General features: G+C 38.8%; 1 protein-coding gene across 1 annotated transcript; it reads right to left on the bottom strand.

Moving 5' to 3' along the window:
• Window positions 1-27,636: 27,636 nt before the first annotated feature.
• Window positions 27,637-54,656, bottom strand: LOC142550525 (uncharacterized). Its single transcript, XM_075659600.1, has 4 exons — window positions 53,184-54,656; window positions 51,762-52,361; window positions 50,884-51,255; window positions 27,637-28,038 (listed from the first exon to the last, which is right to left on the bottom strand). Exons 1-4 carry the CDS (start codon window positions 54,654-54,656, stop codon window positions 27,637-27,639), a joined length of 2,847 nt encoding a protein of 948 aa, XP_075515715.1.
• Between the last annotated feature and the right edge of the window lie 17,433 nt (window positions 54,657-72,089).

Genomic DNA, 72,089 nt, shown 5'->3' with positions numbered 1-72,089 from the left:
GATCACTTCCCTAGCATGTGTAAGACGTGACTAAGTCGTCCTTTTGGTGGCTTGGTCCATGGTGAATCGGTTTTTACAAAAAGCGCAAGAACAGCCCCAGCACCCCCTTCGGCCCCTCATTTTTGACAGCATGTGTGTTTCGAATTTGGTGGAATGGTGTGGATCTTAGTTGGCCTATGGCCCTTAGCCACGGTTCATACCATACCCCTAGATGTCTAGATCGTGCCATGGTCAATCAAATGGCCACTGGAACAACACGAGACAGCAAACGAAGCACAACACCACACACGCATGCAAGGTGTTCTCGGGTGAACTTTTCTGATGTTTGCTGGAATGTTGTGAATTGTGGCTGGCCTAGGGCCCTTAGCCATGGTTCAAATAATTCTTTGGGATATTGGTAAGAGTCTCTGGTCGGTGGTTCAAGCCCCAATGGCCGGTAGTCTCGAAAACGACACAAGAAAAGCACATGTACAGCTGCTGTATTTCTGGACAGCAACTTGCGGTGACGGTTCAGTGGCTCGTTTGAGTTTTTGGTTGGCTTTTAGCCCATGGCCTTGAACTGGAAAGTGCCTCATTGAGTTAGGAAGGTCATGTTTTTGGCCGTTCGTGATTCGGACCATTTTTGAGGTCATACGAGAATTTACGGTGCGATGTGCCAAATTGACTCTCGAAAGAGCGTTTCATGTTTTGGCCTCCATTCACCTAGATTTCGACCCTCACCATTTTAGGAGCATAATCTCATCATTTTAAGCGTATTTTAATCATGACTATATGATGTTTCAGTGTTGGTTCGGTTGGTTCGGAGTCATGATTAAATACGAAGTCATTAGGCGCACTTGTCTCAGTTTTTGGATGTTATTGCATAGTTTGGTCCCATAAATCTATTGCATATTTTTCATGGCATATGTAGGTTGCACCGAGCCTGGGAGCGATCCAATCCATTCAGTAAAATTATTACAGGATATTTAATTGTGTTAATTAATTATATTACGTGCAAAAATACTTATTTTGAGATTTATGCGATATTGCTTGTGGTCATTTTACTATCATGCTTAAGTCCGGTCGCCAGTTACCGGCCCGGTCGCCAGTTACCGGTCAATTCAGTTGTTTCACCCAGTATACTGTGGCAGTAGTCTGATCAGACGTACATTATTAAGTCCGGTCGCCAGTTACCGGCCCGGTCGCCAGTTACCGGTCAGCTCAGTTCAGTTCAGTTCAGTTCAGGGACCACTTGCGTAGACCATAATCTCACCAGAAAATTATTACATGCTATTTCAGTACAGGGCTTCAAGGAGCAAACATTTTCACCATGATTTTCAGTTCAGTTATGCTCGTACTATAATTAATCATTACACGGTATTTTCACGATATGCCTCATGACATGATATTTCCACTTGCATGCAAGCTTACTATTTTTTACTTGTTATTTACGGCATATGCATGTTGAGTCTTTAGACTCACTAGACTTGATTGTTGCAGGTACTGATGTTGATGTCGGGATCGAGGGCGGGGACCAGTGAGCCAGCTCGAGTCGGCAGTAGTAGGACCCGAGGACCTCAGTTCAGCATTTATTATTTTATTGCTCAACAATCGTTGGATGAACTTTTTATTGTTATTTCGAAAAATGTTAATTTCTTCCGCTGCCATTTTAAACATCAAACTTTATGTATCAGTTCATTTATGATTGAGGCAATTTTAATTATTTGAAAAGAAAAATTTTAAATTTCCCGCAAATTTTCAAGCACGGATTTTTAGGCTTCTACAGTTTTCTTCGGCAGCCGGGCATGGAGATGCCCGGGCTCTACTGCCCGGGAAACCAGGGAAGAGATCTCATGCAAATGCCCGAGAACTTTCACCCGGGCTACCTCGAGAATTGCACCACACTCGAGTGTATGGATATGTTCAATCTTATCTGTTAGAACAACATGTCTTTGGCATGTCAAATAAGTCATCAGGAGGTATGGGCAGCCGACTTGACATATTTAGTAGGCAGGCACTGAAAACAATGTACCTACCACATTTTCTCCTATAAATAGCAGGTATTTCTCTCATTTAATGATTTTGAAATCTTTGAACTCTCAAGCAGACACGTATATTCTCACACATATTGCTTGTGTTCTTCACTCTTCAACCTGCTGACTTTAGCATCGGAGTGGCCACGCCGGACACCCCTCCGGCGCCCATTCACGAGTTCTTTTATTGTTTGCAGGTCACGATCGAAGCCATTATCCTTACTCGAATTTCTTAAACATTAAATTATCATCGTTATCCGGTGGATTGCCCACGTATATCACACCCGATTCGTCCGGATATCATCATTAGTATACCAAATCAAACTTTGAAATAATTTTCTTTTCCATGTACATGGATCTCATTCTCGGGTTCAAGACAATGACTGATAAATACATTGTGTGATTGATGGATATCATATATGTGCCCACATGATCGAAAACCCTTTTGTTCACCGTGAAGAAATCAACTGAAGTACTTTTCAAATAAGTAACACATTGTGTCTTCCACTAACTTCTTGATTTTGAATATGCCTATATTTCCAGGGAATGTAATTGCCTATAAAATAATCAAGACTTTTTAAGCTGTATATCCGTCTATATTGAAATAATATGCTTTGGAGCTTACTTCAAGGGAAAATTGGCAAAATTATTATGTAAGTTGGTCTTTTTAAGCTTTTGGTCGTGTAACTCGTCAAAATATGATTATTAGGACAGAAACATGTTTTCCAAATGCATTTGGTGTCATGTTAATACTTAGTGAAAATAATTAAAATTAACAAAAAAATTACAAATTGTTGGTCCCACATGCGGAATTTGAGATAATAAAACTCGAAAATAAAGAATAAACTGGACACCGAGATTTACGTGGAAAACCCCTAAAAATTATTAGGGTAAAAACCACGGGGAAGATGAAAAGAATTCCACTATAATATTTTGTGGTGTACAACTCACTCACTGTGTTTCCAAAGAGAACACACACTCTCTTAATACAGGAGAACAAAACACCTCACAAATATTATAGAACTAATAGGATGAGAGAAAACTCGAAGAAGGGATGATTTTAAATGAAGGAATGAAGCTCTATTTATAGAACTTCCTGTCTGTGTGAAAACGCGTATAAAATGCGTTCCGTCTGAACGCATCCTACCGCGTATAAAACGCGTTAATGCATTTCCTATTTGTTGTCGATATTTCTCCCACTTGGAGATTTGATTGAGAATCAAACACATCTCCACACATCCTTTCAATCTTGTCATTCCCTGCTGCTTACGTTTCCTCTAGACCACTTGAGGATCTACACCACTCAAACTTATCAGTGTTCATTGGCTTGGTCAGAAAATCAGCTATATTGTCCTCTGTATGGATATTCTGCATATCCACGCTTCTTTCCTCTACTACTTCTCGCACAAAGTGAAATTGGACTCCAATGTGTTTCGTCCTGGAATGAAAGGTGGATTCCTTGCAATGTGCAAGGCACTCTGACTGTCACAAAACAAAGGAACATTCTCTTGTTTGTGTCCGATCTCCTCCAATAACCTTTTAATCCATGTTGCCTCCTTGCACGCTTGAGTAGCTGCCATGTATTCTGCCTCTGTTGTAAATAACGCTACAACTATTTGCAGTTTTGAAACCCAGCTTACTGCTCCCCCTGCAAGTGTAAACACATAACCAGTAGTAGATTTTCTCTTATCAGGATCACCTGCATAATCTAAATCGACATATCCCCTGAGTGTAAAATCTGATCCTCCATAACATAATGCAGCATTCGAGGTACCCTTAATGTATCGAAGGATCCTCTTCACAGTGCTCCAATGCTCTCGTCCAGGATTCGCCATATACCGACTAACTGCTCCCACTGCTTGAGCAATGTCCGGTCTTGTACAGATCATGACGAACACCAAACTTTGCACTGCTGATGCATATGGTACTCGAGACATCTCCATCCTCTCTGCTTCACTGCTAGGACATATTTCAGAGGATAAATTGAAGCTAACAGGAAGAGGGGTTGAGATTGGCTTACTATCTTGTATGTTGAAGCATTGCAAGACTTTCTTCAAATAATTTCTTTCTGAAGGCCAAATCTTTCTGTTACTTCTGTCTCGGTGAACTTGCATCCCTAGAATCTTGTTTGCTGGTCCCAAGTCCTTCATATCAAATTCCCTAGCTAACTGTGCTTTCAATCATTGGACCTGATATTTGTTGGGGCCTGCTACCAACATGTCGTCCACATACAACAGCAAAATAATATAATAATCATCAGATCTCTTGAAATACGTACAAGGGTCTGCACTCAATCTGTTATATCCAAGGCTCGTGATATAGGAATCAAATCTCTTGTACCAACACATCGGCGCCTGTTTGAGACCGTACATAGATTTGTTCAACCTGAAAACCAAGTTCTCTTTGCCTATTTCCGCAAAACCTTCTGGCTGGAGCATATAGATTTCTTCTTCAAGATCTCCATGAAGAAATGCTGTTTTCACATCTAGCTGTTCTAGATGTAGGTCAAACACCGCACACAATGCCAGTACCATTCTGACTGTTGTAAGCCGAACCACAGGAGAAAATATCTCATTGAAGTCAATGCCTTCTTTCTGAGCATACCCTTTTACCACCAACCTAGCACGATACCGTTCCACTTGGTTATTGCCATCACGCTTGATCTTATAGACCCATCTGTTTTCAATGGCTTTCCTCCCTCGTGGTAGTGTAACAAGATCCCAAGTTTTATTCTTGTCTAATGCCTCCAATTCTTCTTGCATTACTATCATCCACAAGGATACATCCGAGCTTTGAGTAGCTTCGTGGAAACTCGATGGCTCACCATCCTCTAATAAAAGACAATATGCAATGTTTTTTTCAGTGACATAATCTGAAAGCCAACCTGGTGGTCTTCTGTCTCGAGTTGACTGCCTCACATTGGAAACTTCAGACTCAACATGTTCTTGTTCTTCGTGCTCTGGTACTGCTTCACAAGAAACTTGACCTTCGTCCGTCTTATTTTCAACCAGAAATATAGTAGTTTCTGAATTCTGTGTGCCTTTGTCTCCCTTTACTTTATCTTCCTCGAAGATAACATCCCTGCTGATGACAAGCTTGTGAACAATAGGATCCCACAAGCGAAACCCATTTACTCCATCAGCATAACCCAAGAAGATACATTTTCTGGATTTCGAATCCAACTTCGATCTTTCTTGCTCATTGTTCAGAACGTACACAGGACTTCCAAATGTATGCAAATGAAAATAATCTGTCGGCTTCCCAGTCCTCATCCCCATCGGAGTCTTCAGATCAATCGCCACTGAAGGAGAACGATTGATAATATAACAAGCGGTTTTGACTGCTTTTGCCCAAAATGACTTTTCTAGACCTGCAGTCCTCAACATAGCTCTTGTTCTGTCCAACAAGGTTCTATTCATTCGCTCCGCCACTCCATTCTGTTGAGGTGTGTAAGCCGTCGTGAATTGTCTTTTGATGCCCTCATGTTGACAATATGCATCAAATTCGTCACTGGTATATTCTCCTCCATTGTCAGTCCTCAAACCCTTGATTTTCTTTTCTGAATCAAGTTCAGCTCGCGCTTTGAAATCTTTGAAGATCTGGAAAACATTTGATTTCTTCTTGATTGGATACACCCAACATCTCCTAGAGAAATCATCAATAAACGAGACAAAGTATCTCGCTTCTCCTAGGGATACAACCGGTGCTTGCCAAACATCCGAATGAATCAGCTCCAATATGCTTTTGCTTCTGGCAGTAGAAGTGCCAAACTTTAATCTGTGTTGTTTACTAGTAACACAAAGCTCACAAAAGGGTAGTAACTTTTGTAAGTCCCGGTAGCAGCTTCCGTTCTGAGAGAATTTTCAACCTCGTTCTGACATATGCCCGAGCTTTCTATGCCATAACACCGTTAATTCTTCTCCTGAACCAATTGATGCAACAGCTAGTTCTGCCTCTTTGTGTATTTTTCCCAAAAGTACATACAGATTTGCAGCAACGTTTTCCGCCTTCATAACCACAAGCGCTCCCTTCACAATTTTCATGATCCCGTTCTCGATTCGAGTTTTGCACCCAATGTCATCCAATTGCCCCAAAGACAAAAGATTCTTCGTCAGTCCTTTCACATGTCGTACCTCCTCTATGGTGCGAATGGTGTTATCAAACATTTTAATTTTGATAGTACCGACCCCAGCGATTTACAAGGCATGATCATTTCCCATGAATACAGATCCTCATGAGGCTGGTTCATAATGATCAAACCATTCTCTCCAAGACGTCATGTGCCACGTCGTTCCTGAATCCATAATCCATGTGTCACAAAATTTGTGTCTGCCTTCTGCAACTGTTGTTGCTTCGCTGAATAATATTTCACCATTGCCTGAAGTACTGGCCACATTTCCTTGAGAACTCTTCTCGATACTCGTACACTCTTTCTTGAAGTGCCCTTTACCGCCACATTTAAAGCAGTAAATATTTTTCTTCTTACTTCTTGACTTTGATCTACCTCGTCTTTGGCTCCCACTGGAATCAGGGTCCATAAATCTTCCTCTTAACATCGGCAAAGTCCTCTGCTTGCTTCGATGTTACCAACCTATCTTCCTTATTCTTGCACTGGCTTTCTTCTCCGAGAACCGCAGTTAAGACATCGTCGAATCTTAGAAAGCCCATAAGAATATTGTTGGTTATGTTGATGATAAGTTGATCATATGAATCTGGTAGACTTTGAAGTAGAAGCTCCGCACGTTCATTTTCCCTTATTTTATGCCCCATGGAAGTGAGTTGGGCAAATAGAGTATTTAGTGCGTTGATATGGTCGATCATTGATGAAGATTCCGCCATCCGAAGAGTATAAAGCCTTCTATTTAGGAAAATCATGTTGTGTAGCGACTTGACCTCGTACATCTTTGTCAGAGTATCCCAGATAACTTTGGCTGTTTTTATCTCAGAGATACTTGACATTACTTCGTCTGCTATTGCCAAGTGTAAATTGACAACAACATTGCCATTAATCTCATTCCACTTTCCATCATCCGTAATTTCCATCGGTCTATCTCCAATAGCCGCCAAGCAATTTTCTTTTCTTAAAACTGCTTATATATTTATTTTCCACAGCATAAAATTGCTTCCATTGAACTTTGCTATCTCGTACCTGTCCGCCATTATGTCTACAACAATTTAGTAGACTGGACAAAGTAATCCCGCTTTAAATTAAAAATCTCAAAAAATCTTTTCTGATGTGGAAGATCAGTCCAGGCTGCAGCCACAGAGCATACTCAGAATTTTAAGAAATTTTAAACCAAGGCTCTGATACCACTTGTTGATCCCACGTGCAGAATTTGAGACAATAAAACTCGAAAATAAAGAATAAACTGGACACCGAGATTTACGTGGAAAACCCCTAAAAATTATTAGGGTAAAAACCACGGGCAAGTTGAAAAGAATTCTACTATAATATTTTGTGGTGTACAACTCACTCACTGTGTTTCCAAAGAGAACACACACTCTCTTAATACAGGAGAACAAAACACCTCACAAATATTATAGAACTAATAGGATGAGAGAAAACTCGAAGAAGAGATGATTTGAAATGAATGAATGAAGCTTTATTTATAAACTTCCTGTCAGTGTGAAAACGCGTTCCGTCTGAACGCATCCTACCGCGTATAAAACGCGTTAATGCATTTCCTATTTGTTGTCGACACAAATTTTGTATTGTAAGTCTATATCTTGACATTTTTTATCCTTTGCATTGTCAAAATCGGGTATTAACTTCGTATCATTCTTTATTATTTGAAATTCTAGTCCTTTTTTAGTGAAAGTTGATGTGACAACGTACGCGTGACTGATGCCGATATCAAGCCAACTCTACACAAACATCACGTTGAAAAATGACCAAAATTGGACGAAAAATTATTTCTCAAAAATCTAATTTACAAAATCGGTCTCAATAAAAAATAATATGTAACAAACTCGTCTAATAATAAAACTCATGACAATTTTAGCCGAGACTCACCTGTTCCCACCTCGTGGTACGTATGATATCAATCTTGGATTCCTTTTCCTTGTCTTTAAGGTAGAAATAAAATTCACAAGATAGAATCTATAAATAATAAATAAAAAAGAGAAAGGAATCAAAGCTTTCATTAATTGGGCAACATAATCTGTACATTATGTTGAGAAAATTTTGAAAGTTTACTCATCTAATTGATGTTATATTAAAAGTATAATAATGCATTACTTTTGATGACAAATTGTATGTTTTTGTTGTCTCCTTACAAGTGCACAAAAAAAGTACGGTCAAATAATTCAAAATAAAAAATAAAAAATGGACCAATAAATTATTTAACATTAAGAATAATTTTAAAAATTCGAAATTAAAAAATTGGTCAAAAAATTTAATAAAACTACTAAAAGACTAAATGACTATATTGCAATTTTTATAATGTCAATTTTATAATTATTTTCATCTCTTACTCAATCCTTTGCATAAATAGTGGTATTTTATAAGTGGAGGATCACTGTTACATGTTCTGAAACGGAGAAAGAAAATAAAGCTTTGAGAAAATTTCATTCTCTACAATGGAGACAGAGGAGGGTTGGAGATGCCTTAATTTGAAAAGCAACGAGATTCTTCTCCCCGTAGGAATGGCTCTTCTTCTTTGTTTATCTTTGTGTATCTGATTTCATTTTTCCTACTACTTGATCTTCCATTACTGTTGGAAACGTTCACCTATGGCTCTTTCAGTGGTGGGGGCGTGACCCAAATACACTTTCAAATTTGGATTCAAGTGAGAACCTTCTTGGTGTTTTGGGACTTCGAGGAGCGCTGGGATCTGCTGTTGTCATCACTCATTGTTTTCTGATTTGAATTTGTGGCATTGGTATATCGCTACATTGAGTATCTTCTGCTGCAACTAGTCCTACATAGAAGGTGTTTGATATTGTTTCTCCGAGAAAGCATTATGGCCAACGTGCACACCAGTACACTTGCAATATCTTCTGATGCATCTACAGATCATGAAACAGAGGTAACAAAAGTGGTGAATTTGAATGCTAATACTGAGAATGTTAGAGATTCGAACAGTGTGCATACAGAAAACAACAAGGCTGGGTCCGGAATTGGAGATGGAACTAATTCACTTGATATTCAAGTTGAAATGGACATTGCTAGCAAGAAACCTACTTCTGATTTAAACTCTCCACATATACATAGGGAGACTTCTCAGCCTACTGCTCAAAAAAGCAACCAAGAGTCCCCTATGTAAAATTGTCTAAAGACAACGGTATGATTAATGAAAGTCAAAAACTGGATTTCTTTGCTCCGAGAACGAACATACTGAAATTCACTTATGATGATATTGATTCAATTGAAAAGATTTATGGGTTCTGTTTACTGGGCTATGTCATTAGTGGGCGATCACCTACTAATGCCTTCCTTGATTTGGTTCGTAGATGGGGAATGATGTCCATTTTCAAACACATGAGAGAGGATGAATTGTGTTTACATTCCCTTCTGCTGATTTAAGGGACAAGATACTCGGTGAAGGACCATATATGATTCATGGGTACCATTTGTTCATCAAAGAGATGCCTAGATGCTTCTGATTCAGAGAAGAAGATCTTAATATTATCCCTGCTTGGGTTCAAATTCATGGCTTACCTCCGGACTGTTGGAACCACTTCATTCTCAATAATATATCATCAGATCGTGGTCGTCGATTCATATGGACCTACTGACACATGGACAGAAGAGAGTAAGATATGCAAGAGTCCTAATTGAGATTAATGTAGCATCTCCATGAATGCATGAAATACAGGTAGAACTACCTATTGGGATAGTAAATGTCAAATTCATGTATGAGCAAGACATCAAATACTGCTCTCATTGCCATAAGCCTAGGCACGATGTTTTTTGTTGCCCGCCTCGGCTGGTGGTGAACATGCAGCAGGGACGAGTAAAGATTCCCCCGCCACTACTAGATATCGATCAAAGAGTGTAGTTTGGCGACAAGATAGATAACGTGGTCGATCGAGAATGAGTAGCAAGCAAAAACATGCACCGCCTAGACATGATAAAAAGATGCACACTACTACGGAGATGAATGGCACATGAACAACAGCTTGATGTGATAGAGGTTGATGTGGTGGAGGCTGTACAAGAAGAACACGAACAGCTTGCTAATCCTGATGGTGATCTACAGAAGTAGATTGCTAAGGGGAAGAGTGTCATTGAAAGTGAATTACCAATTTTTGGAGGAGATGACAAGCAAGTTATTGAGGAAGAAGAACCATTATTTGAAATTACTAGAAAGAAAAACAAGACGAGTCATAATTTCATTCTTTCAAATAAGGGTAGGATTTTTATGTTGTGGAATTCGTGTACAGTTAATATTGCTCCCTTGAGTGTGAAGGAGCAAACCATCCATGTTCAAGTGAATTGTCTGAAAACTAAACAATTATTCTGTGCATATTTTATTTATGGATATAACACCATCGTTCGAGGAAGAGAGCCGTGGGAGGATTTGAATTGCTTTGGTGAATGATGCCAAGTACCATGGATGTTGCTAGGAGATTTTAACAATGTTTTGTCACAGGATGAGAAAATCGGTGGATTACCGGCTAAGAATTATGAGATTACTGATTTTGTTGATTGTGTGAACTGGACTTACGATTCTTGGGGGGCTTTTCCACGTGAATGAGCCCCACAATAAGCTGGAAGTTGGACAGGGTAATGGTTAATCCCTCTTGATGAGATATAATTTTGATGACATACTGGAGTTCCTCGTACCAGAATGTGTATCAGATCACACTCTATCAGTGGTATGTCTTCTGGAACAGCGAGAAAAGACTAATAAGCCGTTCAAATTTTTTAACATGTGGGCAATCAGTGATGATTTTAGAAATACGATGGAAAGAAACTGGAACTTTCATGGTCACAGAACACAACAATATATCATCAATTATTCAAAAACCTCAAGAGGCCACCGTTAGCGTTGAACTCGAGAAAATTCAGTAACATATCAGTGCGGGTGAAAGCAGCTAGTAAGAGGCTTGAAAATTTACAAACTTCGATGCTCAATAGGGGGATAATGGCGGACGGGTGCAAGGAAATCAGAAGGGATACTGAACTGTTAATGGAAGAAGAAATTTTTTTTCTTGCACAGAAAAAAATGTGAATACATAAAAAAAGGGACGGATGTACCAAATTCTTTAATGATCTCACTAAGAGGAACAACAAAAGGAAATCAGTGGTTGCCATTCGGAAACAGGATGGTGAAACTACTTCAGATATCGATGAAGTTGAGCGGCAATTCATTGATCATTTCAAGGGGTTGTTGGGATGCAAGGTGGCACAAAGTAATTTATAGAAAGAAAACATATCAAATGGGCCGTGTGTTTCAAATGCAGATTGGCAATATCTTACGGATTAAATCACCATTGAAGAAGTCTGTTTAGCGCTATTTGATATTCATAATGACAAAGCCCCTGGCCCGGATGGATTTGGTTCTTTCTTCTTCAAGACGACATGGAATACATTTGGTAGAGATGTATTTGAAGCAATACAAGAATCCTTTGTTAGTGGGCGCATATTGAGAAAGTGAAACCATTCTATCATTGTGTTGGTGCCTAAATCTGTATATATGCATCATCGGTTCACAACTATCGCCTGATATCATGTTGAACAGTCTTCTACAAAATCATCTCCAAAATCCAAGTTGAAAGATTGAGGAAAGTCATTGGTGGCTTAGTTGATGAGGCACATACAATTTTCATGAGGGGTAGGTCTATTGTGGATAATATACATCTTGCACATGAATTGTTGAGAAATTATGCTCGTAAGCGTGGTTCCCCTTGGTGCATCCTTAAAAGTTGATATGCAAAAGGCTTATCATATGGTGGACTGTGACTTCCTACATGAGGTACTTACTTTTCTGAACTTCCCTACCAAATTTGTTGGATGGATAATGGAATGTGTCTCTATGGCATCATATTCTATTACACTTAATGGGCGATATTATGGGTACTTTGAAGGCAAGAAAGGACTCAGACAAGGTGATATGCTATCTCCATTCTTATTTACTCTTTGTTTGGAAGTACTTTCTCGGTCATTCAAACGTATATCGAGAGCCAACTCGTTTGGCATTCATACAAAATGCAATAACCTACACATAACGCATTTAGCATACACAGATGATTTGTTAATTCTATCTCGTGGTGATGTACATAGTGTATTTATGGTTATGAAATGTTTGAATGAGTTTGGAGATATGGCTGGGTTGAGAATGAACTTCTCAAAGTCGAGTATTTACATGGCCAGTGTTCAACCAGATGTGAAACGGAATATTCTTGTTGTTACTGGATTCCTTCACGGTGAACTACCATTCCGTTACCTTGGGATCCCCCTAGATTCAAGAAAGCTACGAACATCAGACTACTGACTCCTAGTAGATGCAGTGGATACCAAGATTAAGTCATGGCCGAGGTACTCTCTATCATTCATAGGAAAACTAGAATTGATCAGATCAGTGATTCAGAGTGTGGAATGTTTTTGGTTGTCTATTCTACCAATCCCATCTAACATCTTGAATGTTATCTATACTCTGTGCAGGAAATTTGTGTGGCCAACCAAGCGTCCTTCCATTGCTTGGAAACAGGTTTGTCGGCCAATCGAAGACGGTGGCATGGGATTGAAAAATCTAAGGGCTTGGAATGATGCGTTGATATGCAAGACTTTGCGGAAAATTCATATGAAGAAAGATAGTCTCTGGATAAAATGGATCAATCATACTTATAGCAGATTTGGTGATGTTTGGCAATGGGAATGGAGACGAGAGGATTCGCCACTTATTAAATAGATTATGGGTATTAGAGATGTGATGATTCGAGAGCTAGGGTCTGTTGATGCGACGGTCTTGTGCTTGGATGGGTGGTTTTGCTGTAATGTGGGGATCAGTCGTGCGTACCATTCTTCTCATCAGCAGTGGGACAGCGGCCTTGGAAGCCTCAAATCATGAAATCGTTTATCCTCCCAAAGAACAGGTTTGCACTGTGGATATTTGCACATAACAAATTCTTAACCTGTGATAGGCTGAGATATTTGTCTGATCAGTCTTGTGTGCTATGTAACACAGAATTAAAGTCATTTGCACACCTATTTTTTGGATGCAATATTTCGAAAACAGAATATGGGCAGGAGTGCATGAATAGCTAGGAATGAAAAAGATTATGGGATCTTCGACAGCAGTCCTCAAAGCTTTCAGAAGTGTCTATCGATGTAATTCGACCTTGAATAAGATGAGATGTGTTGCATTGGCAGCGATAGTTCATATTGTGTGGAATGCAAGAAAAAAAGCTGTAGAGCCCAAAAATCAATACACGTAAAACTCATGCATTTATTAAAAATTTTAAATTACTTATTTAATTTTAAAATGCTTTTAACGATGCATGATTTATGATCTGCATTATTTAAAATTATTATATGTTTATTTGATGTACGTTAAAATGTTTTCTTGAGTTTTATGTTTCAGACGAATATTCGATGCGGGAATGGGAAAAGAGACCGGCGACGATTTAGGCGATTTTGAGAAATGTGGTATTTTATTTCAAGAAATGAAATTTTACCTTTTAAAAGAATTATGAAATTTTAAGCATTTTTAAAAGCCTAATTTAATTTATTATGTGATTTTAAGATTTTAATCTTTTAAAGTTTTTCACATGTGTATTTTATTTTTTTTAATTAGAGAATTTTAGTAAAGATAGTATTGGGTTAGCATGGTAATTAGCATGTTAATTAATTAATTATTCAAAATATTTCCCCTAATTAATCACTCACACACACGTTTTACACACTCACACACACTTACATGTTTTTACACACACCATCAACACACACAATTCACACACCTTGCATTCACTCTTTTTGGAGGAGAAAACCTAGGGTTCTTAATTTATTTCAGCAGCCATCTCTCCCTTGCATAATTCCTGAAGATTTACGTTGGTTTTTCGAGCAAAAATCGTGCTGCAAGTCGTCCCGGATCAAGTCTCGCATTCCCTCGCGTCGTTATCAGCCGTATAGTGAGTTTTAAACATCAAAGGCATGTATATTCTTTCTTTTTGCATCGATATTGTCATAGTATATGTTTTGATGCTTATTGTGTGTAAAAATCTATTTTGTTATGCAAAAGTTTGAGAAAAAACGTTTGGACGATTCTTGAAAGTTTTTAGATCTCAAAACCAGATGTTGCTGTCATTTCATGTACTGTATTTTTTTGGTCGATTTTCTGGAAAAGCTTTCACCATATAATACGTAGTACTTTTCAACACCTTCGATTTGACAGTAAATTCGTAATTTTTCGACAAGAAACGAGTGCGTTATGATCATTTTCGTGTGACTGCTCAAACTGTGATGTTTAAACGATTTTAAGATCTCAAAAACCGAATATGTTGTCATTTCAAATCCTGCGAATTTTTAGTCAATTTTCTGGAAAACCTTTCAACATATAAAATGCAGTACTTTTTGATATCTTCAATTTGACAGTGAATTCACAATTTTCGGACAAGAAACAAGTGTGTTATGATCATTTTTGTGTGACTGCTCAAACTGTGTAAAAAAATATGTTTTTTTTTTAAGATTTTCGAGCACAACCGAGTGGGCGGCGCTCGAACGGTAAAATTTTACCGCCCGAGCGCCAAGCATTTTGGAATTTTTTTTTTGAAAATATTTTTCTTGGACAAGCATGCATATTGTATTAGTATGTTCGACGTGCAAAAGAAAATATTTTATTTTTGAGGTATGCTAAATGTCTTGTGACCAAATTATAAACGGGTTTGGAAGTCGGTGAACGTGGCCGAAGACATCTCCACCTCGGTAAAGCATGACCGGGTTTAGATCAGGATTGGAAAGCGGTAAACCATGACCAGGAACCAATCCACCCGATAAAGCATGACCCGAGATCTCATGTATGTGGTAGTGGACTTCCCTGCCAGCCCAGTACTGTGATTTAGCCTAATCCGGCGCATTTATCTATGGGTCACTTGCTTTGAAACATATCTCTACGCAAAATATTGATGTTTATGTATGCTCAAGTATGAATGATACAAGTATGTTTATGAAAAGTTTTATGAAACGATGGCACATCTATGTTTATGTATGTACGTTCAAGTTTAAGTATGTACGGTCTACTTTAAAATGTACTGTGGTTTTATTATGTATTACTTGTTTTTCTCAGTTTATACATGTTGAGTCTTTAAACTCTCTAGACTTGATCGATGCAGGTGAGGACGAGTATAAGGAGACGAGGGGTGGGGACCAGTGAGCCGGCTCGGTCTGCGCAGGAGGCTAAACCCGAACCCGAGGACAACCTATGATTTTAATAACTTTATGCACGTTTTAAATACTCTGATTTTCAGAATATTGTTTACGATGTTTAAACGTTTATCTTTTTGCAAACTTCGATTGTAATTGTTTTTATTCCAAATATTTTTTAGAAGAACATATTATTTTAACGCAATTTGAAGGTTTATTATTTATTTAAGATAAATTTTTTTCCTGAAAATTTCAAGTAGTTTAAAATACGGTACGTTATAATTGGTATCAGAGCGGTGTTCTTGTAAAGGGTTAGCCCTACTGTTAGTTACGTGCATCTTATGATATTGATATTATGATCATGCATGTTGGGTTTACGTGTTGGGTAATTTTGGAACAGTATGCCTCCCAGACGTAGGATTGAGCGTGAAGCAGGCGATGAGAATTGAGAAGCTACAGGATGGGGAGAGGGCCACTCCTCCTCGTCCACCCCCAGATATTCATGATCAGATGCTTGCAGGGATGACTCAATTCTTTGCATAGTTTGCGGGGAACCAGACTTGCAGTAGACACAGGGGCGAGGCCCAGACTAGAGGCAGTCTACAGAGGTTTAAGGGGATGGATCCGAAGGAGTTCTCGGGGACTACTGATCCGATGATAGATGAAGGATGGATTAAGTCCATCGAGGTAATTTTTGTGTTTATGGAGCTGCAGGATGCAGACCGGGTCAAGTGTGCTACATTCCTTCTGACAAGAGACGTCAGACTGTGGTGGGAAAGCGCATCTGTGTCAGTGAACCTATAAACACTGACTTGGGATGGCTTTAAGGAGGTCTTCTACTCCAAGTACTTAACTGAGGAAGTACGATCCAGACTGACCAGGGAATTCATGACGCAGCGACAGAGAGACAGTAGCATTGCAGATTTTGTCAGGAAGTTTGAGAGGGGGTGTCACTTTGTGCCCCTAATTGCGAATGATGCCCGGGAGAAGTTGAGGTATTTTATTGATGATTTGCGGCCGATCTTGCGCTGTGATGTGGGAGTTACTGGTCCTACTACCTATGGTGTTGCTGTGTCTAGAGCCTTGGCGGCAGAGCAGGACCAAAGGGACATCGAGAGTGATAGGCAGGACAAGAGGCCCTATCAGACACCTCACCAGCAGTAGCAACAGCGACCCCAGTTTAAGAGGCATATCCAAGGACAGCAAGGGAAGAGGCCATTTCAGGGACCGCCGAAAGGCAATGGTCCTATCCCTCAGCAGAAGGTACCTCAGAGGCCGGGTGAGCACCTAGTGTTCCCGAAGTGCAACCGCCAGCATCCAGTACAATGTTTATGGGGATCGGGAAAATTCTTGAAGTGTGGAGCCAGCGATCATATGCTGAGAGACTGTCCGCAGTGGAGGCAGCCGACCCAGGGGAGAGTGTTCGCCTTGCAGGCTGAGGAGGCGAACCCAGACACGACCCTGTTGACTGGTAACTTATTTAATTCAGCACCGTGTTATTTTTGCTATGCATGTTTCAAATTTGTTTTGGGATTATTAGTGTGATGTTTCGTATTTTTGGTGACTTGGGATAGAAATTTTCAACTATGCATGAGGTTAAGATTAGTATTTTGGGATATAAGTTTTGTGTGTTATGCTAACGTCTCTCAGAAAATATCTTCATGAAGAGAGTCGCCGCAAAGGCCTTGATAGATTTCGGGGCCACACACTCTTATATTTCGGAAACTTTCGTTAATCATCTGGACGTAAAGTCTATTGGACTTGACGTGAGCTACTCAGTGACAGTCCCGTCAGGGGAAGAGTTATCAGCTACTATTGTGGTCAGAGACATTGATCTTGAACTGTAGGGCCACCTAGTGTATGCTGATCTGATTGTGTTGCCGATGCCATAATTTGATATTATCTTGAGGACTGGCTAACAAAGAACAAAGTTCTTATTGAATTTCAAAAAATATCAGTGTTGGTAAGACTGTTGGGCATGGATCAATTTCTCTTTGAGCCGGATAAATGGAGGAGTTTCTCTCGCATTATCTCTTGCATGCAGGCACGGAGACTTATTCATAAGGGGTGTCAAACTTTCTTGGCAAGTATTATTTCCGCACCTGACGTACCCACTCTGTCGATATCTGATGTACCAGTAGTCAGAGATTTTCCTGAAGTTTTTCTTGATGAAATCACAGGCCTTCCACAAGAGAGAGAGGTGGAGTTTGCCATTGACCTTGTGCTAGACACCGTGCCAATCTCTAAGGCACCATACCGTTTAGCTCCAGCTGAGATGTTAGAGCTTAAACAGCACATTCAGGAGCTCCTAGATAAAGAATTCATCCGTCCTAGTTTCTCACCATGGGACGCACCTGTAATGCCCGAGAATTTTATTACTGTAATCTGAAATGATTTATTGATAATTGATGTGATTATAAACGGAAATGATCGGACCAGGGAAGACCGGAGAAGAAATTGTTATGTGCGAGGACTGAGCCCTCGCGCATATGCGCAACCAGGACCCGCTGTGCGAGGACTGAGCCCTCGCGCATATGCGCAACCAGGACCCGCGCATATGCGTGAGTATGGCAGAGAACCTCGCGCATATGCGCCGGCAGAGGACGAACATATGCGCTAGCAGAGGAAAGCTTAATGCCGAGACCAGTAGGTCTCGCGCATATGCACCGAGGGAGGTCGCGCATATGCGCAAGACGTGCAGACTAAGGAATAAGCCACATGGCTTGGACATGCAATAAAAGGTTAAAATAACTTCATTTCCTTGGAATTCAGCAGCTGAGAATCGAGAAGATCTTCAGGGAAGCTTCAAAGTTCTTGAAGTCTATAATTGTGATTTTGTGAAAACCAACCGTCTGATTTTCAATCCGAGTTTAGTACCGTGTTTCTATCGAAGAGAGCTTTAACTGGACGTAAGTTTTATTACTTTCTGATATGATTTGAAAATATGATATGGAGGAAATCCTGATATGACTGATATTATCTTTTCCTGAGATTGTTGTCATTGTATAATCGAAATCGGATCGAAGAACGGATACCTTATGAAATTGTTATGATTTTCAGAATTGAATTTGATTGAGATTATACAGATTTGATATCAGATTGTATTTATCGATCGATTATGAGTTATTGAGATTGATATCTATTGATATTGTATTGCTGGGTATATTGAGATTGTGCCGTTATGCCGTTGAAACAGAATTAGATTGAGTTCTGATTATATCCAGTATTGATTGAGTTGTATATTGATATTGTACTCCTCAATATTTTCATTGCCAGATTGAGTATTGACAGATTCGAATTCGAGACTTCGACTTCGTCAGATCGACAGAAAAATGTATAAATAAATGTCGAACCGGGAAGATACGACTCGAGTTTGATTTGACTTGAGTTTCCCAAAACCACATACTTTACTTTATTGCATTGATATTTGCAATTGATGAGATTGATATGCTTAGTCTATTGATTTATAGCAAAGCATGTATTGAGTCATGGGCGGATGTGCCTAGTCATTGGCGGAGGTGCCAAGTCTTTGGCGGATGTGCCAAGACACTGGATGTTTGGTTTATATCGATGTTGCGTAGGAGCAGATCGGCTTCTATTGCGGAGATTCGATATATTGTGCCAATGTCCAGGAACCGGGATCCCTAGATTAGATATGAGTCGAGTCTGAGATGATGAGTTCAGAGTTTATTTACAACTTTATATCGATTAATGTCTTCAGATTTTGATACATGTTATTGATATCTGTTTCATGCTTTTATATCTTTTTATCTGATTGCATGTATACGTTGTTTATACTGGGAATATATTTCTCACCGGAGTTATCCGGCTGTTTTGTGTTTGTATGTGTGCATGACAGCAGGTGGGACATGATCAGGGTCAAGAAGAGGATGAGAGATCAAGATTAGCGTGGAGATCCGGACTTAGAAGTAGATTTGTTTCATCACCTGATATGTAGTGAATGAACAGTAGTTTGTTATGATTTACTTTCGTACAAGACTTGTACTTTAGATCTGGATGTTGATCTTGTAAATGAAATAAGAATTATTTCATTAGTTGCGCACTCGTGTATTTAAAAAAAAATTTTTAGACCCAGATTAATTAATTGATCCTAATAATGATTAAGAAAATGAATTAGGTTCGGGTCCCCACAACAGGTGGTATCAGAGTAGTAGGTTCCTTAGACTGAGATAGAAGCTAGTGAGCGGGGTAAATTGAGTTTTCTTTCTTGCTTTTGCTATGCTTGCATGTTTTACTGCTTTAATACATGTTTACCTGATTATCTGATTTGATTGGATACATGTGTTATTGAGAATGAATCAGAACCGATTCTGGATCAGCAGTAAGATGATCGGAGGAGGACTGAAACAAAATTGTTGTATTTGGTTACTAATCCTTTTGATAATCAGATATGCCTCCTCGAAGAGTCCCAGAACAGGGTAGTACCTCGACTAATCCGATGGATGTCACAGCAACTCCGATAGAAACACTGCCGAAGAAATTTCAGTTGTCCAACCCGCCGACTTTGTAGGGCACAGAGAATTCTGTTGAGTGTGAGAGTTGGCTCGATGACATTGAGATGCTGTTTGATTCCTTGGATTATACAGACGAGCGCAGAGTTAGACTGATTGGGCATCAATTGCATGATGTTGCAAATAATTAGTGGCTCACGACGAAGAGGGCTTTGGAACATCGAGGTACAATCATTACTTGAAAAATCTTTAAGACTGAATTTTATCAAAGATTTTTTCCAGTATCGTACAGGAAAGACAAGGGAGCAGAGTTTGCTAATCTGAGACAGGGTCAGTTGAATATTGAAGAGTATGTGGCCAAGTTCTCTACCTTGTTGCGTTTCGCTCCACATGTGGCTGAAAATGATGAAGCTGTTGCTGATCAGCTTATCAATAGGCTGAATCCTGAGATCTTTACATTGGTAAACACAGGGAGACCGAATAACTTTGCTGACGCCCTGAACAGAGCCAAAGGAGCTGAAGCTGGCCTGATTAGGCAGAAAGGAGCTTCGTATGTTCCTCCAGCACCGAGACCACAGCAACCACCTTCTACTTAATTTCAGCAACCCCCTCCCAGATTTGATAGCACTAGTAGCAATGGTGGGAAGAAAGATCAGTTGAAAGCCAGAGGAAAACAGTTCAAGAGGCCTGGGAGCAGTTCCTCTAGCTCCAGTGGTTCTCGACAGAGCCAGAGTTATACAAGGGCTTATTGCGGAACATGTGCTGGGAAACATCCCACTGAGCAATGCCAAGGAGTGCTTGGTAGTTGCTGTATCTGCAGACAGCAAGGACACTTTTCCAGAGTCTGTCCATAGCAAGGTTCCCAGAGATCCCAGGGAGCAGAATCATCTGGATCAGTGGCTCAGAGTGATAGACGATCATCAGCTGTTCACTCATTCCAGCCACCACCGACTACTCAGTCACAGCCGAGGCCAGGAGGAAGCCAGACTGTTAGCCAGTCTCCGAGACAACAGGCCAGAGTATTTGCTTTGACTGAAGAATAGGCACAGGAAGCACCAGATGATGTTGTTGCAGGTAACTGTTCTTTATGTGGTTATCCTGCTTACGTAATGATTGATACGGGTGCATCCCACACATTTATTTCTGAGCGATTTGCATTGATTCATACATTGCCTGTTGAGTCATTATCTGCTGTAGTATCTGTCTCTTCACCTTTGGAGAGAGGTCTTGTATCAGTGACGTCTGTTAGATATTGTATACTACAGTATGACGGGCATAAGATTGAGTTAGATTGTATTGTACTTGGGTTGTCTGATTTTGACTGCATTATTGTTATCGATATGCTGACCAAGTACAGAGCTACCGTAGATTGTTTTCAGAAGATTGTTAGATTCAGACCTGATATGGCTGATGAATGGAAATTTTACGGTAAGGGTTCTAGATCTAGAATTCCTTTGATATCTGCATTATATATGACTCGATTATTACAGAAAGGAGCAGAAGGATTCCTTGTGTATTCAGTTGACGTACTGAAATCTAGCCCATCATTGGCTGATTTTGTAATGCCCGAGATTTGCGGTGTTGTTAATCTGAAATGATTCATTGATTAATTGATGTGATTATAGATGGAATAGGTTAGACCAGGATAGGCGGAAATAAGATCGAATTATGTGCGAGGACAGAATACCTCGCGCATATGCCCGATCAGACCGGGCGCATATGCGCGAGGCAGGCAGAACAATTCGCGCATATGCGCGACGTGTATCCGCGCATGTGCGCGAGGGTACCCGAGAGTTGTGAAGAATGGTAAAGGACCTCGCGCATATGCGCCGAATGAGGGTGCGCATATGCGCGAGCTGCTGTGTAGGTCACGCGCCGAGACATTATGTCTCGCGCATATGCGCCGAGACATTATGTCTCGCGCATATGCGCCGAGGATGGTCGCGCATATGCGCGAGACGTGCTGCACAAGGACTTAGCCACATGGCTTGAACATGCAATATATATATGAAATTGCTTATTTCCCTTCAACGATTCAGAAGGAAAAAATGAGAGAATTTCTGGAAGAAGGCTTCAGAGAATTGTGAAAAATCCTTACGCCTTTATATTTCGATCCGTCCGTTAGATTGTCAATCCGACTTCAGTACTGTGTTTCTATCGACGCAGGCTTCCATTGGACGTAAGTTTTACTACGTTTTGATATGCCTTGAAATTATGATATTGCCAGAATCGGATATGATTCATATATATGATGTTCTTGACATGTTAGACATCGTATAATCGAAACCGGGTCGAAGAACGGATACCAGTATGAAATTGTTATGAATTTCAGAGTTGATTTGATTGAGATTCGATATAAGATTTGTATTGTTATTGATTATGAGATGTTGGGGATTGATATCTGATTGATATTGTATTGTTGGGTATATTGAGTTTATGCCGTTATGCTGTTGAAACAGAATTTGATTGAGTTCTGATTATATCCATTATTGATTTGAGATTGTATATTGATGTTATGCCTATTGGGAATGTCCTTCCAGATTGATATATCGAAGGATTCGAAGACAGAGCAGAGCCGACCCCAACGAAAGAAATGTATAAGTCAATGTGGTATCGGGAGAACGACTCGAGTATGATATACTTGAGTTTCCCTAAATCACATACTTATTGTTATTGTGTGCATTGATTTGAATTGATATGCTTGTTCCATTGATTTATAGAAAGCATGTATTAGACGAGTATTAGACGAGTGATCTTGTGACATATGTGTCAGATAGTGATGGAATCGTCACTGGCACATTGCACATTGTCACAGGATAGGGATTTGGCGAAAGTGCCAAAGTCCGTGACGGATAGGTCAAGACACCGGATGTTTGGTTATATCGATGTTGAATAGAATTGGAGTTTCTTCTATTACTGATATTCGATATGGAATACCAACGTCTGGAAACCGGGATCCATAGACTAGGATTGAGTCTAGTCTGAGACGTGGAGTCATAAGTCTGATTGACGATTTTATATTGGTTATGTTTCAGATTTTGATACATGTTACTGATATCTGTTACATGCTTTTACATTGTTTATATGATTTCATGTTTCGTTGATTTATACTGGGATATATTTCTCACCGGAGTTATCCGGCTGTTGTCGTGTTTGTATGTGTGCATGACAACAGGTGGGACATGATCGGGGTCGAGGAGATGAAGAGAGATCGTGATTAGAGTGGAGACTACGGACCATGATTAGAGATAGGGTTTGGACACTTGATATTTAGTTGTTAAACCTTATTTTGAATGATTGTATATAGTGCAAGATTTGTACTTTAATACTGACATGTATATTAGAATGTATTCCATTACGTTCCGCATTTAATACTGTATTTAAAAAAAATAAAATAAAATTTAGACCCTGTTTATTATAATCGATTAAATTGTCCCAATGATGATTAAGAACATGATTAGCGTCCGGGTCCCCACAACAGGTGGTATCAGAGCGATAGATCCTTTAGATTGAGATAGGAGCTAGTGAGCGGGGTAGATTGAGTTTTCTTCCTTGCTTTTACATGTTAGCAATCTATTATGTTCTACTGCTTTATAATGCATGTTTATCTGTTTATCTGGCTTGATTTGAAAACATGTGTTATTGGGAATGTATCAGAACCGATTCTTGATCAGCAGTAAGATGATCGGAGGAGGACTGAAACAGATCTGTTGTATTTGGTTGCTAACCCTTTTGGAAATCGGATATGCCTCCTCGAAGAATACCAGACCAGGGTAGTACTTCGAATCCTCCAATGGATGTGACAGCAACACCGATGGAAACATTGCTGAAGAGATTTTAGTCGTTCCATCCACCGACTCTGAAGGGTACTGAGACTTCAGTGGATTGTGAGAGTTGTCTAGATGACATTGAAATGCTGTTTGAGTCCTTGGATTACAACGATGAGCGGAGAGTGAAACTGATAGGGCACCAGTTGCATGATGTTGCAAAGAACTGGTGGATTACAACAAAGCGGGCCTTGGAGCATCGAGGTACAGTTATCACCTGGAATGTATTTAGAACTGAGTTTTATCAGAGATTCTTTAAAGTGTCGTACACGAAGGATAAGGGAGCAGAGTTTGCAAACTTGAGATAGGGTCAGTTGAACATTGAGGAATATGTGGCCAAGTTCTCTACACTGCTACGATTTGCTCCACATGTGGCCGAGAATGATGAATCCGTTGCTGATCAGTTCATTAATGGTCTGAATCCGGAAATCTTTACCTTGGTAAAAACCGGGAGACCGAATAATTTTACTGATGCTTTGAACAGAGCCAAGGGAGCCGAAGCCAGTCTGATGAGACAGAAGGGAGCTTCATTTGTACCTCCAGCACTGAGACCACAACAACCACCTCCCCGGTTTGAGAGTGGCAGCAGAAGTGGCGGAAAGAAAGACTTCCTGAAAGCTAGAGGGAAGCAGTTTAAGAGATCTGGAAGCAGTTCATCCAGTTCTAGTGGCTCGAGACAGACCGGTCAGGGCAAGAGTTATACATGAGCCTACTGCAACACTTGTGGAGGGAAACATGCCACAGAGCAGTGCCGAGGAGTGTTTGGCAGTTGCCGTATTTGTAAACAACAGGGACATTTTGCTAGAGTTTGTCCCCAGAGAGATTCTCAGAGATCACAGGGTGCCGAATCATCTGGATCAGCGGCACAGACTGATAGACGATCGACTGTTGTTCATTCGTTCCAGCCAGCACCACCTCAGTCACAGCAGAGGCCAGGAGGTAGCCAGACAGTGAGCCAGCCTCCTAGACAGCAGGCCAGAGTATTTGCTTTGACAGAGGAGCAAGCTCAGGAGGCACCTGACGATGTTGTTGCAGGTAACTGTTTTATTTCTGGTTATCCTGCATATGTATTGATAGATACGTGCATCGCATACATTCGTATCTGGGCGATTTGCATTGATGCATTCATTGCCTATTGAGTCATTATCTGCTGTAGTGTCTGTCTCTTCTTCTTTGGGGACAGGTTTGATATCAGTGAAATCTGTTAAACTTTGTATACTACAGTATGATGGGCATGAGATTGAGTTAGACTATATTGTGCTTTGTTGTCTGATTTTGACTGTATTATCGGTATCGATATGTTAACCAAGTACAGAGCTGCTGTTGATTGTTTCCACAAGATTGTGAGATTCAGACCGGATATGGCTGATGAGTGGAAATTCTACGGTAAGGGTTCTCGATCTAGAATTCCTTTGATATCCGTATTGTCTATGACTCGATTGTTACAGAAAAGAGCGGAGGGATTCCTTGTCTATTCAGTTGATTTACTGAAATCGAGTCCATCATTGGCTGAATTGTCAGTGGTTTGCGAGTTTGCTGATATCTTCCCAGATGAGATTCCGGGTTTGCCTCCGATTCGAGAGATAGACTTTTGTATTGAGTTGATGCCAAGTACAGTTCCGATTTCGAGGGCTCCGTACAGAATGACACCGATTGAATTGAAAGAATTGAAAGAACAGTTGGAGGATTTATTGGCCAAGGGGTATATCAGACCGAGTGTGTCTCCTTGGGGTGCTCCAGTACTGTTTGTTCGAAAGAAAGACGATTCTATGAGACTCTGTATCGATTACCGGCAACTGAACAAAGCAACGGTAAAGAATAATTATCCCTTGCCTCGCATTGATGATTTGTTTGATCAGTTGCAGGGTTATTCTGTCTATTCCAAGATCGATCTGAGATCTGGATATCATCAGCTGAGAGTCAGAGATTCTGATATCTCGAATACAGCATTCAGAACCAGGTATGGACATTATGAATTTATTGTCATGCCGTTCGGTTTGACTAATTCTCCAGCTGTGTTTATGGGTCTGATGCAAAGCATATTTCAGAGGTATCTTGATGATTTTGTTATTATATTCATTGATGATATCTTGATTTATTCGAAGAATATGATTGAACATGCCGAGCATTTGAGAACTGTATTGAAAATTCTGAGGGCTGAGAATTTGTATGCTAAACTGTCAAAATGCGAGTTTTGGTTGAGACAGGTGGTATTTCTGGGTCACATCATATCCGAAGATGGTATATCAGTTGATCCCAGTAAAGTTGAAGCCGTGATTTATTGGCCGAGACCAACATCTGTACCAGAGATACGCAACTTTATGGGTTTAGCAGGTTATTACCGTCGATTTATTAAAAATTTCTCAAGTACTGCTAAACCTATTACTCAGTTTGATAGGATCGATTAACGTATCAAGAGTGTTTAGAAGGGGGGGTTGAATAAACACTCACAATTAAAACTGATCTTTTCGAATTTTGAGTTCAGTTTGGTGAAAAACTGATTCTCGGAATCTTGTTGGTCAATGACAATCAGTTAAACTGAAGTAGTTGCGGAAAGTAACTGACTGAAAGATAGAATACAAATAAAATACACAAGGATTGTTTCTGGATGTTCGGAGATTTCAATTACTCCTACGTCACCCCTTCTATCTCAAGGATAGGATTTCCACTAAAAGACTTTGATCGAATACAAGATTTGTACTGACCCACTTCAGTTTGGACTTATCACTGCCAAAAGCTGAAACTCTTAGTATTACAAAATGTTCTCAGTGCGTAACTGATCTTAGCACTATCGAATTTAACAATTATTTCAAAGTGCTATTGAGCTCAAATTGTAGCATTGACCGTTACGAATAAATCAAATAAGAGTGAGCTAAGATTTTGGCAGAATAACAGCAAGCTTTGAATGGAATGATCTTCTTTTTTACTTCAGCTGTTCTTCTGTCATATTTATATGCTTCCCTTCCAACGATAACTTGAGATATATTTGAATCTTTGTATCCGTTGATTGCCACTTCATTATTGTTTGCTTCATTTATTGTAATGCGGCGTCTTAACTGCTTTAGCCGAAATGCGTTGTTCTAAGCTGTATTGATTGAAGTGCGGCGTTTCATATTCATTTGCAGTCTTCTATGTCTCTTTGTCGGTTGAATATTCTTTTCCGAGACATGTTCAGTGAAAGGATGCTTAGATTAAAAGCATACGGATGAATGTATCAACTGATCAGTTTTCTTTATTAGATCAGCTGATTTCAGTTGTGAAGTCCAGTTGCTGAATATAATCGCGCGTATCAGTTGGTTGATCAGTTTAAAAGCATACGGCTGAATGTATCAACTGATTGGTTTCCAACTGATCAGTTTTCTTTATTAGATCAGCTGATTTCAGTTGTTAAGTTCAGTTGCTGAATATAATCGCGTGTATCAGTTGGTTCATATTTTGTCAAACGCCGGAATTTAGTTTCTAACAATTTCCCCCTTTATGGTGTTTGACAAAACTAAGTAAATAATAACTGAACGTCTGAACTCATTGTAGATAAAATAAGAGATTGATCAACTGAATAATGGACTACACGAATCTGTAGAGATTTTTCTTCAACGAGATAAAATAAGAGATTGATCAACTGAATAATGGACTACACGAATCTGTAGAGATTTTTCTTCAACGAGAAGATTTCTTTTGTTGTTCTAGAATCTCTTTGATCTCTTCCCCCTTTTTGTCAAACAAATACATCTTCTCAGATACTCTTCGAACCTCATTGGAAAGAATTTTGACATCTGAGAAGGTACTTGAGATAACAGATTGTAAAAGAGTCTGCAGCAATTCCATTTTATTAGAAACAGAAGTTTCCAATACCTCAACTTGTTTGCTGATAACGTCTTGAGTGATGGAGAGACTCTCAGCCAAACCTTTGTTCTTCGTAATTGCTTCCATTGATTGAAACAGAGAGTTTAAGGCTTCTTGAATTGCTTTCAGTTTCTCTGAGTTGAATGCCTCAGAATGTTCTAGCTTCAGAGAATGTTCTAATTGAGTATGTGAATCTTGTACAGATCATTAATCACTCTATGTATATCATGCTGAATTTCCTGAATTTCTGCAAGAACAAAATCAAGATCTTTGGCGGAGTTAAGATTTGGCTGATCCGACGCTCCAGCTTCCTGTGAGACTTGATAAAAAACCACCATGGTTCTTTCAGATATCATTGTTTCAGCAATATTTGGTTCTGGGACATCTGTTTCAGTTACTGCCACTTGGACCAGATGAGGTGAAGACTGATGTTGTTCAGCATTTGAGCTTTCCTGCTGAATGTGAGAGTTTGCAGGATCTTCAGCTAGTGAGTAATGAACTGATGCTTCTGCTGGATAGTCATCTGAGATTCGAGCTGACTCTTTAGTTGGAGGATTGTCAGAAGTAGGCAACAGAGCCTCCAATTCTCAGCAATATGGTGATCTGGTGATTGAGCAGACATCATTCTTGGATCATTTGGTTCAGAAATGGCGGCCTTAACTGGCTCTTCAATTAAGATGGTATTCTTTTCAGCTGCTTGATCAGCGGAGTGATCAACTAATAAAGGTTCATTAATAACAGATTCTTTCACCACTGCTTGAATAATTTCATCAATGTTGGCAAAATCCAACTCGGCTTCAGAGTACAGCTGATGTTCCACAGCAAATGATTGTGGCACATCCTGAACTGTTTCTTCAGTTGTAACAATATTTTGTTCTGAGGGTGGCTCTTTCTGCTGAGAGGAGGGTTCTTCTTCTTCTTCTTCAGAGGCTTCCTCAGGAAGAACTAACTCCTGATCCATTTCCCACACTTTTATCTGAGCTTGCAAGCTAGTAAGATCTGTATCTAGCTGAGTGATCACAGCTCGATCATTATAAGCAGTTGGATTGTTGGAAATGTAGTTTGCCTTCAATTTCTCAAGCAGTTGAGATAGCTTCTTAGCTCGAATTTGGTCAAAAAAATAAGGTTTTCCTCTCCAAAGCTTGAACAATTGTGGCAGCTTTGACCATCTTGAGGACAATTGCTTCCAGTTTGATAAACTTGTTCAGCTGAGATTTCTTTTTCAGCTGCTTAGCAAAAATCTGAGTTCTGTAAGCGGTTCAGGCATCATAGGATTGAAGTTTTGATGCTGCAAAATTATTAACCTGTTCCCAAACAAGGTCAATATGAGTTTGAATGGAATTGGATGACCTGGGCTCTTCAATCAATTTTCCCTTGCCTTTTTCAGTATTGAGGATGTGTGGAATTTCCAATCCAGTACGAGTAGTATCCACCAGTTCCATAATCTTTATACATTTGGTTCTGGCAGGTGCTAGAACAGCAGGACGATTGATATGGATTAGAGGAGCTTTGATCCTAACTGTTTCCTTTGTTGCACCAGCTGAGATTTCTGGTTGGATGATCTTCAGAGGAACTGCTTTGATAAGCTGTTGGGCATCCGAAGATTTCAGCCTTTCAGTAAGAATAGATTCTACCTGTGGTTGGTAATTTTGTCCTTTGTGTTCTTGGTTTCTTGGCAACTTTTGGAGAGGGCGTCTTCTCGGAATCGGATTCACTGATAATCAGTTTTCGTTTTGCAGTCTTCAATTGGGCCAAAGTTTTGGCCTATGTTTTGACTTCAGAGAAGCTGACGTACCCATCAGTTGGCAAAGAGAAAATTTCTCCGAAGGCCTCTTCAGATAGGATCAACAGCTGATCATTGACAGTTACAGAGATACTTCCATCAGTAGTGACAAACCCCTTTAGATAGAATTCATTTACTTCCTTGGGGTATATTTCCTGCGAAGATTGTACCAAAAACATCCTGAGACCAGCAGATTCAATCTTCAGAAAGACGTTCTTAATTTCAGCTTCTTGAACTGATAAAACTGAGTCAAAATCAATGGCCATAGCGTTCAACACGTGAGCTGGGATTTGATTCGTCATTTCGAAAGATAAAACGATCTGAAATTCGTAAAATAGGCCACGTTATGAAACTGCAGTCACGTCAGTTGATTTGGAATATAATATGATTAATAAGTTAACTTATGTGAGAAGATTAGTGAGATTCTCAACTGAACGATCAGTTGTAAGACTGTGTCCTTTCAGTTGAGAGTTTACTAACATTTGTCTTCTCAGTTAACCTCTTAAAAACTGATATTCCCCCTTAATCGGTGCATAGATTAATTAAAGTGACGATATAAAAATAAATTTAAAGGTCAGAAAGATTATCGTTTGCTGAAACGTTGACGGCCCTTCAGCTTCCATGATTTTCGGCTATAAATAGAAGTAACACGGTTAGTTTCAGTCATATTGGTGAAAATATTCGAGACAAAAAGAATGTTAGATACGAGTAGCTCGAGTGCTTCGCCGTTTGCTCTGGAGACCAGGAAGGCTGTTATAGAAGATGAATTCTTCTATAAGAGTCTTCACTACTGGGAAAAGTTACAGAAGCTTGAGTTCCTGTATAATACTGGAGATGCTACCACTCCCGAACTGGTGGCAGAGTTGAAAAGAGTGCGGGAGCACTTGAACATAGCTGTGTGGGTGGACATCTTTAATGATGGTCATATCTATCAGCTAATGCTTCGAAAGGAACTGAAAATCCTTAAGTGCATAGCTGTTTCTCAGAGCTTTGTCAAGACATCTACCGCACCTTTATCCACTTGGTTGAAAATGTGGAAAATTGTTGTAGAGGAAAAATATGATGATGTAATCCGTGCAAACATTTATGGTTGAATGAAGTATTTATATAAGCTTAATTTTGCTTCTCTCTTTCCTGCAAATGATAAATTTCATCAGTTGTTATATATGAATTGCGAATTTAAGCAGATGAACTGATGAAAGACTAACTTATATAAGTTGACTATGAACTGAAATCAGTTAAGCATTAAGTAATAAATGACAAACTGATATCAGTTGATAATGAACAACTGATAAATAAGAAGCCTGGGTAAATGAGAAAAACGCTTCGGTTGACTTGAGACTCTTTGGTTTCTTCAACATTTAATGTCATCTGTCTATAAACAAGACGAGAGAGATAAAATGTGAGACAGTTCAATATGTCGGATTCAAGTAATTCTGATGCATGCAGCAGTACACATATTCAAGTTACTGAACAATTAAGTCCTTATTTAGAAGAATTGAAGAACACGATGGAGGAATATGTCTTGACGAAAGTGATGTCAACATGGTTCAAAATTCATGATTTGCAGAGGATAAGTAGTAGTGGTGCTGCTCCTTCTCGTGCTCAAGCAGCAACAGCAAGAAAATACATTGATCGTTTTGAAGTCAGGCATGTTACAGACATGGTTGATGACAATGTTCTGTTACAAGTAATGCTATGGAAGGAATGGCATGTGATTGAGAAGATTTCAACAACTGAATCATTTTATAGAATCCGAATTTATGAGTTGAATAATTGGATTACAGAATGGCAAGATTCAGTTGGTTATAAGTTATCTTCTGTAAGATGGAATCGATTTTATTCTTAATAAAGTATCATTTCCAATTTGTTGTTGTTTTCTTATTTTCTGCAAAGAATTTTATTAGTAAAACAGCATCAATAACAATTTTTAGGACAAGTCAATTAAACCAAGAATATTTCGAAAGTAAGAAAACTTAGTCTCGGGTAATGGTTTGGTGAAGATGTCAGCTGCTTGTTGCTCAGTTGAAATATACTCCAGTCTAATGTCCTTCTTCAAAGCATGATCTCTAATGAAGTGGTGCCTGACATCTATATGCTTGGTCCTTGTGTGAAGAACTGGATTATAGGTGATGGCAATTGTGCTCGTATTGTCACAAAATATGGGCGATTCATTTGTAATTTCTCCATAATCTCTCAGTTGTTGCTAGATCCAAATCAGTTGTGCACAACAACTACCAGCAGCAAGGTATTCTGCTTCAGTTGTTGAGGTAGCTATGGATGTCTGCTTTTTGCTAAACCAAGAGATCAGTCTGTCTTCTAGAAACTGACAAGATCCACTTGTACTTTTACGATTAAGCTTACATCCTGCATAATCTGCATCTGAATATCCAACTAAATTGAAAGTAGAGTCTTTAGAATACCATAACCCAACATTTTGTGTACCCTTAAGATATTTCAAAATTCTTTTAGCAGCTGAGAAATGTGATTGCTTAGGATTTGCTTGAAATCTAGCACACATACGGACAAAAAATACAATATCAGGACGACTGGCAGTTAGGTACAACAATGAACCTATTAAACCACAGTATAATGTCGCCTCAACTGATATTCCCCCTTGATCAGTGTCCAATTTTACTGATGAGCTCATGGGGGTATTTGCAACTGAACAAGATTCCATGCCAAATTTCTTCAGCAGCTCCTTTGTATATTTAGTTTGACTGATGAATATACCAGTCTCCAGTTGCTTCATTTGCAGTCCAAGAAAGAATGTCAGTTTACCCATCATACTCATTTCAAACTTATCCTGCATTAGCTTAGCAAAATTTTCGCATAATTTGGGATTAGTTGACCCGAATATGATATCATCAACATAAATTTGAACTAATAAAATGTGATCATTCTTGGCAAATTTGAACAAGGTCTTATCAACTGATTCAACAGAAAAATCATGATCAGTTAGAAATTTTGAAAGAGTTTAAGACCATATAAGGCTTTGTTCAAATGATATACATGATCAGGAAAGTTGTGATTGACCAAACCTGGAGGTTGTTCAACATATACTTCCTCTTGCAACTGGCCATTTAGGAATGCACTTTTTACATCCATTTGGTAGATTTTGAAGTTCTTGAATGAAGCATAGGCAAGGAATATTCTGATTGCCTCCAGTCTTGCAACTGGTGCATATGTTTCATCGTAATCAATTCCTTCCTCTTGCCTATATCCTTGTGCTACGAGTCTTGCTTTATTGCGCACAACTGAACCATCCTCGTTCAGTTTATTTCTGTATACCTTTTTTGTACCTATAATAGTTTTTGAAATTGGTCTTGGAACTAAGTTCCAGACATTGTTATAAGTGAACTGATTTAGTTCTTCTTGCATTGCATTTACCCAGTTAGGATCAGCAAGAGCTTCATCAGTTTTCTTCGATTCTAGTTGTGAAACAAAAGCTGAATAGATAAATAAATTTAGCATTTGATTGCGAGTTCTTACTGGATCAGATGGATTTCCTATTACCAGTTCAGGTGGATGTGATTTTCTCCATCTGTACTCAGTATTTGTTGTATCAGCAATTTCTTCAGTTGGTAACTGAACACAGTTTTCAGTCTCAGTTGGTGCTTCGTCAACTGGTATTTGAATGTTATCATTATGCTCTATGAAATGATCATCAGCAACGACTTCCTGCACATCTGATTGGTCCAGTACTTCTGATTCAGGTGTTTGAAGTATGTTTTGATTGCCATGACTTTCATTTTTGTCATCATCTTTCAAACTGATATCTGTAAATCGATCAACTAGCTCAACTTGATCAGTTGGCTTATCAGTTAGTTCAGTTTCATCGAAATCAACATGAGCAGATTCTTCAACATTTAGGGTTTTCTTGTTGAAGACTCTATAAGCTATGCTAACTGATGAGTATCCAAGAAATATTCCTTCTGCAGATTTAGCATCAAATGCTTTTAAATAATTTTTACCATTATCAAGAATAAAACATCTACAGCCGAATATTTTAAAATAAGTAATTATACTTTTTCTTCCATGTCAGATCTCATATGGTGTTTTCATATGATTTTTATTAATCATTGATCTGTTCTGTGTGTAACACGCAGTGTTTACTGCCTCTGCCCAAAATCTTTGAGAAATACCAGAATCAGCAAGTATCGTTCTAGCAGCTTCTTTAATTTCTTCTCTCAGCTACACCATTTTGCTGAGGAGTTCTGGCTGCTGAGAGCTCATGCTTAATTCCAGCATTTTCTAGGAAGTTTGAAAGAGTTTGATTGATGAATTCAGTTCCTCAATCAGATCTGATTCGATCAATTCCAACTGATTTTTCATTTAAAAGTCTTTTGAAGAGCTTTATTAGTTGCGAAGCAGTATGGTCTTTAGATTTGAGAAAAATAACCCAAGTAAATCTTGAAAAATCATCTACGACTACATAGGTGTATTTCATTCCCCTAAGCTCATGACTGGTATAGGACCAAAGAGATCCATGTGCAAGAGTTCTAAGCATCGGGATGAAGATTTACAGCCCTTGTTTTTAAAAGAAGATCGTACTTGTTTACCATACTGACATGCTGAGCAAAGTTTTTCTTTTGAAAAGTCTATTTTGGGCAAACCAATTACAAGTTCATGTTTACTCAGATAGGCAATGGTTTTAAAGTTTAAATGATTTAGTCTCTTATGCCACAACCAGTTTTTAGATGATTTGGAAGCAATAAAACAAACTGGTGCATAAGTTTGATCATTCCAACTGACTTTATATGTGTTTCCACAACGTTTGCCAGTTAGTATGATTTTATCAGTTGAAGTTTTGACTGAACATGAAATTTTGTCAAATTGTACTGAAAATCCACTGTCGCATAACCGACTGATGCTAATCAAGTTATACTTCAGGTTTTCTACTAATAGAACATCTTTAAAAGTAAAGTTACCATGGATAAGCTTACCCTTACCCACAGTTCTACCTTTGGAATTGTCCCCGAAACTGATGTTTGGACCACTGTATTTGATCAGTTGAGATAACGCACTTGCATCTCCTATCATATGTCGCGAACATCCACTGTCCAAATACCATATTGAGTTTTTGTTTGTACCTGTTACCTGCAATCACACACATAATATAACTTGGTACCCATATCTATTTGGGTCCTGAACTGATTAGTCCCTTAGGAACCCACACTTGGATTAGTCTAACAGACTTTCCAGTAGCTGTATTCCAAATGGTTTTTCTTGGCTTTTGTGTGCTTGGTGTGTGTTTTAGCTTTATTCAACTGATTGTTCAGTCTACATCTTTTCTGAACTGGCTTGCAGTTATAGTAATTGAAATAGCTATTCGAATAGTTCTTGTGAAACCTCTTTGATGACTGACTTTGTGAATCAGTTGAGAGTTTTTGACTATAACCAATCTCATATCTTCTAGCCTTGTTCATATTCTCAGTAGGTTGCTCAATCAGTTTACTGGGCTCAATTTGTTCTTGTACCCCTGCTGTTTTGACAAAGTGAATGTATTTCCCTTTGTCTGTTTTTAGCTTTGGTTGAGTATCATTTGGATACATTTTTCTTTGAGTATTGAACCCTAAACCAGTTTTATCAGAAACTGATTTTTGTGAATTCTGCATCTCATTCAGTGCAGTAGATGACTTGTTCCAAGACTGAATGAGCTCAGTCTGTTTTGAGTTTTCAAGAATCAACTTCTGGATTAATGACTGATTTTTGTCTGTTTCTGCTTTTAACTCAGCAATTTCCCTTTTTAGACTCAACCCATCAATTGATTCATCAGTTTTGGTTTTATTGTCTGTGGGATCAGTTTTCTTTGCTTTGATTTTTTCAAATGATGTTGCAAGCTTTTGATACTCATTTACCATGTCATGTAGTGTTAGAATGAGTTCTTCTCGTGTGAAATCAGTTGAGCTGAAATCAAATACCTGTTGGCTAGATGATTCTTCTTCTGCATCATTGGCTATCAAGAACTTGACTTCCTCATCATCACTAGAGCCGCATGAGCTTTCTGGTTCTGACTCTTCACTGTCAGTTTCTGCCCATTTAGATTTGTTTTCATCAGCTAAGAGTACCTCATGTTTCTTTCTGAAGGACTTTTTATCTTCCTTGGGTCTTCTTTTGTGCTCATATGATTTCTTTCTTCTATCAGTTGAGCCTTGACTATCCTTCTTGGGTTTAGGACAATCAGCAATAAAGTGACCTGATTTGCCACAGTTGTAGCAGGCATTTGATTCATCTTTGGAGCTGTTTCATTGGTATGGCTTCTGAAAGTTTCCTTGATTCTTTCTCATGAACCTTTCAAATTTTTTGATGAACAATGACATAGCATCACTGCTCAACTGATCAGCAGATTTCTCTACTGAATTGATTGGTTCTGTCCTGACAACAGCTAGAGCAGTTGTGGCTGCAGGGGTAGATGGTTCTCCTTCTCTGATATGCAGCTCAAATTCATAAGCCTTTAAATCAGCAAATAGATCATGAAGTTCAATCTGGTTCAGATCTTTGGACTCCCTCATTGCCATGGTCTTGACATCCCATTCCTTGGGAAGACCTCTCATTACCTTCAGTGCAATCTCTTTGTTGGTATACACTTTTCCAAGTACATTTAACTCATTGATGATACTGCTTACTCTTTCATCATACTCGTGCATTGATTCTCCTGCTTTCATTTTGATGTTATCAAACTTTTGAACAGCAACAGAAAGTTTATTTTCTTTGGTTTGATCATTTATTTCACACAACTGGATCAGCTTTTCCCAAATTTTTTTGGCTGTCTTACACATTTTTATTTTGCTGAAGGTTACTTTGTCCAGCGTTTTGTACAGAATGTCTTTAGCCACATTATCAAGATTTGCTTTTCTTTTATCTTCAGTTGTCCATTCATCTCTGGGCTTTTCTATTCTTTGTGGTGTCCCTTCTGTTATGGCAACTGCTGTATTTGTTTTTAGAATCTTCATGGGTCCATCAGTTATAACATACCACATGTCATCATCTTGTGCAGCTAAATGAGCCTGCATTCTGATTTTCCAATCATCAAATTCTTCTCTGGAGAACATAGGAATTTTTTTGAATGAAGTCATGCTAACAAGTTTATAGATCAAAAGTATTCAAGAACAAGATTCAACCGCTCTGATACCCCTTGATAGGATCGATTAACGTATCAAGAGTGTTTAGAAGGGGGGGTTGAATAAACACTCACAATTAAAACTGATCTTTTCGAATTTTGAGTTCAGTTTGGTGAAAAACTGATTCTCGGAATCTTGTTGGTCAATGACAATCAGTTAAACTGAAGTAGTTGCGGAAAGTAACTGACTGAAAGATAGAATACAAATAAAATACACAAGGATTGTTTCTGGATGTTCGGAGATTTCAATTACTCCTACGTCACCCCTTCTATCTCAAGGATAGGATTTCCACTAAAAGACTTTGATCGAATACAAGATTTGTACTGACCCACTTCAGTTTGGACTTATCACTGCCAAAAGCTGAAACTCTTAGTATTACAAAATGTTCTCAGTGCGTAACTGATCTTAGCACTATCGAATTTAACAATTATTTCAAAGTGCTAGTGAGCTCAAATTGTAGCCTTGACTGCTACGAATAAATCAAATAAGAGTGAGCTAAGATTTTGGCAGAATAACAGCAAGCTTTGAATGGAATGATCTTCTTTTTTACTTCAGCTGTTCTTCTGTCATATTTCTATGCTTCCCTTCCAACGATAACTTGAGATATATTTGAATCTTTGTATCCGTTGATTGCCACTTTATTATTGTTTGCTTCATTTATTGTAATGCGGCGTCTTAACTGCTTTAGCCGAAATGCGTTGTTCTAAGCTGTATTGATTGAAGTGCGGCGTTTCATATTCATTTGCAGTCTTCTATGTCTCTTTGTCGGTTGAATGTTCTTTTCCGAGACATGTTCAGTTGAAGGATGCTTAGATTAAAAGCATACGGCTGAATGTATCAACTGATCGGTTTCCAACTGATCAGTTTTCTTTATTAGATCGGCTGATTTCAGTTGTTAAGTCCAGTTGCTGAATATAATCGCGTGTATCAGTTGGTTGATCAGTTTAAAAGCATACGGCTGAATATATCAACTGATTGGTTTCCAACTGATCAGTTTTCTTTATTAGATCAGCTGATTTCAGTTGTTAAGTTCAGTTGCTGAATATAATCGCGTGTATCAGTTGGTTCATATTTTTTCAAACGCCGGAATTTAGTTTCCAACACAGTTGACTAAGAAAAATGCTCCATTTGTTTGGTCTGAAGAATGTGAGACCAGCTTTCTTGAATTAAAGAAAAGATTGACCAGTGCACCGATCTTGACGATTCCATCAGGTACTGGTGATTTTGTGGTTTATTGTGATGCATCTCACCGAGGATTGGGTTGTATTCTGATGCAGCAAGGGCATGCAATATGCTTCGAGACAGTTGAAGCCACATGAATCTCGCTACCCAATTCATGATCTTGAATTTGCAGCTATCGTTTTTGCATTGAAGATATGGCGACACTACATGTACGGTGAGAAGTTTGAGATCTATTCTGATCATAAAAGCCCGAAATATCTCTTTTCACAGTCAGAGTTGAATATGAGACAATGAAGATGGCTTGATTTACTGAAAGGTTTTGATTGTGAAATCAAGTATTATCCAGAAAAATCCAATGCAGCAGCTGATGCACTGAGTAGGAAGGTATGTTCCTTATCCCTATCGACGATCGGTGTTTCGAATTTGATTGAAGATTGCTGTTTGTCCGGATTAGCTTTTGAAATAGATCGTCAGCCTCTAAGATTATGTACTATTCGAGCTGAGCCAGAGCTGATATTGAGAATCAAAGAGGCACAGAAAGTTGATCAGAATGTGCAGAATTCAATTGCTATGGTCAGAGTTGGACATCAATCGGAATATCAAGTTCGTGACGGTGTTTTGTATGTGAATAATCGTATTGTTGTGCCGAATGTTTTAGATTGGAGACAGTGGATACTAGCAGAAGCGCACAGCAGTCGTTTTAGCATCCATCCTGGTGACAGAAAAATGTATAATGATTTGAAGACACAATATCGGTGGAAACAAATGAAATCTGATGTTACTGAATTTGTAGCCAAGTGTCTGAATTGCCAACAGGTGAAAGCCGAGAGGAAGAAACCAGGAGGATTGTTACAGAGTTTGTCCATTCCTGAATGGAAATGGGATCACATTTTCATGGATTTTGTGACGCAGTTACCACGTTCCTCCAAAGGTTGCGATGCAATTTGGGTCGTGATTGATCGATTGACCAAATTTGCATGCTTTATTCCATACAAAATGACATACAGATATTACCAGATGGCCGATATTTATGTCCGAGAGGTGGTCAGATTGCACGGAGTGCCGAAGTTGATTGTTTCAGACCGTGATCCTCGGTTTACTTCGCACTTCTGGCAGAGTTTGCAGCAAGCTCTAGGTACGAAGTTACATCTGAGTACCGCATATCATCCACAGACTGACGGACAGTCAGAACGGACGATTCAGACATTGGAAGATATGCTGAGAGCTGTAGTGCTTGATTTTAACACTAATTGGCAAGATGCATTACCTCTTTGTGAGTTTTCGTACAACAACAGCTATAAGACGAGTATTGAGATGGCTCTTTTCGAGGCGTTGTACGGTAAGAAATGCAGATCCCCTCTATATTGGGATGATATCTCTGAGGTTCCTGAGATTGTACCTGACATGATCAGAGATATGACTGAGAAAGTGAAGCTTATACAGAAAAGAATGAAGGCAGCTCAAGATAGACAAGCCAAATATGCCAACATCAGACGACGACCGTTAGTATTTGAGGCAGGAGACCGAGTATTTTTTGAAGATTTCACCTTTCAGAGGAGTTGTCAGATTTGGCAAGAAAGGGAAGCTGTCTCCACGATATATTGGGCCGTATGAGATTCTCGAGAAGATAGGAGATCGTTTTTATCAACTCGCATTACCGCCTTCTCTATCTGGGATACATGATGTCTTTCATGTATCATTATTGCGAAAATATCTATCTGATGCTTCACATGTTATTCAGCCAGGCGAGGCAGAACTGGACGAGACATTGAGCTATGTTGAAAAGCCGATTCAGATTCTTGATCGCAAGGAAAAACAGCTCAGAACGAAGACTATTCCGCTTGTGAAGATTCAGTGGAGTCGTCATGGCATTGAAGAAGCTATCTGGGAGACTGAATCAGATATGAGACAAAGATTCCCAGAGTTATTTCATTGATGTGAGTTTTCTATTCCGTATTTTGTAATATACTTCTTATTGATATGATTGATTGCCTGTGATTTCGCGGACGAAATCGTATCTTAGGGGGGGAGAAATGTAATGCCCGAGATTTGCGGTGTTGTTAATCTGAAATGATTCATTGATTAATTGATGTGATTATAGATGGAACATGTTAGACCAGGATAGGCGGAAATAAGATCGAATTATGTGCGAGGACAGAATACCTCGCGCATATGCGCGACCAGACCAGGCGCATATGCGCGAGGCAGGCAGAACAATTCGCGCATATGTGCGACGTGTATCCGCGCATGTGCGCGAGGGTACCCGAGAGTTGTGAAGAATGGTAAAGGACCTCGCGCATATGCACTGAATGAGGGTGCGCATATGCGTGAGCTGCTGTGGAGGTCACGCGCCCAGACATTATGTCTCGCGCATATATGCTGAGGATGGTCGCGCATATGCGCGAGACGTGCTGCACAAGGACTTAGCCACATGGCTTGAACATGCAATATATATATGAAATTGCTTATTTTCCTTCAACGATTCAGAAGGAAAAAAACGAAAGAATTTCTGGAAGAAGGCTTCAGAGAATTGTGAAAAATCCTTACGCCTTTATATTTCGATCCGTCCGTTAGATTGTTAATCCGACTTCAGTACTGTGTACCTATCGATCCAGGCTTCCATTGGACGTAAGTTTTACTACGTTTTGATATGTCTTGAAATTATGATATTGCCAGAATCGGATATGATTCATATATATGATGTTCTTGACATGTTAGACATCGTATAATCGAAACCGGGTCGAAGAACGGATACCGTATGAAATTGTTATGAATTTCAGAGTTGATTTGATTGAGATTCGATATTATTAATTATGAGATGTTGGGGATTGATATCTGATTGATATTTTATTGATGGGTATATTGAGTTTATGCCGTTATGCCGTTGAAACAGAATTTGATTGAGTTCTGATTATATCCAGTATTGATTTGAGATTGTATATTGATATTATGCCTATTGGAAATGTCCTTCCAGATTAATATATTGAAGGATTCGAAGACAGAGCAGAGCCGAACCCCAACGAAAGAAATGTATAAGTCAATGTGGTATCGGGAGAACGACTCGAGTATGATATACTTGAGTTTCCCTAAATCACATACTTATTGTTATTGTGTGCATTGATTTGAATTGATATGCTTGTTCCATTGATTTATAGAAAGCATGTATTAGACGAGTATTAGACGAGTGATCTTGTGACATAGGTGTCAGATAGTGATGGAATCGTCACTGGCACATTGCACATTGTCACAGGATAGGGATTTGGCGAAAGTGCCAAAGTCTGTGACGGATAGGTCAAGACACCGGATGTTTGGTTATATCGATGTTGAATAGAATTGGAGTTTCTTCTATTACTGATATTCGATATGGAATACCAACGTCTGGAAACCGGGATCCATAGACTAGGATTTAGTCTAGTCTGAGACGTGGAGTCATGAGTCTGATTGACGATTTTATATTGGTTATGTTTCAGATTTTGATACATGTTACTGATATCTGTTACATGCTTTTACATTGTTTATATGATTGCATGTTTCGTTGATTTATACTGGGATATATTTCTCACCAGAGTTATCCGGCTGTTGTCGTGTTTGTATGTGTGCATGACAATAGGTGGGATAGGATCGGGGTCGAGGAGATGAAGAGAGATCGTGATTAGAGTGGAGACTACGGACCATGATTAGAGATAGGGTTTGGACACTTGATATTTAGTCGTTAAACCTTAGTTTGAATGATTGTATATAGTACAAGATTTGTACTTTAATACTGAGATGTATATTAGAATGTATTCCATTACTTTCCCATTTAATACTGTATTTAAAAAAAATAAAATAAAATTTAGACCCTGTTTATTATAATCGATTAAATTGTACCAATGATGATTAAGAACATGATTAGCGTCCGGGTCCCCACAACAGGTGGTATCAGAGCGATAGATCCTTTAGATTGAGATATGAGCTAGTGAGCGGGGTAGATTGAGTTTTCTTCCTTGCTTTTACATGCTAGCAATCTATTATGTTTTATATCCTTCCGTACAGAATGGCACCGATTGAACTGAAAGATCAGTTGGAAGATTTACTGGCCAAGGGTTACATTAGACCGAGTGTTTCTCCTTGGGGTGCTCCAGTATTGTTTGTTAGAAAGAAGGACGGTTCAATGAGACTTTGCATTGACTATCGGCAACTGAACAAAGCTACGGTAAAGAATAAATATCCTTTGCCTCGTATTGATGATTTATTTGATCAGTTGCAGGGTTCTTCTGTCTATTCCAAGATCGATTTGAGATCTGGATATCATCAGCTGAGAGTCAGAGATTCTGATATTTCGAAGACAACTTTTAGAACCAGGTATGGACATTATGAGTTTATTGTCATGCTGTTTGGTTTAACCAATGCTCCAGTTGTATTTATGGGATTAATGAACCGTGTGTTTAAGAAGTATCTCGATGATTTTGTGATTATTTTTATCGATGATATTTTGATTTATTCAAAGAATATGATTGATCATGCTGAGCATTTGAGAACTGTAATGAGAATTATGAGAAAAGAGAAATTGTATGTAAAGCTGTCTAAATGTGAATTCTGGCTGAAACAATTTGTATTTCTGGGACATATTATATCTGGAAATGGTATATCTGTTGATCCTAGCAAAGTTGAGGCAGTGATCAATTGGCCTAGACTGACATCAGTGCCAGAGATACGCAGCTTTATGGGTTTAGCAGGCTATTACCAGTCAATTTATTAAAGATTTCTCAAGTATTGCTAAGCCTATTACTCAGTTGACTCATAAGAATGCATCATTTGTATGGTCTGAAGAGTGTGAATCCAGTTTCTTAGAGTTGAAGAAGAGATTGAACAGTACTCCGGTGTTGACTATCCCGTCAGGTACTGGTGATTTTGTCGTTTATTGTGATGCTTCTCATAGAGGATTGGGTTGTGTTTTGATGCAGCGAGGACATGTTATTGCCTATGCCTCGAGACAATTGAAGCCACATGAGTCTCGCTACCCAATTCATGATCTTGAATTGGCAGCCATCGTATTTGCATTGAAGATTTGGCGACATTACCTATATGGTGGGAAGTTTGGGATTTATTCTGATCACAAGAGTCTGAAATATCTGTTTTCACAGTCTGAACTGAATATGAGGCAACAAAGATGGCTTGATTTACTGAAATATTTTGATTGTGAAATCGAATACTATCCGGGAAAATCGAATGCAGCAGCTGATGCACTGAGTCGAAAGGTATGCTCTTTATCCTTATCGACGATTGGTGTTTCAAATTTGATATTAGATTGCTGTTTGTCTGGATTAGCATTTGAAACAGATTGTAGACCGTTGAGACTTTATGCTGTTCAAGTCGAACCAGAGCTGATTTTGAGAATTAAAGACGCTCAGAAAGTTGATCAGAATATTCAGAACTCGGTTTCGATGGTCAGAGCAGGGCATCGATCAGAATATCAGGTACGTGATCATGTACTGTATGTGAATAATCGTCTAGTTGTGCCAGATGTTTCAGATTTGAGACGACATATATTGTCAGAAGCGCACAGTAGTCGATTCAGTATTCATCCTGGTGGCAGAAAGATGTATAATTATTTGAAAAGACAGTTTTGGTGGAAATAGATGAAAGCAGATATTGCAAAGTTTGTATCAAAATGTCTGAATTGCCAACAGGTGAAAGCCGAAAGAAATAAACCAGGAGGGTTATTACAAAGCTTGTTTATTCCTGAATGGAAATGAGATCACATTTCTATGGATTTTGTGACGAAGCTACCGCGATCCTTCCGAGGTTGTGAAGCAATTTGGGCCGTGATTGACAGATTAACCAAATCAGCATATTTTATTCCGTATAAGATGACGTACAGACATGACCAGATGACAGAGATTTATGTCAGAGAAGTGATCAGATTGCATGGAGTGCCGAAGTCGATTGTATCAGACCGTGATCCTCTGTTTACTTCGCACTTTTGGCACAGTTTGCAACAAGTTCTAGGTACTAAATTGCACCTTAGTACTGCATATCATCCACAGACTGACGGACAGTCAGAGCGGACTATCCAAACACTGGAAGATATGCTTAGAGCTGTAGTGCTAGATTTTGGCACTAGTTGGCAAGATTTTTTGCCACTTTGTGAGTTTTCGTACAACAACAGCTATCAGATGCGTATAGAGATGGCTCCGTTTGAAGCGTTGTACGGCAAGAAGTGCATATCCCCTCTTTATTAGCATGCAATTACTAAGGTACCTGAGATTTGACGTGATATGATTAGAGATATAACTGAGTAAGTGAAGCTGATTCAGAAGAGAATGAAGACAGATCAAGATAGACAGGCCAAATATGCCAATGTTCGTCGTCGACCATTAGTATTTGATGCAGGAGACAGAGTATTTCTGAATATTTCTCCTTTCAGAGGCGTTGTCAGATTTGGCAAGAAAGGGAAGTTGTCTCCACGATATATCGGTCCTTATGAAATTCTCGAAAAGATAGGAGATCGTGCCTATCGACTCGCCTTACCGCTTTCTCTATCTGGAATACATGATGTCCTTCCTGTATCTTTATTGCGGAAATATCTTCCTGATGCATCTCATATTCTTCAGCCAGAATAGACCGAACTTGATGAGACACTGAGTTATTTTGAAAAGTCGATCCAGATTCTCGATCGTAAAGAAAAGCAACTCAAAACGAAGACTATTCCGCATTGTGAAAGTTCAGTCGAGTCGTCATGGCATCGAAGAAGCTACCTGGGAGACTGAATCAGATATGAGACAGAGATTCCCAGAGTTATTTCATTGACGTGAGTTCCTGTTTAGCTTCTATTATACATTTCTTCTTGTATCTAATTTGCTATTTGATTTGATTATTTGCTATTTCGAGGACGAAATCAGATCTTAGAGGGGGAGAAATGTAATGCCCGAGAATTTTATTACTGTAATCTGAAATGATTTATTGATAATTGATGTAATTATAGACGGAAAGGATCGGACCGGGGAAGACCGGAGAAGAAATTGTTATGTGCGAGGACTGAGCCCTCGCGCATATGCGCGAGGTAAGCAGAGAACCTCACACATATGCGCGACCAGAACCCGCACATATGCGCGCGTATGGCAGAGAACCTCGCGCATATGCACTGGGAGAGGACGCGCATATGCGCGAGCAGAAGAAAGCTTAATGCCGAGACCAGTAGGTCTCGCGCATATGCGCCGAGAGAGGTCGCGCATATACGCGAGACGTGCAGACTAAGGAATAAGCCACATGGCTTGGACATGCAATAAAAGGTTAAAATAACTTCATTTCCTTCGAATTCAGCAGCTGAAAATCGAGAAGATCTTCAGGGAAGCTTCAAAGTTCTTGAAGTCTAGAATTGTGATTTTGTGAAATCCAACCGTCTGAATTTCAATCTGAGTTTAGTGCCGTGTTTCTATCGATGAGAGCTTCAACTGGACGTAAGTTTTATTACTTTCTGATATGATTTGAAAATATGATATGGAGGAAATCCTGATATGACTGATATTATCTGTTCTTGAGATTGTTGTCATTGTATAATCGAAATCGGATCGAAGAACGGATACCGTATGAAATTGTTATGATTTTCAGGATTGAATTTGATTTAGATTATACAGATTTGATATCAGATTGTGTTTATCAATCGATTATGAGTTATCGAGATTGATATATGTTGATATTGTATTGTTGGGTATATTGAAATTGTGCCGTTATGCCGTTGAAACAGAATTAGATTGAGTTCTGATTATATCCAGTATTGATTGAGTTGTATATTGATATTGTACTCCTCAATATTTTCATTGCCAGATTGAGTATTGACAGATTCGAATTCGAGACTTCGACTTCGTCAGATCGACAGAAAAATGTATAAATAAATGTCGAACCGGGAAGATACGACTCGAGTTTGATTTGACTTGAGTTTCCCAAAACCACATACTTTACTTTATTGCATTGATATTTGCAATTGATGAGATTGATATGCTTAGTTTATTGATTTATAGCAAAGCATGTATTGAGTCATGGGCGGATGTGCCTAGTCATTGGCGGAGGTGCCAAGTCTTTGGCGGATGTGCCAAGACACTGGATGTTTGGTTTATATCGATGTTGCGTAGGAGCAGATCGGCTTCTACTGCGGAGATTCGGTATATTGTGCCAATGTCCAGGAACCGAGATCCCTAGATTAGATATGAGTCGAGTCTGAGATGATGAGTCCAGAGTTTATTTACAACTTTATATCGATTAATGTCTTCAGATTTTGATACATGTTATTGATATCTATTTCATGCTTTTATATCTGTTTATATGATTTCATGTATACGTTGTTACTGGGAATATATTTCTCACCGGAGTTATCCTACTGTTTTGTGTTTGTATGTGTGCATGACAACAGGTGGGACATGATCAGGGTCAAGAAGAGGATGAGAGATAAAGATTAGCGTGGAGATCTGGACTTAGAAGTAGATTTGTTTCATCACCTGATATGTAGTGAATGAACAGTAGTTTGTTATGATTTACTTTCGTACAAGACTTGTACTTTAGATCTGGATGTTGATCTTGTAAATGAAATAAGAATTATTTCATATGTTGCGCACTCGTGTATTTAAAAAAAAATTTTAGACCCAAATTAATTAATTGATCCTAATAATGATTAAGAAAATGAATTAGGTTTGGGTCTCCACAGCACCAGTGCTCTTCGTTAAGAAGAAAGATGAGAGCATGAGGTTGTGTATCGATTACCGAGAACTGAACAAGGTAACGATCAAGAATAAATACCCACTACCAAGGATCGAGGACTTGTTCGATCAGTTGCAAGGAGCTACAGTGTTCTCTAAGGTAGATCTACTATCTGGGTATCATCAATTGAAGGTAAAAGATGCAGATGTTAATAAGACAGCCTTCAGAACCAGATATGGGCACTACGAGTTCGTAGTGATGCCGTTTGGACTGACGAATGCTCCAGCGATTTTTATGGACTTCATGAATCGAGTCTTTTCATCCCTACCTACATCAGTTCGTCATAGTATTCATTGACGACATTCTTATCTCCTCGAAGAGCCATGAGGAGACAGTCAGCATTTGGGTACAATTTTGCAGGTCTTGCAGAGTCGCAAGTTGTTTGCAAAATTCAGTAAGTGTGAATTCTCGTTGGAGAAAGTATCATTTTTGGGTCATATAATATCTAGTAGTGGCACTGAGGTGGATCCAGCTAAAGTGGCAGCAGTTAAGGAATGGGTTGAGCCGAAGAAGGTGTCAGAGATCCACAGTTTCCTAGGCTTGGCAGGCTATTACAGGAAATTTATTCAAGGGTTTTCTTCGATTGCAGTGCCACTCACTTCATTGACTAAGAAGAATGCTAAATTCATATGGAGTGGATAATGTCAGAAGAGCTTCGATACTTTGAAGCAATCTCTCATTTCAACGCCAATGATAGCCATGCCAGCAGGGCAAGGCAATTTCGTGTTATACACCAATGCTTCTAATCTCGGTTTAGGTGCAGTTTTGATGCAGCATGGTCGGGTTATAGCTTATGCCTCCAGACAGTTGAAAGTGCATGAGAAGAATTATCCGACTCATGATCTTGAGTTAGCTGCCGTTGTCTTTGCGTTGAAGATTTGGAGACATTATTTATAAGGCGAGAAATCCAGATGTTCACTGATCACAAGAGTCTCAAGTATTTCTTCACGCAGAAAGAACTAAATATGAGACAAAGACGGTGGTCGGAGTTAGTAAAAGACTACGATTGTGAGATTAGCTACCATCCGGGGAAAGCTAATGTTGTGGCAGATGCTTTGAGCAGAAAAGTTGCAGTCGTAGCACAGCTGTCAGCGCAGAGATCTCTTCAGTCACAGATTCAAAGGTTTGGCCTGTAAATTTATCCTAAGGGCAGAGCTTTTAAGCTTTCTAATCTGACAGTCCAGTCTTCTTTACTAGATCGAATCCGTAGAGGTCAGCCTTCAGATGAAAAACTACAGAAATGGAGACTGAAGGATGAAGCCAAGGGCAGTGTACTCTAAATAGTGTCTGATGGTATTGTGAGATATAGAAAGAGAATGTGTGTGCCTAGTGTTGATTCGATCAGAGATGATATTTTGACAGAGGCACATGCATCTCCGTATTCCATCCATCCAGGAGGTACAAAGATGTGCTAGGATTTGAAGATTTTGTATTGGTGGCCAGGTAGGAAGCGAGACAACCACCGATTTGTGTCTGAATGTCTCACTTGTCAGCAAGTGAAAGCAGAGCATCAGAGGCCAGTATGAATGCTTAAGCCGCTCCCTATCCTCGAGTGGAAATGAAAGAATATCATCATGGATTTCGTTGTTGGTTTGCCGAGGTCAGTCAGAGGATCCAATGTCATTTGGGTTATAATGGATCGACTTAATATGTCAGACGACTTTCTCCATGACTCAGTATGCAGAGCTCTATATCAGGGAGACAATCCAACTGCATAGGATCCCAATTTCTATTGTGTCCGATAGGGACCTGAGATTCACATCGTCCTTCTTGAAGAGTTTACATGCAGCCATGGGGACGAAGTTGTGATTCAGTACGACATTCCAACCTCAAACAGATTGCCAGTCCGAGCAAGTGATTCAAATATTGGAAGATCTGTTGCGAGCCTGTGTGATCGACTTCCATGGGAATTGGGAATCGAAACTACCTCTAGTGGAGTTTACCTACAACAACAGTTTCCAATCATCTATAGGTATGGTTCCCTACGAGGCACTGTATGGGAGGAAGTGCAGATCGCCAATTCATTGGGATGAAGTCGGTGAGAGATCAGAACTTGGTCCAGAGATTGTTAAGCATGCTGCAGATGTGGTGGTCAAGATCCGAGACAGGATGAAGACTGCCTAGAGTCGCCAAAAGAGTTATGCTGACAAGAGAAGAAGGGATCTTGATTTTGCCGTAGGAGTTCACGTATTCGTGAAGATAGCACCTATGAAGGGTGTTATGAGGTTTGGAAAGAGAGGCAAGATGAGTCCGAGATTTATTGGGCCATTCGAAATTCTTGACAGGGTTGGAACACTTGCTTATCGTGTAGCTCTACCGCCGAATTTGGCCGGAGTACACAATGTGTTCCACATTTCGATGCTGAGGAAGTATATGGCAAATCATTCGCATGTTTTGACCTATGAGCCGTTGCAGCTTGCTCCAGATCTGTCATATGAGGAAAGACCGGTCCGAATTCTAACCAGACAGGAGCGGAGAATCCAGAACAAAGTGACGAAGTTGGTCAGAGTTCAGTGGCTGAATCAATCAGTGGAGGAGGCCACTTGGGAGGCCGAAGCGGATATGAGAAGTCGCTACCCGGACTTGTTTGGTAAGATTTAATTTCAAGGACAAAATTTAATTAAGTGGGGAATGAACTGTAGAGCTCGAAAATAAATCACGTAAAACCCATGCATTTATTAAAATTTTAAATTACTTATTTAATTTTAAAATGCTTTTAACGATGCATGATTTATGATTTGCATTATTTTAAATTACTATATGTTTATTTGATGCACGTTAAAATGTTTTCTTGAGTTTTATGTATCAGACGAATATTCGATGCGGGAACGAGAAAAGAGACCGGCGACGATTTAGGCGATTTTCAGAAATGTGGTATTTTATTTCAAGTAATGAAATTTTGTATTTTAAAAGAATTATGAAATTTTAAGCATTTTTTTGAAGCCTAATTTAATTTATTATGTGAGTTTAAGATATTAAACTTTTAAAGTTTTTCACATGTTGATTTTTTTTAATTAGGGGATTTTAGTAAAGTTAGTATTGGGTTAGCATGTTAATTATCATGTTAATTAAATAATTGAGCAAAATATTTCCCCTAATTAATCACTCACACACACGTTACATACACTCACACACACTTACATGTTTTTACTCACACCATCAGCACACACAATTCATGTCACGCCCCGAGACCGGGGTTGGTCGACACCGGCGTTGTTCATCAATCACACAATCGAAAAACAACCAGCCTCGTAGCACAGTATAAACCGAAACCAGTTTATTTAATAAATTCGCAAAAAACAACCATTGTCTTTACAACTGACAAATGAAATAACTAAAACGACAGAGTTTATAATGCGGAAACGAAAAAAAATAACTTGAACTAAATTCCTTTAGTGTTCACCATCCCCAAAACTGTTCGGACTCCTCATCCTCGAGTTCTTCTTCGGGCTTATCTGGGAAAGTTGTAAGGGGGGTGAGTATTTGGGGAATACTCAGCAAGTGGGGGAAAATCGAGCACAATAAAACAACATGCATAAATTTCAAAAGAAAACACATACTGGCATAATAATGTTCACATGCATAACCTTTACCAAGCACTGCGATTTATCTACCTTCTATGGTTTACTGACGTCAGTCCCTAATTTTTACTCCTCTAAGGGGGCGAGGCCGTATAGCGGTTATGTCCCCCACCGCGTAAGGGTACGTCATAGTTGGGATTCCCACCCATATACGGTTGACCCCTCACAGTGCTAAAAACGTATGACAATGCAAGAACGGGGTAGAAGAAAGATTGTACTCGATTCTCAAATTTTCTTTCAAAATTTCGAAAAATCCCGTATGCATAACCTAAATTTTAAACATTAAAAATAGCCCACTTACCTTAAACTTCTTGAAGAAAAACGTGAAAACCACGGTGGCTGGACTGCGGCAGCGCTTCGCTGTGCTCGAAAATTCCTAAGGAGACTAGGCACTATTTTCGAAATTTGAGTGTGTTGTGTGAGGTGTGATTTTCGAATACAGGGCCCTCCTATTTATAGGGGTTGGCTGCTATCGGGATCGAGTGATATCGCGTTGAAATCTGACTTAAATCTTTTATCTCGAATCGTGATATATCTATCTGTCATTTGTTCGAAATTTAAATCTTTTATCCCATGCAAATCTCGAAATCTGCATATATATACATTGATAAATTTCGAATTCTAGAGATTTTATTATCATTTGTCTGATTTATATCCCGGTATCTCAATATCAATTAAACTCTTGGATTTTTCTCCTGCTCAAATTTTAAATAATATACACGATATTATTATTCACTCAATCTTGGTACAATCTTGCCAAAAAATCTCACATCTTAAAATCAGATAAATTCTGGTATCCAAGATATACTACCCTGATAACATGATAACTCCAAATCTTGGGTTTTACATCCCTCCCTCCTTATGAGAAGTTTCGTCCTCGAAACTTGGGTTGGCTTGGTCTATGAAGAGGTACGGGTATTGGTCCCTCATTCTTTCTTCTAGCTCCCACGTGGCTTCTCTTTCCGTGTGGTTAGACCATTGCACCTTGACGTAGGAAATGATTCGTCGTCTTAGTACTTGGTCCTTGGTGTCCACAATTCTAATGGGAACTTCTTCGTACTTCAGCTCTTCTCCCAAGTTACTTTCGATCATGAGCGGTTCTGCTTCTAACACGTGGTTTGGGTCTGAGATGTATTTCCGTAGTTGGGACACGTGGAAAACGTTGTGAATTCTAGACATGCTTGGTGGCAGGGCCAATCTGTATGCTAGTGTGCCCACCTTTTCCAAAATCTCAAAGGGTCCTACGTAACGAGGGTTTAGCTTCCCAGCTTTACTGAATCGGACAACTCCTTTCATAGGCAATAATTTTACGTAGGCCTTCTCACCAACGTTGAACTCCACTGGCCTTCTTTTCAGATCTGCCCAACTCTTTTGTCGGTCTTGAGCTGCCTTGAGTTTTTTCGGACAACTGTAAACTTGTCTACTGTTATCTGTACGAGCTCGGGTCCTATTACTGCTTTTTCTCCCACTTCATCCCAATAAAGTGGTGATCGACATTTCCTTCCATAAAGAGCTTCGTATGGGGCCATTCCGATGCTGCTGTGATAGCTGTTGTTATAAGAAAACTCGATCAATGGTATATGAGTGCTCCAATTGCTACTGAATTCAAGAGTGCATGCTCGCAGCATATCTTCCAATGTTTGGATGGTTCTCTCCGTTTGTCCATCGGTTTGAGGATGATAGGCCGTACTTAGGGTTACTTTCGTTCCCATGGCTTCTTGAAAGCTCTTCCAAAAGCGCGAGACGAACCTTGGGTCTCTGTCAGACCGGATGCTCACTGGTACTCCATGAAGTCTTACAATATTGTCCATGTACAGTGTAGCTAATTTGCCCAGATTGTAGTTCATACGGACGGGTAGGAAGTGTGCAGATTTTGTAAGTCTATCTACAATTACCCATATTCCGTCCTGACCTTGCCTTGACTTTGGTAATCCTACCACAAAGTCCATGGAGATATGGTCCCACTTCCACTTAGGTATCTCCAACGGTTGTAATAGTCCTCCGGGTCGCTGGTGCTCTGCTTTGACCTGTTGACAAACCTGACACTTAGAGACGAATACGACCACATCTCTTTTCATTCCGTTCCACCAAAAATTCCTCTTAAGGTCTCTGTACATTTTTGTACTGCCTGGATGGACTGAAAACTTGGACTTGTGTGCTTCTGATAATATTTCTTGGCGGAGGTTATCGCTGTCTGGTACCCACAGTCGTCCTTTCATCCAAACGACTCCCTTGTCATCAATTTGTAGATCTTGAGACTTCCCGTTTTCGACTTGTTCCTTAAGTTTCTTTAGTTCAGGGTCTCGATCCTGGTTTATCTTGACGGTCTCTTGCAGACATGGCCGAGCGGAGAGTGAAGCCAGAGTGATCTTGTTTCCACTTTTCTGACTCAGAGCATCGGCCACTTTGTTCGCTTTACCTGGGTGGTAACTTATAGTCAAGTCGTAATCTTTCAATAGTTCGATCAACCGCCTTTGCCTCATGTTCAGTTCTTTCTGGGTGAACAGGTACTTGAGACTCTGGTGATCTGTGAAAATTTCGCACTTGGCACCATAGAGATAGTGCCTCCAAATTTTTAAGGCAAAGACAACTGCTGCTAGCTCCAGATCGTGCGTAGGATAATTCTGCTCGTGCGGTTTCAACTGCCTTGATGCGTAGGCGATCACTCTTCCCTCTTGCATGAGTACGCATCCCAGACCTTCCTTAGAAGCGTCACTGTAGATGGTGAATTCCTTGTCTTCAGTGGGTAAGGCTAGTACTGGCGTGGATGCGAGCTTTTCTTTTAATGTCTGAAAACTTTTCTCGCAACCTTCGTCCCAGACGAACTTGGAATTCTTCTGAGTGAGTTTAGTCAGTGGTATGGCGATTGAAGAGAACCCTTCAACGAACTTTCTGTAATAACCTGCTAGTCCAAGGAAGCTTCTGATGTCAGTGGCGCTCTTAGGTTTTGGCCACTCTGTAATTGCTTCCACTTTCTTGGGATCCACTGATACTCCTGCTTCAGAGATTATGTGTCCCAAAAAGGATACACTCTTAAGCCAGAACTCACATTTCTTAAACTTAGCATATAGCTCTTTCTCCCTCAGTGTCTGTAGTGCAAGGCGGAGGTGCTCTTCATGTTCTTCCACGTTGGGCGAATAAATGAGGATGTCATCAATAAATACCACTACGAACCGGTCCAGAAATGATTTGAACACTCTGTTCATTAGGTCCATAAAGGCTGCAGGCGCATTGGTCAACCCAAAAGGCATCACTGTGAACTCATAATGCCCATATCTTGTCCGAAAAGCTGTTTTGGAGATATCTTCAGCCCTGACCTTCAGTTGGTGGTATCCAGTTCTCAGATCCAATTTAGAAAAGACTGCGGCTCCCTTGAGCTGGTCAAATAGTTCGTCTATTCTCGGAAGATGGTAATTGTTCTTGATAGTGATCTTGTTCAGTTCCCTATAGTCGATGCACAATCTCATACTCCCATTTTTCTTCTTCACAAAGAGTATTGGCGCTCCCCATGGGGAAACACTAGGTCGAATTTGCTTTTTGTCCAGCAATTCTTGGAGTTGCTCTTTTAGCTCCTTGAGTTCAGCTGGCGCCATCCTGTAAGGTGCTTTAGAGATTGGTGCTGCACCAGGAACCAGATTAATTTCGAACTCAACTTCGCGGTCCGGAACTGTCCCTGGGAGTTCTTCTAGGAAAACATCCGGGAACTCACATACTATTGGGATGTCTTCTATCCTCATTTCGACTTCTCCTTGCACTTCGTTGACCATTGCTAGGTAGATATCGTCTCCGGATTTCATGGCCTTCCATGCCTGGGAAGCGGAAAGGAGTGATTTTCGTTCCTTGGATTTACCATGATACACGATCTCTGCCTGATTTGGGGTTCGGAGCTTAACTCTTTTCCCTTTACAGTCCACTATGGCATTATTACTGGCTAACCAATCCATCCCTAGAATGATGTCGAAATCAACCATAACCAATTGTATTAAGTCGGCACTGAAAGTCTGATTAGCGATACCGATCTTACAATCCTTGTGAATTTCATGAGTTTCTATGGTCTTACTCGTAGGTGTGGCTATCCGAAAAGGTTCAATTAGAGATTCGGGCTTAAGTCCTACTTTCTTAGCAAACCTCTTAGACACAAAAGAGTGCGTAGCACCACAGTCAAACAATGCATAGGCAGGTACTTTTTGAAGTAATATGGTACCTGATACGACTTCATTGGCGTCGTCCGCCTCTTCCTGATTCATAGCGAATACCCTTGCATTAGGCTTATTCTCATTTGGTTTGTTGGGGTTAGCTCCCACCTTCGACCCAGTTCCTTTGTTGGGCCCGGCTGCTTGATTGGCGGCAGTAGGACATTCTGCGATTCGGTGCCCTAATTTCCCACATCCGAAGCACACACCACTAGCTCTTCGGCACTCCCCTGTGTGTCTGAAATTGCATGTTGGGCACGGCTTGAGTCCTTGGTGGTTTGCCGTGGAGGGTTGCCCTGGAGAAGGTCCGCCTGATTGACTGGGCTTCCTGAACTTTTGTCTACCCTGTGAAGACTGACCAGTAAGAGGGCGCTTGTTCCTATATTCCCCCTCTCTTCGGCGAATGTCAGTTTCAGCTCGAATAGCTGCGCCCATAAGATCTGCAAAATTGGCGGGCTGATAAACTGCTAAGGCTGACTGGATTCGACTGTTCAATCCTCTCTTAAACCGGTGCAGCTTCAAAACTTCGTCCGCCATGATTGCCGGAGCATACGACCCAAGGGCATTAAACTGAGATGTGTATTCCACTACGGACATATCTGGAGCTTGAGTGAGATTTTCAAATTCACTCTTCTTCTGCAATCTGACTTCCGCTGGGTAGTACTATTTCAGAAATGTCTCTCGGAAGTTTTGCCATGTGACTGGCCCGGTAGCGATCATGGCTGGTGAGACTGCTTCTCACCACTTAGCTGCTCTGTCCTCTAAGAAAGGCACAACCACATCTACTTTGAGTGCCTCGGGGACTTCCAATAGTCGCAGTTGAGTCTCGATGCTCTTTAGCCAACTCTGGCCAATTTCAGGATCGGCATCCCCTCTGAAAGTCGGACACCTGTTCTTACGAAGGGATTCGTAATGGAATTTTATTCCATTAGATGGTGGTGGTGGAGGTGGTTGATTGGCGTTCGGATTTCCCAATCCTTGCAGTGTTGTCGCCACTATGGTGGCTATGGCCATAAGATCGGCTTGGCTTAGATTGATGGCAGGCGGGGGTCCATTCTCCTGTCGATCCTCCTGCCTGTTTTCCTGTCTATTTTCTTGCCTGTTTTCGCGATCGGTATTAGCGTAACGCGGGTTGCGGTTCTGTCTTGGGGGTCTGCCAGCCATTTCCTACAATCACAAGATCTAAGAATTTGTACTGGTAGGATTCATGCAATAAATTGCGTAGAAGTAAATTGAAATCAATGGAACAAATAAAATATTTTATTGATTTCTCAAACAGGAAAAATAAGTGAACATGACCAATCTAGATAAAAATGTACTGAACAAAAGAAAATGTAGCAACAACGGAAAGAAACTACTAAAAAAAAATGGTCCACTAAACGTTCTAATCTGCTATCTCGCCATTTCCCATTGCCACATCAGGTGGGGCTTCTTCCTCCTCGGGGTCATCAGGCATCTCTGGGTCTAAGAAATCTGCCAGCTGCATCTGAAGACTATGATTTTCCGATTCCAACTCAGCAATCTGTTCCCTGTGGGTCAGAATCTTTCCTATCACGTCATTCAATTCATTTCTTGCATGTATACCATTTGCCTTATTTTTCTCGAGGAGCTCTTTTTTCTTCATTTTACCTTTGTCCACTTCCTTGGATAGCCTTTGATTACTCTCAGACAACTTCATCATCATGCCCCATGACTCATCAGTCCTCTTCTTGTCCTTTAGTCGTGCTTCAGTTAACTCCACGGTGCGCCTATCCATTTCTTCCCTAGCCCGCTTGGCTTGACCCATTGCTATGGTTAACGAGTCTCGAAGCTCGGAATTTTGCTCCTTAGTGAGCTCGAACATTTGGAAGACTTCGTCAATCCTTTTCTCGGCTGCCTCTAGTTTGGTAGTCAGATTTTTCACTTGCTGCCTCCTCTCGAGATTACTAGCTCTCAGCCTCTTGATAGTCGCATCCTGGTTCATGAGGGCCAATTCTTTTAAACGTATAGCAGCCTGAGCGCGCGTACGAGGTCGGTGATTATCCAGCTGGGTCGTCTCCCTAAGAGTAATCGGGGTCACTTTCTTACGAGCGGTGACACGGAATCGAGCCATTTCCTGAAACAATAAAGAAAGGAAATGCTCAGAATATCAAAAATAGGATAAAATAAATATCAAGAACTAATAGAGCAGGGTATCGAAATATATATGCATTTTTCGAAAAATTTCCGAAAATAGGAGGTTAAAGATGGCGGGTTGACTCGATGATTCGGCCGAGTTGATTCACCGGGTTGACTCGCCGGAGTACGGTCGGAGCAGAGGCGTATGTCGGCGACGGGGTAAGGGTTACGGAACCGGTGACGGCAGGGCCAGAATCGGTCGGAAAACTGCCTAATTTGGCCGGAACTCGCTCAAAATCGGTCAACTCCCTTGAAATTGGGCGTTTTTGATTTCTTGATCCGATCCCAAAATTTATTGTTGGGAAAAGTTACCCATGGATCGTAGGTTGTTTGGGTAAAATTAATTGAAAATCGGAGTAAGATTGATAGGGTAATTGGACAAAATGATTTTCGAGTTAGGGTTCATACGCCAAATTCGTAGATCTGAAATTCCCGTTTCATCCAAACGCGAAATATGAAATTGTTTGAGGGCTTTTGTTCGTCTCATTGAGACGGTTCTAGATCTGGTCTCCAATCAAAGAAACACTACCGGAAGCGGCCGGAATCGGCGAAAAACGCGGCGGCGCAGGTAGGGGCTGTTTGGCCGAATTTTTTTTTTTCGAAATTTGATTTTTTTTTTTTTAAACTCGATTTTTTCTCACTCGGATTATGAACCTGGCGGCTCTGATACCACTAAAATGTCACGCCCTGAAACCGGGGTTGGTCGACACCGGCGTTGTTCATCAATCACACAATCGAAAAACAACCAGCCTCGTAGCACAGTATAAACCGAAACCAGTTTATTTCATAAATTCGCAAAAAACAACCATTGTCTTTACAACTGACAAATGAAATAACTAAAACGACAGAGTTTATAATGCGGAAACGAAAAAAAATAACTTGAACTAAATTCCTTTAGTGTTCACCATCCCCAAAACTATTCGGACTCCTCATCCTCGAGTTCTTCTTCGGGCTTATCTGGGAAAGTTGTAAGGGGGGTGAGTATTTGGGGAATACTCAGCAAGTGGGGGAAAATCGAGCACAATAAAACAACATGCATAAATTTCAAAAGAAAACACATACTGGCATAATAATGTTCACATGCATAACCTTTACCAAGCACTGCGATCTATCTACCTTCTATGGTTTACTGACGTCAGTCCCTAATTTTTACTCCTCTAAGGGGGCGAGGCCGTATAGCGGTTATGTCCCCCACCGCGTAAGGGTACGTCATAGTTGGGATTCCCACCCATATACGGTTGACCCCTCACAGTGCTAAAAACGTATGACAATGCAAGAACGGGGTAGAAGAAAGATTGTACTCGATTCTCAAATTTTCTTTCAAAATTTCGAAAAATCCCATATGCATAACCTAAATTTTAAACATTAAAAATAGCCCACTTAACTTAAACTTCTTGAAGAAAAACGTGAAAACCACGGTGGCTGGACTGCGGCAGCGCTTCGCTGTCATTTCGTTGACTGTACTTTTTTGGTTGATTTTCTGGAAAAATTTTAAACATATAAAATGTAGTACTTTTCGATAACTTTGATTTGAAAGTAAATTCGTAATTTTTCGACAAGAAACGAGTGAGTTGTGATTATTTTCGTGTGACTGCTCAAACTGTGATGTTTAAAAGATTTTTGGATCTCAGAAATCGAATATGCTATCATTTCGAATCCTTCAAATTTTTGGTCGGTTTTCTGGAATTTCAACATATAAAACGCAGTACTTTTTGATATCTTTGATTTGACTGTAAATACGTAATTTTCGAACAAGAAACAAGTGAGTTATAATATTTTTCGTGTGACTGCTCAAACTGTGTAAAAAATGTGTTTTTTTTGAAGATTTTCGAGCACAACTGGTGGGCGGCGCCTGAGCGGTAAGATTTTACTGCCCAAGCGCAAAGCATTCAGGAAAAAAAAAATTAATTTTTGTCCTAGACAAGCATGCATATTGTATTAGTATGTTCGACATGTAAAAGAAAATATTTTATTTTTGAGGTATGCTAAATGTCTTGTGACCAAATTATGAACGTGTTTGGAAGTCGGTGAAAGTGGCTAATGACCTCTCCACCCCGGTAAAGCATGACCGGGTTTAGATCAGGATTAGAAAGCGGTAAAGCATGACCAGGAACCAATCCACCCGGTAAAGCATGACCGGGGATCTCATGTATGTGGTAGTGGACTTCCCTGCCAGTCCAGTACTGTGGTTTAGTCTGATCAGGCGCATTTATGTATGGGTCACTTGCTTTGAAACATACCTCTACGCAAAATAATGTTGTTTATGTATGATGCAAGTATGTTTATGAAATGTTTTATGAAACGATGGCACGTCTATGTTTATGTATGCACGTTCAAGTTTAAGTATGTACGGTCTACTTTAAAATGCATGTGGTTTTATTATATATTATTTGTTATTCTCAGTTTATACATATTGAGTCTTTAGACTCACTAGACTTGATCGATGCAGGTGAGGACGAGTATGAGGAGATGAGGGGTGGGGACCATGAGCCGGCTCGGTATGCGCAGAAGGCTAAACCCGAGGACAGCCTATGATTTTAAGAACTTTATGCATGTTTTAAATACTCTGATTTTCAGGATATTGTTTACAATGTTTAAACGTTTACCTTTTTGAAAACTTCGATTGTAATTGTTTTTATTCCAAATATTTTTTTAGACGAATATATTATTTTAACGCAATTTGAAGGTTTATTATTTATTTAAGAAAATTTTTACTTTTCCGCAAATTTCAAGTAGTTTAAAATACGGTACGTTACAAAAGCTATGTTTGAAAATGAGAAGCCGGTGGCAGAAGACATTATCAAGAAGATTAATATTCTAATCTTTCAATGTATTCCTAGTGCAATTTCGGTTAGAGATGCTATGTAGTAGATGATTTTACCGTTATTGACTCCCTGGGATGCCTAAAGTATTTGCATTTGTACTATCTTTTTACATTTTTTTAATGAAAGTAATTTCATTAAAAAAACAGATGTATAGAGTTTTCGATTTCGATGTTAGAGTAGGTATCCACAGTGTTAACTTTTGGCTTGCTGTTTTATTGACTCTTATGTAAAAACAATCTTTATTTTAATAATATTTTACGGTTTTATACAATTATGATATTTACTTTATATGTATACTAATGTAAACTGCATATATAAAGTCCTTGAATATGTAAAAGATACCATGATGTCTGCCTCTCATAAGATCATTAAACTCATTAAGAAGTGTATCATATATTCTAAATAGGTTCCTAGTCGAATAAGCTGCCAAAAATAAGGATAAAAGTTGTTTGAGCTTGAGAATAACATATTTGATGTAAATACCGTGTTTCATTGGTAAGGGCATGTAGATGTTTGTTCATATAGATGAGTGATCATTTGATGATGCACTGAACAACCATCACTCGGAATGTCCAAATGGTTATCACTTATAGGGTAGAATAGTCTGCGATTATGATTGTACACCATCAGTCCTTTGACCAGGGACATAGAAGCTCTACGTGCTAGCATGCACTTTGATCCATTTAACGACTCCATTGAGGGTTATCAGTGGCGAAGTTGGGTGCAATTTTAAAATATGTTGGAGCCAATACATTATAGTCAGGGATTCACCGTTTGCCTACGTGTGAAGATATCATATATATGATGAATTGAATGTCTGTCTGGCCAAAGTAAGACATATGTATTTTGGAAAGGTATTTCATAAGTTGCACATATCATCACTATTATTATTCAAACATATATCACATCGTTATCAAATTCATTTGCAACTCTCTATATACCAATTGTTGAATATTTGATCGGGACATATGAGTTGAAGGGACCGTATTATACGTTAAACATAACTTAAGGTTCTTGTAAGCATTATTAGTGATACCTAGAGTATCATGGGGCAATGCTACTAGACGCATTTACCATGATCTAATGAGTGCAATCAAAATTGAGTTCTGACTTTCTTGATCAAGGGGTTGATGAAAAGAATGATGCAAATTAGGGCAAGTCCTAATAAGAATAAATGTTATTTTGAATCACATAAAGTTGTGAATTCGCGGCTAGCTGTATCTTTAAACAATTGAGGTTCACACAACTATTGATTTATGTGTTTCCATTGATATAGTCAAATTCAAAGAGTTGAATTTGTCGACTATAGTTTGATGAAGATCAACCAGATTGCTTATAAAATAGTTTATAAGGTAATTCCATATTATGTAAGTTGTGGAAGTTAGCCTAACAGCTAATTAAGTGAAGAAAGTGGAACTGTCTATTTTGGTGAAGGAGTTTACTAAACTGGCTGATGGATTGGTACGGGCACCTTTGAAGGTGCTTCAAACACAATATTCTCAATGAGCTGCAATAGCTCGTGTTCTAAGACTGTAAACACCGATGAATTAAATTGAGTTCGGTTATAAACCAAGCGAAAAGTACTCGAAATAATCATTCGTTAAGAAAGCTAATCAGTTTAAGGCTTTTAACTTGTGTAAACTGATTAACCGATATAAGAGGGATCCGTTCTTGCGTATATCTGTTCAGTTATGGTGATAACTGAACTGATAACAGCTCGAACTGATCAAGTTAGTTTGAAAATAAAAGTTAAACAATTAAGTACACAAGATATGTTTATGGATGTTCGGAGACTTCAACTGCTCCTACGTCACCCCTTCTACCACTTTGGGTAAGTTCTACTAGAAGAATTTGATTTATACAACACCTTGTACAAACCCACTCAGCTTAAGACTTACCCTACTGCCTAACCAAACTCCTAGCCTAGACTAAATGAAACACCTTAATGCCACACTTACTTAACGTCTATGTGTCAAAGTCTACACACAAAGGTTTAATGTCTTTGTGCAAGACTCACTCAACTTATCAATACGCTCAATTTTCTATATGTGTGAGTGATGGTGTGTGTGTGAGAACTGATCTATGAATACAACACAAAAGTGTTCTCACACACTGAGAATATTGCTTCTGGACTAAGCAGTAGGCATGCATTATTTTTTCTTCTTTTCTGATCTTCACACACTTGTATATAGGTGATGTTGGTCTTGTATTTATAGAGTCAATGAGAGCTTACACCAAGACTCATCAAATATGCTCGTTGCAATTTGAATTTGTTCTTCAAAATATGTCTCTACTTTTCGAAAACCATTCTGGAACATTTTGTCTTTAAACTCTAATGCAACGTCTATTATTGTCCTTTGACTGGACAAAAGCTTTTTCTTAATGCGCACAGCTGGATTCCATTGAATAAGCTTGTAGTGTTCTGCAAGCTAATTAATTCTTAACTGATGTTCTGAACTAGTCAGTTGAAGTGATCTTGTACTGGTTTGGTGAAATCAGTTGGCTCGTCAGCTAAACTGATTTCACTGCTTCAGTTGAACTTGGTCAACTGGGCTCTTCATCAGTTGAGCTCTTCATCAGCTGGCCGAGATTCTGAAGGTCTTCTGCTGAATTGCCTATTAGCTGGACAATCAGTTGAACTGGTCTTTTGATATATCAGTTGAACTGGTTCAGTTTGAGCGATCAGTTGGCGCTTTCAGTTTGCGTCACGATAGCTTCAGTTTTGGCTCGATAACTGATCAGTTCAATCCTGATCAGTTTCAGTTTCTGTGCACTTAGGTAAAATCATTAGAAACAAAATAATAGGTTTTTTTAACATCAAAATCAAGATTGCGAACATGAAATGTTCCAACAATCTCCCCCTTTTTGATGATTACAAAACTTGAGCAATTAAAGCGATTTAAAATTTTAAAATTTTTAAAATTTATCTGCTTCTCCCCCTTTGTGAGAATCAAAAACATTTAAAACGATTAAAAGGAATTTTTCAGTTCGATGGATAAGAAAGCTCACCCTCAAGAACTGAATTTAAAAACGAGTTTAAAACATTTTTCAGTTCGAGAGATAATTTTAAAGAAAACTCCCCCTCAAGAACTTAATTTAAAATTGTCCCTTAAAAATATAATCATTTATGCGTTTTTTTTTTTTTAAAATGTTTTAGCAACAGTTAACATTCAAGCAGTTTAGGCAACACATTAACTGAAAATATCAATTCAGTTACATTCAAACTAACTGGATAAACATGATGTTTATTTAATCAAATAAGCATCTCTTGTATTATACATTAAGCACAGCAACATGTGTAAAGGAATTGCTACTACACTAGAAAATATTAAACAACATCAAATATCAGTCAGTTCATACATAATAGAACTGAATGTACCAATAACTGGTTGCCTTGAATGCTTTGAAATGCTGCATCGATTTTGAGTCTCTTTTTGCCAGAAGAGCAGCTAATTTGCCTAGGACTTGATCTCTGTGCTGCCTAACTGATTGAGCTGACTCAAACTGGACACAACTGATGTTGAACCAAATTGATAATCTACTCTAATATGATATGGAAGTTAAGCGGCGGTATACTGCTGATGATTAAGCTCCAATTTAATCATCAAGCATTTCAGCTTACTGGGTTTGGTCTGTTGATCAGCTGAACTGGTAGGCTGGCAACTAAAATCTTGTCCATCGATCAGTTTAGTTGTTCTGCTGTCAGTTGAACTGAAAACCTTGCAAGTTGCTAAACAAATAAAATCCAGAGTTGAGAGAAGTGGCTACAATGTTAGTTGCAGATCCAACAATCTTCTCTTTCCCACGGTAAGCTCATATAAAATTTTTAAGAGGATTTTGAAATCTATTTTAACTAATATTTTGTGACATATTTTAAAATATGAGATTTAAATGTCCTTCTTAGAACAATTAGCTCTGATACCAATTGATGGATCAGTTTGGGCACCTTTGAAGGTGCTTTAAACACAATATTCTCAATGAGCTGCAATAGAACGTGTTCTAAAAATGTAAACATCGATTAATTAAATCGAGTTTGGTTATAAACCAAGCAGAAAATACTAGAAATAAACTTTCGTTAAGAAATCTAATCAGTTTAAGGCTTTTAACTTGTGTAAACTGATTAACTGATATAAGGGGATCAGTTCTTGCGTATATCAGTTCAGTTATGGTGAGAACTGAACTGATAACAGCTTGAACTGATAAAATCAGTTTGAAAACAAAAGTTAAATAGTTAAATACACAAGATATGTCTATGGATGTTCTGAAATTTTAATTGCTCCTACGTCATCCTTCTACCACATCAGGATAAATTCCACTAGAAGATTTTGATTTATACACCTTGTACAAACCCACTTAATTTAGGACTTGCCCTACTGCCTAAGTGAACTCCTAGCCTAGACTGAAGGCAACACCTTCCAGCCAACACTTGTTTAATGTTTATATGTCAGAGTCTACATATGCAAGTTTAATGTCTTTGTGCGAGACTCACTCAACTTATCAGTACGCTCAATTTTTTGTATGTGTGAGTGATGGTGTATGTCTGAGAACTTATCTATGAATACAACACAAAAGTGTTCTCATACACTCATAATTTTGCTTCTGGACTAAGCAGTTGGCATGCCCTATTTTTGTCTTATTTTCTGATCTTCACACACTTGTATATTGATGATATTGGTTTGGTATTTATAGAGGCAATGAGACCGTACACCAAGACTCATCAAATATGTTCGTTGCAATTTGAATTCGTTCTTCGAAATGTGTCTGTACTTTTCGACAACCACTCTGGAACATTTTGTCTTTAAGCTTTGATGCAACGTCTATTATTGTCCTTTGATTGGACAAAAGCTTTTCCTTAATGCATACAACTGGATTCCATTGAATAAGATTGTGCTGTTCTAGAAGCATATTAATTCAAAACTGATGTTCTAAACTGATCAGTTGAACTGTTCTTATACTGGTTTGGTGAAATCAATTGGCTCGTCAGCTGAACTGATTTCATTGCTTCAGCTGAACTGGTCAGCTGGGCTCTTCATCAGTTGGCTGGGCTTCTGAAGGGTTCTGCTGAACTGCCTATCAGCTGAACAATCAGTCGAGCTAGATAGCTTTAGTTTTGGCTCGATAACTGATCAGTTCAAATCCTGATCAGTTACAGTTTTTGCGCACTTTGGTAAAATCATTAGAAACAAGTAGCAAGTTTTGTTAACATAAAAATCTAGATTGCGAATATGAAATGTTCCAACACTAGTTGTTGCCAGAAATTGATCAGTGAAAATTTTGATTTTTGAATTTTTGAATTTTCATTATATGAATAAGATTTGTATTATCGGTACATCAGCGCTATTTGATTGTCAATCATGATTATAATGAGTTCGCAATCATTTATTTAGTAAATTTAAAATCTACTAATTAAATAAAAATATTAGAAGCGGTGACTACTATATGTACTTGATCTCATTGAATATTCTAGAAGAGTCTATAATTTTTTAATTTAATTGAGTAATTAATTAATAAATTAAGTAATAGTTATTTAATTATATATATATATATATATTTGTGTGTATGCATTAATATATATATATATATGCTTTATCAAGAGTTGAGATTATGAATCCTAATAAAAATATATAATACGAATAAATATTAAGAATTAAAGTCTATAAATATTTCATTACGAATAATACGAAGGAGTACATGCTACATGAAAATATCTTTTAGACAAAGATTACATGAAAATAAATAGGAAGGAGGACACGACTAGTTGGTTGACTCTCCATGATTCTAGGCCTAAGAACAAGGGAAGTAAATCATAACCCACCAAGAATATAACCTGAAATTAAGGGATAAAATAATTACTACCTTTTTTCCCCGAAAAAGATCCTGACTGATTTGAGGTCCCGGAATATTCCCATCTCATTATGTTAGTTTCTGGAAGAATGAATTACCTCCTTGGTACGATCACTCCACAACGGGAAACATCACAAAATTATTCTGCTTGGAAGGTGAGTGCCATTTCTATAACTTGGCTCATTAATTAGATGGACCAAATAACGGAAGTATGTATTTCTGGATAAATAAATATGGATGGTCGTCGAGAATGTTCACTTGGATTGGGAAACACGTTACAATCTTTCAAAGTCCGGTCGAAATTTACAACATCCGACCAAGGCCATGTGATTGTCACCGAGTATTATAAATACTCATGGAATTAGGCAAGAGATGAACAATATCTATCCAACTGAGTGAAAAATACCACAATGATGCCGAAAAATATCCCAAGGTTTTTGTGAAAGTCTTCCTAATTTCCATGGTTGTATCAAGTAACATATTTGTAATGATCATGGGCAATTAGGTTGAACCAACATGAGCCTTATCCCATCTTGGGTTTCACTGGGGCCTTTTCCCTCACGAACTTTCCACATGCGTCATTATTCATAGAACTCTCCACACCAGATTGGTGGAGTGGTATCTCCACAAGTCTCGAACTCATGACCTCCTGTCATAAGTACATAGTTAAAAAAAATTTGGTATCAATTGAGCATATGCCAGGAGGTCATGTGTTCAATACTTGGGAAGGTACCACTCCACCAATCTGGTATGGAGAGTTCTATGAGTAATGACACATTTGAAAAGCCTGTGAGGCAAAAGGCCCCAGTGGGAACCCAGATGGGACAAGGCCCATGATGGCTCAGCCTAATGACCCATGATCATTACAAAAAAGGCATCTTTTATTGTAACGACCATGGGCTATCCCGATCTTGAATTCCCTCGGGGGTCTTGTTCCATCTTGGGTTCCCACTGGGGCCTCACGAGCTTTCCACATGCGCCATTACTCATAGAACTCTCTACACCAGGTTGGTGGAGTGGTACCTCCCCACGTCTCGAACCCATGACCTTCTGGAATAAGTACATAGTTCAAAGAGTTTCCATTTTTCAAATGAATAATTTGAAGATCTATTGATTATAACAACTGATTGCAGAGTTGATCATTCGGACCTTTCAATTAATAGATGTATATCTCGGACCTATGAATGGTGATATTCCCCAAACTCATATAGAAAAAAGGAAGTGAGTTAGACAAAAAGAAAATCCACTTGGACAAAAAAAGAAATGACCTTAGACAAAAAGAAATGAAGTGGCTTAGACAAATCTTTTTTTTTATAACCTCAGACCAATCAATCGAATATTGATTAATACATAATCGATCGAACATTATTTGAAAACAGATCTTCTGCTCAGAAACAAAATGTTCCAAATCTAAGCTCAATCGGTACCAAGTCTCATTGAACAATGTACTTATGCGAGGAGGTCATGTGTTTGAGACTTGGGGAGATACCACTCCACAAACCTTGTGTGAAGAGTTCTATGAGTAATGGCGCATGTGGAAAGCCCGTGAGAGTAAAGACTCCAGTGGGAACTCATGATGGGACAAGGCCTCTGAAGGAGCCCAAGATCGGAATAGCCCATGGTCGTTACAATATTAGTGGATGATTTTTTGAATCATTGAACTCCATATCCAAGATATCACTAGCAAATTCTATTATTCCAAAGCAGCAAATTTTGGATCCTCTTCTGCACATCTAGTCCCAAGAGGATGACTCGGTTGGCCTTTTCATTTCAAAATTGTATGAACCATCTGTGACAACTACAGATAACTCCTTCCGTTCATTTGGTACGCTTCTTGTACATTCTGCAAACCACCTGTTGAATACTGCAGAATTCTCAGTTGAAAGTACATATATGACAAGATATTGCTTTCATGGTATCAAAGTCGTGGCTATGAAAATATCGCTAAAAAACATTAGCGAGAGAAATTTGGACCTGTAATGCTAGCCCACTAGAAAAAAGGGTAGGCATAGTAGAAAAACAAGAAAAGAAATTACAACCAAACATACAAATGGTTGGATTTGAATATCGCGACCCAAATATTTAGCGTTTTCAAGCCTTGCAACAAGGAGATATGAATGAACGAAAGCTCGTGCTGTAAAGTTGAATATTGTGAAGAAATATGGATTTCTTTGAGTGAAAGTTCAGACAGAAAGATTGAATCGTTGGCGGAATAAGGCCATTGTTGTTCGACAAAAGCTCAGGAGGGAAGCAAAATATCTTCAAGAAGAACAAAATTGAGGCGTCAAATTCTGGAGCCGAGGATCTGGAAAATACCGATGTCATACCAGAGACATCTTCTTTCAGCAAGGAGCAATTAGAACACTTGTTTAAGTTGTTCCAACAGGTATAATTTTCCTAGTTATCATTTTTTTCTATTCCTTGGCCCAAAAAAGTTGTTTCTCGCAATCTATAGCCTTTAATGTGTCGACCAACCCTACCTGTCTTCGGATAATAGACTTGACCACATGACAGGATTTCTTGATTGTTTTTTCTTAGCGTCCATGTACGGGAGAAAAAATTTAATATTGCGAATGGTTCTCTTTAGCTATTGCTAGTAAAAGGTCAATTGTTATATCAAAAAAATTAGTCGTCATAATGTTCTCCATGTACCTAATCTCTCGTGTAATTTACTTTTAGTACAATATTTGAAGTTTTGTGTCAAATTTTCTTCAAACTCTTGTGTGTTTCAGGATCTTGTTTCGGTGAAAGTGATTGGCAGTGCTAATGAGATCAGTGGTATCAAAATTAGGTTATCCTATCAAACGTCCACTACTCGTTTTTCTTTAAATTGTACTAAAATTTCTTTTTCTCCAAGCTTTTGGCCGAACAAATACACATATATATAAATATTTTGCATCATTTAAAAATAAACCAACCACCCTAATATTTGAAAATCCAAAAACACAAATCAAAACATGAAATCGTAGACGTCAACTAAACCTAAATCTAGCATTTTTTTCCAAAATAAAGCATAAACATCTTAATCTCTCAAAAGCATCAAAATTCATAAAAATATTTAAAGTAATCTTAATGCGAAATACTAGCAAAGATCATTGGGTTATGTGCATCATCAACCCAACTAGTTCAACCATCAAGTCCTCTATCACCAACAATATCATGATCACCTACATTGATCACACATAGTGAGTCTATTGACTCAGCAAACCTTAATTATGATAACAAGTGGTACATATACAATCACATGCATCAATAACATACTTCTACTAAAAATAGTTTTTCATGAATATGCACAACTTTAAACCTTTCATCATAAACATTTCTTTTCATCATATACATATATGTTTTCCTTTTATTGAATTCAGATCGTTAATTGTGGCTTCCTTTCAGCTGTAGGTCGATGGATCCATCTACATATAACTATGATACCAAACGGCGGGGACATCAGCGACACTCTCACCCGTCCACTGAGCCTTAGCCTTACATATCATCGTATCATCATAATAATCATATCATCGTATTAGTCACAATTAAGTCACCTCCTTCAACCTTTCATCAGTTATAAAAATTTATGCACAAACATATCATTTTTCTTTTAAACCAAGCATGCAACACGTCTTTTAGCATTAACGTTTCATTATAAAAGTCAATAAATATTTAAAATGAACATTTTATAATTTTTTATAGCATTCAGGACATTTCCAGGACGTCTAACATTTTTCAGGTGTAAAATGAACGTTTTGCTCGTGAAACCCTAAATTTCCCAATTTATCCTTGATCCTTAAAACGATGACCAGAATCAATTCAAACTTAACATAACAGCTTATAATACACCCATAAATATTTCTTAGACATAAAATTGCGCTCCTCGTCTAATTTCCCGTTTCGTTTTAAAACTTAAACGTATGTCTCGGTTTTAACCCGAATCAACTCGAAACTTAACCAAACCTGAACCATAACTTATTAACACCTAACCATACCCTATACAACCCAAATCAAGCCATTTAAAATTCTTGAACAAGCCTAAATCGTGCTGGAAAATTCTGCTCATTTTCGAAAAACCTTAGCTTGCACAAACCCTCAACCCTTCGAACCTAGCCCCTAATCATCATGTCCAGTGCCTAATTGACCATCCTAGGACCATGACCAAAAGTTGATGGACCAAGCTTAAAGGACCTACAACCACAGACCCCCAAACCCAATCCCTTGCATGCCCAGCCATCCCAACTACCTTTCCATCTCTTGCACAGCCCATCTAGGACAATGACTACCTTAGGACCCTTGAGTACATCCCAAACATCAGCTAGCAGTCTCCCTCGCCTAGGACTAAAAACGCAAACCCTAGCCCATAGAAACCCAATTTTCGTTCATCAAGGTGTCCTATCTTGTTCAGCCCTTAAACCTACACTTGAGGACCCTTAAAATTGTTGAAAAATATCCCTTCCCATAGCCCTATCTTGGCAGCCCCTTTGTGCATCGTAAGAAATAGTTTTAAAATATGAAAACTTTAGTTTTGTTCATGTATAACCATGAAAACGAAAATATAAGAAGTGTATCATGTTTTTCATGCAAACATGTATCTATACATATAATGTAGTATGAATGATGAGTGAAGAAAGATTAAGACGTGCGCACGAAAAACAATTTAAGATGCGAGGAACGTTGGCAGAAAGACATGGGATGAAACCTTGCTGAATTCCCTTCAAATTCATGTGAGTTTTCTCTCAAAAACCGTGCGTTTGTGGTTGTGTTGCTAATGGAGAGTCCTAGGGGTTTTTGTGTGATGTGTGCGTGTGTTCTGTATGTGTATAAGTTTAGGGTTTTAGGGCCTTGTTTTTATTAAATCACTAGGTACAAGTTTAGGTCCATTAAGCGTAGTATAATAAGCTCATTAGATAGTAATTAAAATATTTTGTTTATGATACTTTTCGAAAATATTAATCGAGTTCCAAAAAGTCCTTATTTTCGTCAAAAATCGAATACCGGTTTAAAATACGACTCGGTGCTTAAAAACACCTCGAAAAGCATCATTTTTGAAAACACCATTTAAATTATATCATATATTAAATAATTAAAAATAATAATTTAATAAAATATTTTTCCATTCGTGGTCCCTGGTCTCCGTTTCTCGATCGCGTCTCAAATAATCTTTAGGTCACAGTTTTATGCATTTTAATATAAAACTATATTTTAACCATGTAAACATGACTATCATATTCAATAAATGTAATTAAAATAATTTAATTAGTCATTTTTAATTTTTCTTAGATTTGCATGCAGTTGGATTACGTTAGCATTTTGGACCTTACATCCTAATTTTCAATACTTGCAGCATTAGTTTCCAACACTATTTAGAGAAAAAGATCCGTTTGTGTTTCGATGTGATATTTGTCAATTTATCAAAGATCATCACATTACATTTCCTCTCTTCAATATAGGGCACGAAACCATTTGTATTGTTCATAGTGATATATGGGGTCTGGTTTCACTTTTATAGATGATCACACACTTCTGAGTTGCGTATATCTTCTAAGTGAAAAATCAATAGTAGAACACATATTTTTTTTAATAAAAAATTTCTTTTGTTGAGACACAATTTCAAGAAAAAGTTCAAATATTTAGTAGTAATAATGGGAATGAGTATTTAATAAATGTTTGGAACATTTTTTCAGAAAAACATATAATACATCAGAGTTCTTGTGCTAATATTCTTTGACAAAACGAGGTGGCTGAGAGAAATAATTGACATCTCCTTGAAGTATCCAGGCGCCGGACGTTTACTGCTCGAGTGCCTAAATACTTATAGAAGAAGCAATTCTCAATGTTACATATTTGGTTAATAGGATGTTATCAAGAGTTTTGAATTTAAAACACCCTTGACAATTTTAATTGAGACATTTCCTATGTCACATTTCTTTTGATTTACTTCCTATATCGTTTGGACGTGTAGCGTTTGTGCACCAAACCCTCATCACCACGAAAAATTTTAACATCGTGCATTGAAATGTGTGTTTCTTGGATATTTTCCAACACAAAAAAGGTATAAATGTTTTTTTACCCTAAAACACATATTTCTTGTGTCAATGGGTGTCACTTTTTTTTAGTCTTAAATCTTTTTTAATATTCCTCCTCGTGGGGAGAATAAATTGGAAAACTCATCATTTTATTTGCGAAATGATTTGAATGTTACTAATTTATTAACAAAATCATGTTTCAACACATTTATGAACATGATAAACTATATGCAGAAGCAGATCGAGTGATACCTCCGGCCGTCGAATAATTTGTAAATTTTCTGTTTTCCTCCGATTGAAGTATTCTAAGCACAACAATTCTCTACGTAGATGGTGTATTTTGTTTTTATGAGGTGTGTGTTTACCTCACCGCTATTTATAGCCATTTCTTATATCATCGATGAGTTTATCGGGAGCTCGAGAGTCAAAAGTAGAGGCGTATGCGTGTACTGTTTGTAAAAAATGGAGACTTATGACCGTTGTCATTTCCTACACGTTTATTCTTCTTCTGATATGCGTCACTTTTTTCTTACGTTCTCCCACTTGGCCCATATATCTCTTTTGCCATATGAGAAAACAAAACACATGAATCACGACGATATATCTTCTAAAAGCGAGTATTATCTTTCATGTATTACAATGCATTATATATCTCAAATCTGTATAACTGAATGAATAAACCATATATTCGAGGTCCAACTTTATTGATATTCTCTAATCAATGAATGTGCACAAAATAAATATGAGAAAATATTACATCATAATTTCATTAATTTGTTTTTACAACAGTTACATAGAGGAACCAAGTCACATTCTTTCTTTGTGATCCTTAAATTTCAATTGTGGCATGCCTTTTGTCAAGGATCTGCAATCAACAGTTCTGAAGCATCTACGGTTTTTAAAGTGCGAAAATATATATATTTTTTATATAAAGAAAATATTTTGAAAATCAGCATTTAAATAAATTGCATGTATGTAGTCCTACTTAAAGATATTATTTCATAATAATCGTAAGTAATTACCAATAAAATATAGCGGAGCAAAACGAGTGAAAATCCTAACATCAAATAGTAAAATAAAATAACGTATAAATGCTCATATCCTCTCAATAACATAAAATCATGAATGTGCGGAAAATCATGAGGTCCTCGGGTCGTGTCGCCCATCAGGTCTGTCGACTCAGAATTCAG

The sequence above is a fragment of the Primulina tabacum genome, chromosome 7 (genome assembly GCF_025594145.1).
Source record: "Primulina tabacum isolate GXHZ01 chromosome 7, ASM2559414v2, whole genome shotgun sequence".
In the NCBI taxonomy this organism is placed as follows: Eukaryota; Viridiplantae; Streptophyta; class Magnoliopsida; order Lamiales; family Gesneriaceae; genus Primulina; species Primulina tabacum.
This window is presented reverse-complemented; position numbering and strand designations above follow the sequence as displayed.

Coding starts and splice junctions, on each gene's coding strand:
- LOC142550525 (XM_075659600.1), bottom strand. CDS start 54,656: ATGTCCGTAGTGGAATACACATCTCAGTTTAATGCCCTTGGGTCGTAT. Junction 52,362..53,183: donor CTGGATACCACCAACTGAAG/GTCAGGGCTGAA, acceptor CTGTTCACCCAG/AAAGAACTGAACATGAGGCA. Junction 51,256..51,761: donor AAGGTCAGGACGGAATATGG/GTAATTGTAGAT, acceptor AAAAAACTCAAG/GCAGCTCAAGACCGACAAAA.